We start from the raw sequence: 71217 nt of genomic DNA on the forward strand, positions 1-71217 counted from the left end.
TTGCTTAGAATTACCTATAGTCCCTCCTAAACCCATAAATAAAAGGATAATAACTTTATCGCACTTGAATTCACGTCTTCTTCGTTAACAATAATACTCATGCAAATTGAGTAAAGCCCAAGTAAAACCCAAAGTATGTGAATATATTTATATATTATGTATGTGAATTTAAGTAATGTCCAAAGTGGCTTCCAATTATATTCAACCAATTTAATTATGTGTTGACAATATAAAGCTGAAACGTGTGAGGAGTTTCGCCCAATACACCATAATTGCACTTAAACTACCATTAAATTGGTTTGATTTTCTCTACTTCTAGAACCTAATTGATTGAAGCAAATTATATTTTCAAGAACTGTGTGGATACGATGAAAAATCAATGATTTTTTCTTTAAATGACCGGAATTTATAGTTATAAGTTACAAATGATTTAATTATTAATATTAAATGGGAGGAATTTTACTACATTTGTCTAAAATTAACGTAGTTTTACATCATTTTGTAATTTTATTATGACTGATATTTGATAAATTTATTAATATAATTGTATTTGTCATCATGTAAAATTTTGAAATAATTTGATATCTTCATCATATTGATCTAAAAGTTGTCTATATTAATATATATATACATGTAGCAGTTGAAATTTTTACATAAAATAAATAGTTAAAAATTATTTACTCTAAACTTGACATGCATGATTTGTATAAATAAAACATGAAATATGATGGTTGGATTGTTTAAATATCATTTGTAGAAAAATTACAAAAGGGGGTAAAACCATATTAGTTTTATACCACTGTAAATGGATCCCTCCCAATATATATGCATGTTGATACAAAATTAGAATTGGAGTGGTTTGTGAAAATTTACCCTAAGAACGAAAAACCATTAATGATCATGGGTAATTGGATTTTAAGTTCCTTAAAAAATATAAGCTACGAAGAAGGTAAAAAAGTAGTTGAGAGTTAGAGAGAAGAGGGAGATCTCAATCCTTAGTCCTTGAGGGTACTCGAAAAGGGCACCTTCAGTTTTTTCGAAGACACCATGTGTTACTTTTGTATTAGTTTTATACTTTCTAGAGCTTCACTTGATTTATTGATATCCTTTCTTCATAGGTATAGGATGTCATGTTTAGACAACGATTAATGTGATGTACTACTAGTAGGTATTCTATTTGTGCCAAAGTGTAGGCCCCATGGTATGTGCTTACGATGTCATAGGTTTGCAAGGCTGAGGGCATGCAAAGTCTTAACCTTACAAGGTAATTCTCGATCAAGGTGCTATCCTGCGATATTGGTAAGACTCAAGGTGAGCTAGCGAGGTGTAGATATGACAATGGTAATGAGGCCTTAGTTTAATAATAAGGTTGAAGGCCGAAGATTGTAAAAAAAAAAAAAAAAAACAAGGTTGAGGTCCATAGAATTTTGAGATATTAAATTCGAGTCCTATCTCATATAAATTAATTCTGATTATATGTCTAAATTTATCCTTTTCTAGTTTTGAATATATTTCAATTATCCATTTATTCAATGTACTGACTTATTTTGGTTATAATTATATGGATGTTGAAGTAACTTCAAAAATATTAATTATACTCGTAAATATTTTTTATCCATTTCTCAAATTTTAAAATAAAATTATACACTAAAATGGTATTCTACATTTTAGGTCATTATCGAAACACCAATTTTGTTACATTTTTTTTATTCTTCATGTCTGTTTTACGATCTATGTTCAGGGTTCGTGGTTATCCCTCCAAACAATGTCGTCTCCAAGTTTTGAACTTGAGTCCTCCCTTTAGGAGTACAATGTGCTTTATCATTATACCCAACCACTGTTATATCGTTTGAACTTCAATCATTAGCAAATTAGATTATTTATGCTAATTTCATTGAATAATTTCAATGTAAAAGTTGGTTTCAGCATTTAATAGTCTTTTAAAATATAATTATCTTTGGGATATCATATTAAGTCACGGATATACAATCAATTAAGTTTTTTTTATTATCAGAATTACTTACTAGAGTTAGTATAATTAGCCCAATTTATTAGTAATAAAACTTCAATGATGGAATTTAATGAAATTAAATGTTTATTGATATGAAAATTGGTGTTAAAATTAAATAACTTATAATGTAAATTACCTTTAAAAGGTGTAGTTTCCGATTCTCTTGTTTTTTTTTTCAAATTACAAATATAAATTATATATCGAATAACTATAATCAAAATTAAGATAGGCAAAACATAGTAGGGTCGAACAATATAAATTCGAACAAAATCAACATAAGATAGTATTTAAACCAGAATAAATATGAAAAATCTTACATATAGTTTATATATACCAAGACTTGAACTTAGGTCATTAAAATCTCGAAAATTTAATCTTATCAATACAATCAACGAAATCATATATGCTCTTTTTGATATAAGGCCTAGAACTAATTATAGCTCCCAACCCATAAATAGGCAGATAATACATTTCAGCATACTTGAACTCACGTCATTCTACATTGACAATATAATACAAATTCCAATTAAGACTCAATCGGAAACCAATAAATAATTATTTGTGTTGCTTCTAAAAGGTGCAAATTGGAAAGTCAAAAAGGATATTTGTGTGCGTGTGTTGAAGCATATTTCTTTTCTTCATGTTTTTCCCACCTTAATTGTGATTCAATTTTTTGTTAAATTATGTGTTTGCTGAAAATGTCAGTGACTGAAATCTGAAGGCAAAAGTAATTCATTTTCTTGAATCACAATTCTTTGTATTATTTTCTTCATGTTGGTTTCTTAATTGCTTAGCAATTAATTTGAAAAAAAGAAGAAGAGATAATTACTAAATTAATCCTTGAACTTATCTCCTTTTCTATTTCGATCTTAAAATTTTAAGTTTAATTGGATTTTTCGTCTTGAAAGTTACCGAGAGTCATAAATGATGGTCCTTGGTGGAGAAGAGATTGTATGAAACTATAATTCCACGCCATCCCTATCCCTTTCCAATTGGAAAATGACAAATCAAATTTTTCCTCCTAATTTTTAGCATTTTTTCTTGAATTTGAATTTTTTTCAAGAGGGAAAATACTGAAAATCAAGAGAAAAAAAATCTGATTTATCATTCTCCTGTTGAAAAGGGATAAAAATGACATGAAATCACAGTTTTATATAATTCTTTCTCTCTTTGGTGTCACATTACACTAACGGAAAACTTACGTGACATGTAACAGTGCAGATGTGGCACCCAAGTCAACAATTTTAATTTAAGTAATTTATGTTGAGAATATAATTATATATCTGATAATTAATTTCTTTTATGTCTGTAAGACCAAGAACCTGAGGTGACAAAATTGGATTTGAAATTGTAGAAATTTTATTTGATAAAAATTTTGAATAAAAATTTAATATTATTTAAATTTAAAAATTAGGAGTGAATTCAAAAATTTTATTTAGAAAAATAGAATTTAATTATGATTGATTGGGAAGTCAAAAGTAAAATTCCACTATAATATTACTCTATTTTATATTTTTAAATGACTTATGTACAAAATTATTATTTTAGAGGCCCAAGTACTGCCTGCTGTTGATGCCACCCTTGGCTAAAATGATTATGTCTCCTATTAAATTTAAAAGGCTCGAAAATCACAAATAAAAAAATTATTTTTTGAATTCGTGACAGATTTTTTCAATAACTTGTTTCAAATGTTTGGATTTAAGTTTTCTCGATATTACAATGTATCTTCTTATTACATTCAACACTTCTTAATATATAAATCATATTGATAATTCAGATACTGATATTGTATTCCTTCTTTTTCATGTCATAATTTGTTTAAAATATTTTATATTTTACAAATTTTGATTTATTTTTAAAAGATAATTTGTATAGGCTATGCTACTATTTGATATGACTCAATGTGCTTTCCAATTTTATGTGAGTGGAACACATTTGAAAGTCATCGTATTTCCCTTTCATCAATTAATAATTTTATTTATTTTTATATATATTTTAATAATTTCATTATAGGTTCTGATCATATTTATTTTTTTCTACATAATATTTAGAACTATTCATAGCCCCTCCTCAACCCATAGATAAGGGAATAATATACTTCAATGCACTCGAACCCACGTTCTCCGACATTAACAACTATTTCCATACCAATTTAATTAAAATTTAGGACTTTTTTTATATAACTTTAAAATGTCAATAAATCCTTCTTTTGTCACATTTTTTCCATTTGACAACAAAAATAATTTCATAATCCAATAAAGGAGTCTTTTCTACTTTTTCTTTTCATCACAACTTCATAATATGTTTTTTTTTCAAATCAGATCGATGATTTGATTTTTGATTTAATCGATTGAATCGTTAACCTGATAATAAATAATTAATTTAAATTTTATAAAATTATAAAATTATAAATCAATTCAATTTCCCTCTTTTATTTTTTAAATTTTTTTATTGATTCAGAATAATTCACTCAGAGATCGATTCAATCTTTTAATCCAAATTAGCATACCAATCGATTTCCAATGTAACCATTTCGACCAACTGATCTGATATTATTCTAGCAATAATTCCTAAATGTGTAATACAATATTATATATATGTCCTATATGCGTCAACTATTAATTTAAAATTAATCAATCATGCCACTATAGCTTCAAAAACACGTGTTGGATCATGACATGTTGAAAGAAGAAAAAGAGGAGATTATGTGAATTTGAAGCAAAATATCTTAGATTATATATTAATAAAACAAATATTTGTTTTTATATGAATTTTTTGAATAAATCCTTATAAATTCTGATCATATTACATTGATAACAATATTCATGTCAATCAAGCTAAAACTCAACCGAACTATTTTATACAATTAGTTATACAATATCATTTGTACGCTTTAAATTTTTTGAATGAAATATGTATTTGAATTGAATAGATAAAGAATAAAATTATATAATGAAAGTTTATTTTATGAAAATATCGAAATTATGTTTAATTATAATTTTTAATAAAATAATATATATCACGATTTTTTTTTTATTATTGTAATAATTATTTTCAAAATTATTTGCATTAATCCAAGTGTATCAATAATTATTTTGTTAGTATTTTCAATTATAGTTAACAAATTAAATTTTAATATTGTCATTTTATATGCTTACATGAATATTTTAATTAATTAATTTTGTTTGTAAGTCATTCAATAAGGTTATGTCAAAAGTAATTCATCATTTGGGGATAAAAGGAAAATATACTTATATAAATGTGACTCTTGACAACATGCTGGATCCATTTATGATTTTTTATTTTCACTGAGAGTGTATAAAATAATTATTCGTATATATTAAAGGTATTTTATTGAGTAAAAGTTGATAATATTTCTATTATATTTCTCCACAAAAAAAGATATGCGTCAGCATTTACTAACTTGACCACCCGTTCCACTTCAAATAGGACCTACCACTCGAGGTTAAAGGAGAATGCTATCTTAATGTGAATATACTTCCAAGACAATAAGGGGTCTATTTCAGCTTTACTATATCATACTGAGAGAATCTCATAATATGTGCAAATGACTGTCCATTGTGCATTTAACAAGTTTAAACGTTTATCTAGTCAAAATCATACCAATGAACAAGGAGACATTTCCTTTGAATACCTTAAAAAACTATGAACAGAGGATCGACCCTTGAACATCCTAATGTTACTCTGAACATTTGCCCTCTCAATCAATTTGTCATTTTATCTATGTTTCGACTCTGAACCTTTACGGGTGAACTAGCTTCCATAGCACCATCTTGACCTTCTCTTTGTCATCCTCCCTTATTGTATCTTGTATCAACAATTTCTATTTTCATGAAACTATAAATTATGAAAAGAAAATTTTAAGGTACAAGAACAATTAACAATTTCAAATAATACATCCATATAATTACAATCTAAACAATAATCAATACAATGCACAAACAAATTGTAATTACAATCAACACATTTGTTAAACTTTTACAATAAAAACAAATGGATTAATAACTAAAATATATCCAGATTTAAACTAAAATAAATCTAGGTAGGATTAATCCCGTAAGTGGAAATTTTTAGTTTTAATCCTTTAAATTTTATGAATTTTTCAAATTGGTACATTTTAAATTAGTGCATGGTAAAAATACATTTTGCCCTAAAATGATAAAATTTTGGTTTAATCTTTTAAAAAACTATAAAGATATAAACTATTAAAATGATGAAATTATAATTTAACTCTCATAAAAATATACGACTAAAATTCAATCCCTAAAAAAACTTTCTAGCTTCACCCCTAGATAGGACCTACACTAACCCCCAAAAATGGCAAATTATCATTTTAGTCCCTTAAAGTTTTTAAAAGTATAAGTTAGTAGGGTGTTCAAACGGTTAGTTCGATTAATACCCAAACCAAATTACCCGAAATGTAAAAAAATTTAACCATTAACCGAACCGACTTTTTTTTTTTTTTGCTTTTTGATTAAAACAAGTATAAAACAACAAATAAGATATTAGAAACACTACATAAATCTTGAAAGTTAACAACCAAACAAAAAATTAACAATTATATATAATATATTATTTATTTTAGTTAATTCAGTTAATTACCTGATTTTGAACAGAATTAATCAATAATAGAAATTCTAAAAAATCATTAACTGACCTTAGACAAAACTAAATTTGACCACCGATCAATTAATCAAATCAGATCGGTTCGGTCGGTTAATTTAATTTTAACCAAACTATGAACACCCTTATAAGTTAGTTTAATTTTAAAAATACACTTTAACCCCCTAAAGGTGAAAATTTTCAATTTAATCCCTTTAAAATTCTAAAATAACAAATATATACAAAGATAAAATGATAATTTAAATTTGATCCTCTAAGATAAACTTCTAGCTTTGTCCCGGGAGGATAACACTCAATCTAAGCTTTTGCTATCCTAAAACCTCAACTTTTACATAAACTTCCAAAAGCTTGTCGGCTAAAAAAGCTAAAAACGATGGAGATGCTAAATCTTAAAGGTGAGAACGTAAACAAGCTAAATTAAATTACAATTAATCTCTTTCTTTTCTCTCTCTATAAGTCCCCTTCCAAACCGTTTTTCTACTTAGACCCATCAACCAACTCCCCTTCCTCTTTCATTTCCAATATTCTAAGCAAAACCCCCACAACCATCACCATCATCATCATCACCACCATTTCCCCCACCATGAAGCCTCCTCCTCCCTTCTTCTATAAAATCTCCACTAATTTCCTTATGACCAAAAAAAAAAAAAACTCGTTTATAATATCAACAAAAATAAACCCAAGTCTTAGTTAGTTCTTAAATTTTCATCTCTTAGGAGATTTTTTTATTATTTTACATGATGAGGAAGCCTAACAATGGTAGCACTATTACTACTACTAACAATAAGCTTAGGAAAGGGTTATGGTCACCCGAAGAAGATGATAAGCTCATCAACTATATGTTAACCAATGGCCAAGGTTGTTGGAGTGACGTAGCTCGGAATGCTGGCTTGCAACGGTGCGGCAAGAGTTGCCGTCTCCGTTGGATCAATTACTTGAGACCCGATCTCAAACGAGGTGCCATTTCGCCAGAAGAAGAAGAACTAATCGTCCATTTACATTCTATTCTCGGCAATAGGTATGTTCCTTCCTTTCTTATCCTTAGGTTGTGTAATTTTTTTTATTAATGGTGAGCAATGATAATTACATGGAAATAGTCTAATATTGCCTTCAATATCATTTCATTGACAAAATATAAGCGCTTATGATCGTAGTCTTGTACATCATTATAGTCCCCTCAAACCCTGATTAGAAATATAGAGCATAAATACAAATGTCAATTTATGGTTTCGGTCTCTCATTTATGCTCAAATTTTGGGTTTAATCCCTATATTTTAATTTAGCATAGTTTGGTCCCTTTACATTTACAATCTCATTAATTAGTCCAAAATAGTTATTTTGAACAATCATATTATAAGTTCTAATCATATCTGCTCTTTTTGAGACAATACCTAGAACTACCCATAGCCTCTCCCCAACCAATAAATAGAAGGATAATGCTCTTTAGCGCACTCGAACCCACGTCCTCCTGTATTAGCAACAATGTCAATGCCAATCGAGTTAAAACTCAATCGGTAATTCTTTCTAGCAATTTAATTGTACTTTCTAGCTATAAGCTCCCTAATTTTTTAAGAAAAAAAAAACCTAAAACAAGAAATGGAGGAGTAATTGGAGAAAAGCTAATATGAAAAAGACTTTCAAGGTGATTTGGAAATATCACAAAAGTGAAGCACCAATGAAGAGCTCTCTCATTATTCTGGTTAAAAATTGCTTGGCACATACATGCATGCTGTAAAGCCTTGAGTCAAGGGTTTTTAGGTAGTTGGTGTGAAATATATATATATATGCAAAAGTAAGAATCACTTAAAGTACTTAATGAAGAAAAACAACAATGCATATGCACATGAATTAAACCAAGTTTGTTAACTTTTAAATGCCTATTTGATATATACTCTTTATGGAGATATAAAGTTGAAAGCAACATGGAAAATACATATAGAGTGAATTTAGCCATTCAAAGGGTCTTTTAAGATTAAAATATGTTTTAAGTCCTTGTATTTTCTATATATTTGAAATGTAGTCACTTTCCTTTTATTTGAAAGAATTTAATCACTCTACTTTTTTTATTTAAAATATAAGTCTGATCATTAACACCGTTAAAATTTTTTTGTTAAATTCAAGTTTATTATAACATCGTTTTTTTTATGGCTACCAAGTGAGGTTTTTTTTTCAAAATATCGCACTAACGAATTTAACAAGTTTAGTGGTTTTAATAATCTGATTTGAATTTTAAAATACAAAAAGTAGAGAGAATATTTTAAAAAAAATAAAAATAGAGTGATCGAATTTTAAATGTACAAAAAATATAGAGACTTTGAACATATTTTTTAAAGTTATTTATTGTTTGAAGAAGCTACAATCAAATATCTTAAGAAGCTTAAATAATTGGGAAGATTTTTGCCCAAAACATTAGACTTTATTTGGTACCTAAATACCAATCCTTTGAGTCGAAGATACTCAACCCTACAATTATATAATGCTTTTCGACTTTGCATGCAAATTCCAATGCATGCCTCCTCTCCGACCTATATAACACAATTTATTTTTATTTTTTCTCCATGATCACATTGAAATTTTATAGTATTTTCTTTGCTTCTGTCCAACTTAATTTCAATTTGAAGCCACGAATCTATGCATTTTATACGATAAACATACAAATCAAAAACCCTAATAAACACACACCTTTCTTTTCTTACAAAAAAAAAAATACTAAACCCTTGTTTTTCTCATGTTTTAATCCTCCTCCTTTTTTTCTTTTTTCTTTTTTTTTGTTTCAAAGGTGGTCTCAAATTGCGGCTCGCTTGCCTGGGCGTACCGACAATGAAATAAAGAACTTTTGGAATTCGACGATAAAGAAAAGGCTCAAAAATTCTTCACCAAACACCACCGATTCATCATCGTCAAAATTTAACAAAGATTCCAATCCAGTCGGCTTCATTACAATGGAACAACAAGGTGTTCTTTTGCCTACGTACCTCGATTTATCGTCGACTTCGTCCAATTCTTCCTTGCAATCAACCGTCACGAACCCCGGGACTGCGTTCGGTGCCACCATCGGGTACTTTGCGACAAACGTCAACGGTTTGTACGGTGAAAACGAGATGTTATGTGGGGAGGAACTATACATGCCTCCTTTAGAAACTGTTAGAGAAAACCTTAAAATCGAGAATACATTCGAAAGTAACATCACCACCATCCCCACTACAAACAACAACAATATCAACAACAACAATATCGTAGATTGCAGTATGAAATCGGAGAACGTAATGACTGGTGCGGCTATCGGGAATTTTTGGTTAGGTGAAGAGATTAAAGTTGGAGAATGGGATTTGGAGGATTTGATGAAAGATGTTTCTTCTTTTCCATTTCTTGACTTTCAAAGTCCAATATAATTAAAACATTTTAGGTCAAAATTAAAACATTAAAAAAAAACCCTAGAGTTCATTACCAAAAAAAAAAAAAAACCTTAAAACCTTGTTTGTTTGATAGCGAAAAAAAGACTACAAAATTCTCATAGATTTCGACAATACTTACAAAAAAAAAAATCAAAATCAAATATAAAGTTTTTTTTGGGGGGGTTTATTTTTTAGTTTTGTCTCTAAAAAAAATATTTGTATAAGTTTATAGGATATATATATAACTATGGAATAAAGGTGGCATGAAAATCTTTGTAATTTTTTGTATTATTGTGAAGAGGAAAATGGGTACTTTGATTGACTTAGAACTGAAATAATAAGCCATGTATACACTTTGTAATAGAAATTAGAAAGAACAATTTCAATTTTTAAAGTAATATTGTTATTATTGGATTGAATCAGTCGCTTGAATTGATTGAATTGAAAATTGATTGTCGATTTAAGCAACATCATAAAATTGAAAAGGAATTGAATTGATAAAAATCAATCAAATCGGATTAAAAAAACCAATGAAAAACTCATTTGAACCAAATTTGAGATATTCTGAATAATTAATTTTGTTGCCATAATTTATAAAATGAATGTTTATGTTTCAATTGTTATTTATTTTATTTTTATTTTTAGAATTTTTCAAAATCAATAGTCCGATCAATTTGATCACTAGCTAGATTCTTATAACATTGATTGTAAGTACAAATATTACACATTAGTATGGTGATATGATTAAAAATAACTCTCATAAAACCCAAACTGAACTGATAATTGAATTATTATTTTATCTAAACCAAAATAAATATAATAGTCTACATGTTTGAGATAAATATCAAATTTATAATTGAGTTTTGATTCAATATGTAATGTTATACATGAACTTTGATTTTATGCGATTTTATACATAAAATTTTGATTTGATTCAATTTTCACAAATCATTAACAACATCGTTGAATTAATATAATTTTACGTTGATATATGACATACACAAACAATTATATCTATCCAATATGAAAATAAATGTCCATACCATTTCTTTAAATGTGTACGATTGTAATGAAAATTAAAGTTTCATGTATATATATGAACCACAATTCAAATTCCATGTGTATAATTGCACCAAATCAAAGTTCATGTATTAAATCGCACATTTAACCAAAATTCATGAATAAATTTAATATTTATCCCTAAATATTTCTATTAAATCATAGTTTCACTTGTATATTTAAATGTTTATTTACTTCTCCTTAAAGATTTAATATATATTTTATTGATGAACTTTTAAATGATTTTTTAAAGTTTTTTTCTTAATAATCTCATATTCGATTATATTTGCTCTTTTTTATACAATGTCTAGAACTATCTATAATCCCTCTCAAACTCATAAATAGGATAATAATGCACTTCAGCGCACTTAAACCCAAGTCCTCTTGCATTAATAATAATACCTCTATCAATCGAACTAAGACTCAATCAGTAAAGTATTTCTTTTTCATTATTCAGAAATAAAACAAAAAAAAAAAGGAAAAGGAAAAAAATATAACAACCAAAATAGCGTACAACATGTGACATAAAATCACTTTTTTATATTGTTTTCAAATTATTTGACAACTGAAGCACAAGGCAAAATCAATAGTACCTTGTCGAAGCATAAAAATGAATAGATTATTTGATATAGACGTCAAACTTACTAAATTTGATGTAAAGTACACAAAATTTGTAGTTATTTGTAAGTTATTAATTAAATTTAATGATTATATAATTTGATATAAAATAATATAAATAAATTAATATATCAAAATTTATAATAATAAAAACAAATTATTAGCATATAAAAATTCGTATAAATTTATCACCTTAATTTCGAGTAACATAACATATTATAAATTACTTAAAATTAATTTATCACCAGTTCAATCTGTTAATCCGATTTTAATTAAATAAATTGTTAAAAATTCGTTTAAAGTTATTAAAACAGGAAAAATTATTCAACTAATTTTGTAATGGTTCTAAGTAGTTCACCCAAAAATCGGTTTAACCTTTATCTAAATTGGTACATTGATCAATTTTAAATTCAAACAATTCGATCTAGTCAAACAATCATGCATAAATATATGCATAATTATAGATTCTGATCATATCTTCTTCTCTTTTTTACACAATACTTAAAATCTGTCGATAGCCTTTCTCCAACCCATATATTAGAAGATAATGCACTTCAGCGCACTCGAACTAACATCCTCCTATATTAGTAACAATGCACATACCAATCATATCTTGAATGCAATTATTGCATGAAAACAATAAAACTCATTATTTGGTTACTAGATTAATTTGTAGGCTTGGAAAGGAAGCATTATAATTAATATATACAAGTTACTGAAATAAATCATATTAAATTTTCATGTGGTATGATTCTTCCTTAGAATTGAAATTATATAATCAATTAATTAGCTTTTTTTAATGGTTGAGATGTCCATTTCTATAAATTAAAATCTTCCATCCCCCAAATTGGAAGTTGTTACAAAGAAGTAACTATTAAGCAAAACAAAGCAAGGTCTAATTAGTTAGACAATGACTTAAAAAATTAATAAAGTCATTTCAATTGAAATTTGATATTAATTTATTTCTCTAAATCATTTTCCTTTAGACTTTCCATAATTTATTAACTAACTGATTTCATGATTTTGCAAATTTTTAAAATTTTGTGAGTTTTTGTTGATTGAGTCTTAGTTCGATTGATATGAGTATTGTTGTAAATGTAGAAGGATGTGAGTTCGAGTGCGCTGAAACGAATTACCCTCCTATTTATGAGTTAGAGAGGGACTATGGGTAGTTCTAGTCATTATGTTAAAAAGAACAGATATGATCAGAAGTTATAATAAAATTGATAAAAATAAATTGTAGGTTCTTTTCCAAGTTTATTTTGGTTAGTTAATTGTTTGAATTTAATTAATTATTGAGTTATTATTTGGTTTAACTCTTGAAATGATTGATTCCATTAAAATTTTTGTAATTACTAAAAAATGATGAGTTGAGTTTATTAATTTTAAGGGATAATATAATTATTGGTCCTTGAACTTGATAATTAAGTTTATTTTTATATTTAAATTTAAATAATATAAAATTTTAATAATGTGACATTATGATATTGTGAAGCATCATCACTTTAAAATTTTTAGAAACTTATATAAATTTTCAGATGATGATTTGGTACTATCTTAGAATTTCATATTCAATGTTTTAATAATCGAATCTGTGATTGAATAGGTCAAACCACTAGTTTCCAATTCAACCGATCTATCGGTTCAACCTTCAGACCAACAATAATTAAATAATTAATAAAAATTTATAAAAATTTAAAAACATAAAAGAAAGTATTAAATTGGTTCTACCTATTCGACTGTTAATTTTTATCTTGGTTTTCGATTTTTACCAATTTCAAGCAATTTTCTAGTCAATTTGTTCAACCCATTTATTCGAACCGTTATATCAATCAGTTCTCAGCCCATACGATCTAATCATGTTCTAGTAATATTGGTCACATCAGCAAATTTTAACAGAATCTAAATTCAAAAATCAAAATAAATCTAATTATTAAGTTCAAGAACTAAAATTACTTAGATTCATGGGCAAAATTTTATATTATCCCCAATTTTAATTACTTAATTTGAAGAAATACTAAAGCAATGATAACGTATGGTTGTTTTCTCTTTAATTATGGAAAGAGGTGACCTTTGCTATGCATGTGCTTTGCTTTCCATAGCTGCTTTTAAATAAACCGTTTATTGTATATTAATAAAAATATTAAAATATAGTTTATATTTACATATTTTTATAATTATATTTAAATTAAAATTTATTATTTAAATTTGATTTGAATCGAATTAATCTGAAGTGAAATTTTCTTATACAAGTTTAACTCGATTTAACATTATCAACTTCAAGTAGACTATTTGACTTATGAAAAGATTTTTAAAGGTCTTCATTTTTAGGGTAAATTACATTAATAATCACTCAACTATGAAAATTTACAAAATGATCACTCAAATATTTTGGATTTTTGGGTGTTTCTATTTTTATATTAGTCAATTAGTGACCAAAAGACAAATTGAACAATTAAGTGACCATTTTGTAATTTTCTATAGTTATATAATAAAAATATTAATAATTATGTAATTATTAGTGTAATTTATTATTTAAAAATAGATTTTGTTAATGAGGATACTATGTGTTTAAATCTATTTGAATCAATAACCTTTAAGAATTTGTCATCACCATTGCAATAAGTTGACTTTTAATACTAATTTATAATGTATAAATTACTTATATAATATCGAAAATTACTAACGATTGATGATATATATATTTTAATTTGATAAGCATGTCTCATTTATTTTTAAACTAATATTTTAATGGTTTTTTCGAAACTGATTCAAAATAATTGACTAATTACGAAAATAATTTAGGTGTAAAATTTTGTATGAAAATAACCCGTTTCTTATGATGCATGCCGGTGCTGTCGTTTTTATTGGCGGCACCACCTCATCGTTATTGAGTAATCATCAACTTTTAAAAAAAAATTTGGGTCCCGCCAAAAAAATTGAAGGTACCAGATTGAAGTGTGATTATATAAAACATTCAGGGACCTGATGAAGCAATTGTCCTTTTTAGATTGGCTGGCGGCACCAAATTAAATGCTTTACAATTTTTTTGTCAATTTGCATGTTAGGTTTGTTCCTTTTGAAATTAAATTTAAATAATCTTTAAAAATATAAGAATAACAAAATATACCCTTCTCATTTTTTTAAATTTTTTAAAATAATAAACTTAAAAACTATATAAAATTCTTACTTAAATTACCCAAATACATCTCTCAAAAATTTCCTCAAGTTTATATAAATTCAAATATGTTAGGGAATGAATAGAAAATGTTTAAATTTAGATAAACTTGAGGAAAATTTTTGAGGATATATGGGTAATTTAAATAAGAATTTTATATAATTTTTAAGTATTGTTTTAAAAAATAAAAATGAGAAGGGTTTATTTTTGTTATTATTATATTTTAAGGGTTATTTAAATTTAATTTCAAAAGGAACAGACCTCACATGCAAATAGACCAAAAATTTGGAAAGCATTACAGTTGCCGAATTAAATGGTAATTGCTTCATCAGGTTTTGAACGTTTTATATAATCACACTTTAGTCTAGTGCCGCCAATTTATCTGGTGGTACCAATAAAAATTATTTTTTAAAATGCAATCATTGGTCAATGATGGGAGGCCGGTGCCGCCAATGTGTCTGGCGGCACCGACAAGTACTATAAAAATCAAGTTATTTACGTACATGATTTTTAATTTGGGTCCTTTTCATAATTAATCAAAAAATTAGGTTACTTCTAGAAAAAAAAAGTCCATTAAAGATTATATATTTAGCAACATTAATTATAATTTCTTTGTTAATTTTCTTTTATGAATTGAATAATTAAATAATTAAAATAAATTATATATTTACATATAATAAAACTCAAAAGCTTGATTCTTGAGCATCAATCTTTAATGGACCCAAGTGATAGTGCTTGTTTACATCAACCCAAGTGATTTCCACATGGTAAGCCCATCAAAGTATATAATCATTTGTTTACATCAACTCAATATTTGTTTAGATGGGCTGCGCGTTTACCTACGATTAGTGTAAAAACAACAGTGACAATGAGATTAGATAATATAATGATACTGTAACATGAACTAAAATGTAAGCTAAATGCACTGTACCGTACCCAATCGCCCATTCAAACCCACCATCAATTGAGTTTTCAAGACATAAATAAATCTTAAACCTTAAAAATATATATTTCCTTTTTTTACTCCTAAAGAGATCAATTTTGTAGCGGTATAGCCCTTCTAGTCGAATGTTTTATTTTGGTAATGAATCGTATTATTTGAAATTAATTAATAATAGTAATAACATATACAAATGTATGATATTAAAATAAAAAAAAAGTTAGATTAAATTGTGAGTAAAACAAAATTTAAATACGTAAATACATCAGATTAAGAAATATTAAGTACACTACAATCGTTTAACATGATGTTATAATCAATTTTGAGTTGATGTCGAGTTTACTTGTGATAGCAACTTAATAAATAACATTATTGATACTAGATTTTTGTCACACCTGCAATATGGGTGAAAGAAATTTTTCATTTAAAATTTGTTCAATAATGAATATAGGTGAGGTAGTAACGAACTTATATGTTAATAATATTAAACACATGTTCGATCATTGGGGTTTTTAATTATTTTATTTAAATATGATATAAAAGTACGAAAAGATAAAAATGACATCATAATAATATTAATTATAATTTGAAAGGAGTATTTCTATAATTTCATAATTGAGTTGGTAACCCAGTTAAGGGTGACACAAGCTCCATAAATTGCTTAAATATAAGTATTAGGTTAGATATTTAACATGTGTTTGATCATTGGATTTGTAATTTGTAATTATTTTATTTAAAGATGGTATAAAAGTATGAAAAGACAAAAGTGACATCACAATAACATTGATTATTATTTTAAAAAATTGTATTTCGTAATTTCATAACCAAGTTGGTGACCAGTTAAAGGTGACACTAATTCAAGAAAGTGTTTAAATATAAGTATTATATTAGATATTAAACACATATTCCGTCATTGGATTTGTAATTTGTAATTATTTTATTTGAAAATTATATAAAAATATAAAAGATAAAAGTGCTATCGTAATAATGTTAATTATAATTTAAAAGAAATGGTATTTTATAATTTCATAATTGAGTAAGCAGATCGATTAAGAGTGATACTAACTCAAGTAAAATACTTAAATATGAATATTATATTAAATACATTAAATATTTTTTTTTAAAAATTTATAATATGTAACTATAAACCATACAATTACCGATGCAATACCGATTACCTTATTAATTAAAAAAGAGAGGATATTTTTGGAATTTCGGGAGAATAAAAGCAACAATCTCACTTCCGACGGAAGGATATTTCTGGAATTTGAAGAAAGTGCCAAAAAACACAAAAAGTTAGAGCGACGCCTGAGAGATTCGAACTCTCGCGGGGAAACCCCATGTACTTAGCAGGCACACGCCTTAACCACTCGGCCAAAGCGTCACTTCTATTTTGTCTGTATTTAACTTCTTTTTATCTTTTCTCTAAATAAAGCAGTCCATATGAGGTGTCCAATTACTCAATGCTTTAGCTCTTTATTTCTTTATATAAATTTTGTTTGGCTTCTTTTGGTAAAATATATTTGTATCCTTTATTAGAAATTTTCAAATAATAAGTAACAAGTACTTTATTAGTCCCACCAATTGCAACGAAAAAGGGGTAATATAATTTTTAGTCCCTAAACATTTTTTAATCCATTTTGGTATGTTTGGTCTTTAAACTTGAGTTTTGTCAAGATTTGATGGCATGACTGTAACACCCCCTACCCGTATCCGTCGCTGGAACAGAGTACGAGGCATTACCGAGGAGTACAAAACACTTACAGATAATTTAAATATATTTTTATAACAACTTGTCTCGATTTCATACTATTTCATATTTAAGCTTTACTTGCCAAAAGTATTTGAAATATCATCTTTATGCAAATAGCACACATGAGGTACATAATTCTATAGTTAAGAATGAACACATTTATCAGACATATTCCACATTCATATATCAATGTCTTACATTTCCATATATCAATAACCGTCATTTTTCTTGTTTTTCAGATAATTATGTGTAACCATTGATAAGCATGTAATTCACTTGTTTCTTCTGTCAATCACAATTTCAAATGACAAATTCGTGTGAATCATTTCAACCTCATTAGGTGTTTAAATTCTATCACTTTGATTCACATACTCATAATTTACTAACATAGCCTGTCAAACACAACCTCTGAATGATAAAATCACATAATTGAGCTCAATAATAATAATGATAACATTACTTACATTTCTTTTTCCACATGTTACATTTACGACTTACCAACTTGTCCATCCAAGGAACAGCTTACGGATTTGAGTACATCGTGATTTGAAGCCTGAAATTTAGCTGAAGCACATAAGTGCTAAACGGAAGCCCGAAGGCTAACTGAAGCACATAAGTGCTAAACGGAAGCCCGGAGGCTAACTGAAGCATTTGAGTGCCAAACGGAAGCCCGAAGGCTAACTAAAGCTCATCAGAGCTAAACTGAAACCCCAAAAGGGTTAATTGAAACTCATATGAGTTAACGAAGCTCGTAAGAGCTAAACGGAAAGCAAACACGAGAATTGCAACAAATGCTGAATCTCGGTTTACTTGGGTAATTTACAATCAATTCATCTTTTTCTTTGAAAGATTGTACTCATTTCTGCGTTAGTTCCTCCAAATTCTCAGTTTAATTTCATAACTTTTATACATAATTTACTTATTTTCAATAATTAACATACATAAATATTAATCACCATTCATAAAATAATATTGAAATTTAATAATATTAACAAATGGTCACTAAATTTAGTTATATAAACTCACAAGTTCGATTTTTTGTATTATAGCGATAATCATAATTTCATAATAAATATTCCAAATAAAACATTATATCGTTTCTAATTCAACACTTATAGATTATAATCGGGCATGTGATTAGTTTATACACGAGTCATTCATATATTTTTGTATATTTTCCTCCTCCTCCTCTCCATCCACATCCTTAGTATAAACAACACACTTGTAGGTAACATTATCTATAATTTTCACTATCTACTTATGTGAATATTCAAGCTGTCCATCTGTGTCATAGTCACTAAATTATTTTTTTCTTGAGCTACAGAACTCCAAATTAAGATCCATAAATTTTCCCAGAAACTAGATTCACATATCTTCTTACCAAAAAATTTTCATAATTTTTGGTTGGGCCAATTAATACAGTTTATCCATTGAAGTCTCCCCTGTTCTGCTGTCTGACAGTTCCGACCCTTTTATCACTAAAAATTAATTATCTCCTCGTACAGGATTCGAATGATATTCCCGTTTGTTTCTCTCGAAAATAGATTCATTCAGGATTCTAAACATATAAATTTAAGCCCCTAATTATTTTTATCCAATTTTTTATGATTTTACAAAGTCAGAACAGGGGAACCCGAAATCATTCTGACCTTGTCTCACAAAATTTATCATATCTCATGATTTACAATTCCATTGCTTACATTATTTCTTCTATAAGAAACTAGATTCAATAATCTTTAATTTCATATTTTATTCATCCTCTAATTTCATTTCTAAAATTTTTGGTGATTTTTCAAAGTTAGACTACTACTGCTGTCCAAAACAGTTTTAGTGCAAAATGTTGATTTCCATTTTGCCCCAAATTTCACAATTCATACAATTCAGTCCTTACTCAATTAACCCCTCAATTAAGATAATTTTCTCAATTAATACTTTTCCTAAACATTATAAGTTATTTCATAACAATTGAATTTCAAAATTTCTACATAAAACTCTAACTTCAAACTCATTTACAATTAGGTCCCAAACATTCACTTTCTATTCAATTCTTACAATAAAATCAACATATAAACAATTTAAAGCTCTAATTCCATGCCAAATCATCATATACTTCCAGCACATATGTATAGAAACTTTCAATTTCTTTCATAGAATCAAAAACTAATGAATTCATCAATAGGACCTAGTTGTAAAAGTCACAAAAACACAAAAATTTCAAGAAATAATCAAGAATTTAACTTACTTGAAGTAAAAATATGAAAAACCAGCTTAATAGAACTCTTCCATGGCGTTTTTCTGATGAGAATGTAGAAGAATAAAGAAAAATCTAGATAATTCCACTTTAGTCCTAGCTTTTTAAAGTAAATTTTGCAATTTTCTAATTTTGCCCTCAATTCTCCTTATTTTCTTGCTGATTTCATGCCCTTGCCGTTCAGCCCAAATAGAATTTGGGTCTATTTTCCTTTTAAACCCTCTTTCTTTTATTAATTAAGCTATTTAATCATTTTTCATAATTTTGCATTTGATACAATTTAGTCCTTTTTGTTTAATTAACTATCAGAACTTTAAAATTTCTTGACAAAACTTTAATACTAACATATTAACACTCCATAAATATTTATAAAAATATTTATGGCTCGATTTAAAATTATCGAGGTCTCGATACCTCGTTTTCGATTCTAATTATTTTAATATTTATTTTTAGTACACTATTCACTATTTCAAAAAAATTTCCTAACTTTACATTTAATTTATACTCACTAAACTAATAATATTTCCTACTCATTTGTCGGATTTAGTGATCTCGAATCACTGTTCCGACACCATTGAAAATTAGGCTGTTACAATGACATTCTAAAATTAGACCATATTATCAATTTTTTTTATATTTTTCAAATTTAAGGACCAAAATGAAATTAGCTGACAAGTCTCGATACCAAAATTGACCTAATTACCATGTTTATATGCCAAAAATTACATTATTCAAAAAAAAATCCCTTTATTTTATTTTTTAGCAATTGGTCCTCATATTTTACGGCAGTTGAGGGTTAATTCAATTTAGCAACATTGTTAAACCTTATCGTAAAATTATTGATCTGAAAAACAATAGTTGAACAATTTATATGCGGATAATTAACAAAAATCAACAATTCAATAAAATTATATGAAAAAAAAAAAAAAAAACTAGTAATCCAGATTCATGTGTGTACCAATAAATGTCTATCCAAAAATTTTATATTTAGTCCCTTTACTTCTTTTTTTAACGATTAATCCTCATATTTTATGAAAATTATGAAGCTAGTTCATTTTGACAAAACTATTAAACCTTTATTAGTGACTTGAAAGTCAACATTTCAACCATCTATATGTAAATAATTAGCAAAAACCAACAATTCAACAAAAAGTATACAAAACAAATTGAAATAATATCTACCAACAATTAGACCGAAGTTTCCAACTTTCATGAAAGAAGAGGACAAAATTCTGATATGTTAAAGTAAGGATACTAATTTCGTAATTTTTATAAAATAAAGGATGAAATCCGAAATTAGACCCATAATTTTTTTTAAATTAATAAAGTAGATCGAGTTTATTTGTCGTTACCTTAATAAAAGTGGTCCCAAATTTGAGACACGCGTTTCTCGTAATGTTTTTTGCCCGTCAAGTGCGTGTCACGTGGGCCTTTCCCCCTTCGTATTTTTTCTGCGTCTTTGATAACGTCACCCTAAGCTCTACTCTCATTACGTACACTCTATTTTTCCCCGGCAACCGGCTCTTCACCGGTTTTATTTTCTCCTAGTCTAACTCAAGTAAATGCTCTGAATGGCGAAAGGTCAAGGGATTTCATCCACCTTTTAAGGGGAATCAAATTAATGACCGAATTAATCATATCATTGATTTTGATTAAATTAATTTGATTGATAGGTTTAATTTTAATTAAATGAATTATTATAAAATTATAAAATTTGAGTTAAATCGATTTTTTTTTATGTTAATTCATATTAGTTCATAAGTCAATCGATTCTTTCTCTTATTTAGATTAGTAGTGTTGGCTGATTCTTAATCCAACCAGTAAATTTTTTTTAAACTGGTTTGGTAGTCGAATCAATCAATGATTTTAAGTTTGAGAAATATAAAAAAATAATCCATTGTAATTTCGACAGTATAGTAGATTTTATGCTCAGTTTAACTCACGCTTGTTGCATTCTTATTCAATAAAATTATATCATCGTAGATTCACTCTTGTATAATTTAAATAGTAGGGTAAATTATATTTAATGTCACTAAACTATTAGTAAGTTTACATTTTAGTTACTCAACTTCAAAAAGTTACTAAATGGTCATTGAACTATTCGAAAGTTTTTATTTAACTCACTAGGCTATTAAGTTTTCTTTTTTAAAATCCGACTAGTAAGCTCCAAGTGATTATTCAAAATCGATATGGTGAATCAATACCTATCGATGAGTAGAAGAATATACCTTAGATCCAAGTTAACCTAATAATTAGTGCTGAAATTTGGAGAAAAAACTGTTTTGGGTTTTGATTCATAGATCCGTGGTGTTTCAAAGTTGTTTCATAATAAAAAATTTTGTAGAAGACAAGGGAGAGAAGAGCTTTCATTTTGTGCAAGTAACGCCACCAGAGAATGCCATACAACAACGGTTTTATCAGCACAGTGTTTTAAATAATTTAGTGATTATTTTATAACTTTTTAAAGTTGAATGATCAAAATGTAATTTTATTAATAATATGGTAACCTTGAGTATAAATTACTCTATATATTAAACTCTCTCGTAAAGTCTTTTCTCATTAAAAACTTACGTATATTTAGTCGACAAAACAATTTATTTACAACATAAGTTGTTGAAATAAGGAAAAACAATTACACTGGATCGTTTTGAGTTGTCTTTACTTCATTGAAATGCTTTCTTAAATAATTCATAAAATATTACTGCATTAAATTTAGAGGCGGTATCAAGGGGTTGGCAACGGCCCGATCCCTTTAAAATGAAAAATTTTAGTTTTGATCTTTTATAATTTATAAAATTTTAAATTAGTACATGGTAAAATATCATTTTCCTTTTCAAATAACTAAATTTTAATTTAATTTTAAAAATTTATAAATATATAAACTATTAAAATAGTGAATTCGCAATAAAATATACAACTGAATCTGCAGAAAAGAATTGACTTTTCCTTCATTAAATTCCTTAAAAAGATGGTAAAATTTAGGGACTAATGTGGATAAACAATTCAAGGATCAAATTAAAAAATATTAAATTTAGGGTTAAAATTGCTTTATCCTAAAATAAATAACCCAAAAAGAAAGAGAATAATAAAAAGGTTAAAATGTGTCAAAAATCCCTGTACTCTTCATAAATTTTAGAATTTAGTCCATCTACTTTTCATATTTCAAAATTAAAGTCCAACTATTTAAAAACTTGTTGATGTGACATTTTAAAATTAAAAAAATCATTTGGTAGTGATATAACTAAAAATTGATATTGTAATGAACCTGAATTTAATGAAATAATTTTAGCATCATTAAAAGTTGGACCTAAATTTCAAAACCTGAAAAGTAAAGGGACTAAATTCTTAGAAATAAAAAGTATAAAAACTAAATTCTAAATTTAAAAAAAATGCAAGGACTTATGCATATTTAAACTTAATAAGAAAAAATAGTACTGAGAAAAAAACCACGTGTCGGTAGAATCTCGATAAAACCTGGAATTCTAACATTTTGTGACGTCATCAAAGTTTAACTCTCAGAGTTTAAATACGCAATAAATAAATAAATAAGAAAAAAAGAAAAATGGGCGAAGCTCTCTTTTTAGTGTTTTAACTGAATTGCAGAGAGACTATATTGACTCTCTCTTATTTATTTTCTCTCTCAAAAAATCCCCAAAATCTAGGGTTGTTGTTTTTGTTCTTCTTTGTTAAACCGGTAAGTGTCTCTTTCAATTCCCTTTTTCTCTTTCCTTTTTCTTTTAATGGATTTTTTTCATAATTTCTGATTTTTTAAATTGTTTCTTCTTTTTGCCTCTTTTTTTTTTTTTTGGTGGGGGGGTAATTTAGAAAGTGGAATTGCAGTAAGTTTAGGGTGTTTGGAATTTTGGGGGGTTTTTTTTTGTTTGAATTTTTATTTTGTATTTGGGGGTTCTGAAATTTGGGGGTTTTGATTGTAGAATTTGATGAATCGAGGTGATCTTTAGTGTTAGAATTTTGGGTTTTGTGGGATAACTCGAGAAATAGGGTTTTCTTTTAAAGAAAGTAAAATTCTGGGTTCCATGCAGAACATGGAATAATAGTTTTGAATTATTGGGAATTTAGGGAAAAAGAAAATTAGTGAATTAAGAGTGAACTTTGAGGAGACCAAGTAAATAACTTTGTTGATACAGCAAAAGGATGTTGTGAACTTTAATATTTTAGAAAGCATCAAAAGCAAAAAAGATTTGTTATAGATAAGATATGCAGAAGAACAGTGATTGAGAAATCTTTTTATTTTCTTTGAATCTTGAACATAGAACAAGTAGCAAAAGCATAATTTACTAATATGGGCACAAAATATACTAATTTTCCATAAGGAATGTTAATCAGTTCTGGGTTTTGTCTGTGTGTGTGGTCAAAGCTTTGTGGTTATCACTTTTATGCTTTTTATTTCTCTTTTTAAAACAAGTTTTGATGTATTCTTTTTGATGAATGTGGAAATTTCCTTTTTCTCCTTTTTATGTTTTTCTTTCTATTCTATCTGCTCGAAGGAAAGGTCGTAACTTCTTGTATAAGGCATTTTCGCTGGTTCTGTGTTAATTGCGGTTCATGTTTATGTCTATGTTTTGCTTTGTTTTGTTTTTCTCATGTGCCATTACATAAGTAAGAAGAATTTGTGTTTTCAAAGGATAGATTCCCATGTTTTTATGTCAATCGGTGTGTTTTTGTAGCTATGTCTTTATGTTTATTTTATTTCAAATGGCTTCTAATTATGACATGTTTCTTGTGTGGAAGTAATTTATTGTTTGGTCAGAAGGAATCATTCCGTTCGTTTTGTATTTTCTATCTTGATAGATGGCCCTATTGTGATTGTAAATTTTAAATAAGTTCAAATGTCCTCATCTTTGGGCACAGAGAATAAGAAATTGACTATCATTTGAGTGTATTGGGAGGAATGCAGTCGAATTCTGAAGAAGGAAGTCGATTAGAACCTGCGGTGCATGGTGTTCATCCAACTGCAGTTTATTCTGAACCCAAGTGGCGTAATACTGGTTATGGTGCCATCTCCCCGGGAGTGAGAGGAGTGAACTCATTAAATTCATCTTCGATGGAATGCACTAATGCATCAGAGTCGAATGATGGGCAGTCACTGTCCAATGGTGCACTAAATGAAGAGGATGATGTTAATAAAGAAACACAAACTACTGCATCCTCTCGGGCAGGTACGTCACATTATTATGCTATTAATATCTGTAGCCAATAATTACTAAAAAGAAAATGTTATGAACATAACTGGCTAAGTCTGTATGAAGTTTACTGCTTGGCCATATTCTTAGTAAAAGTACCATGGAGGTCTCTGTACTAGGAGCAGGATTACATTTTGCCCCCGCTACTCAAAAAATGGGGAAAGTAGTCCCAGTATGCTGGATCAAAGAGCAAACTAGTTTTTTTTTGCTATTAAAAACTAGTCCTTATACATCAGCATGAGGTACACTGGCATGTCACGTGTCATTGTCTGTTTATTCCATTAGCCACATCAGTTTTTGATAGTACAAATGAATGAAAATTTTAACTAAAAGGATTAATTTGCTCTTTGATCTAACGTACATGGACTAATTTATCCATATCTTAAGTAGAAGGGGTAAAATGCAATCTAACTCCCTAGTATAGGGGTCTCTATGGTACTTTTACCCCAATTCTTCATCATGTAATGAGTTCTGAGATTGAACATGGATATATAGGTTATTCAAATTAGATATCGTTCTAGATTCTGTTTAGTGGTTACTACTATTTCAAGTAAACCTTTATGATGGTTATGTGGAATTGGAAATAATTGTGAAAACCTAGTTCAAGACATTTGGTCTCTCTCAACTATTATAACCATATAAGTGGATGTGCTAAGCAACGGGTTTCTTTTGCCATGCCCTCTGTTCATTTTCAGTTGGAACTGGAGGACAAGAACATCACAATTTGCAGCATGTTGGATCTAGCATGCCTGCTGTGCGTGATGAAGGCCTCACCCAACCTCCCCTGCTTGAGCTTGTTGGTCATTCAATCGTAAGTGGCTCAGGTTCAATATTTTCTCCTGTACTGTTAGGGGTCTCATAGTTACAGAACTTGCTATGGAAGGATTCCTAGTTTTCTTCCAATCCTTTTGCAGGCATGTGCATCAAATCCTTATATAGATCCACTTTATGGAGGAATGATGGCAGCTTATGGACATCAGCCTATGGTATGCAACCTTAGCCTATTCCTATCAATATGATCTAGTCTAGATGCGTTCTTCTCTTACAATTTGATCATTGTGCTCTTGCTATATAATTTTTATCTTGAATTTGTGCTGCTTGTGGATTTGTTTCTATTGATGTTCTATCTTTCGTTTGAAATCTCATGAGACATCAAGGTTATACTGATGCTTCAATACAGATTGCAGTTTACGTATTTAATATCACGCTGCTTGATAGACATTTTTTCTGCCTAACTTACATTTTCAAATGCAAAGCATAAACGTTTTTCCGGAAAAGCTTTACTATTCTTTTATTCCTTGGTTTGAGTTGGAAAGAATTGAAGAGGATTTGCACTTTGCTACTTTTCAGCATGTTTGTACATATGCTCAATTCAGTGTTTGTTAAGGGTGCAAGGAGCGCTGTAGGCACTATAACCATTTTATACTTGAGGCACAAGGCGCAAAAAATGTGCCTGCCTGAGCAATATGTATGTTTGTGCTTTTATTTGCACTAACATTGGTAAATTTTCTCTTCATTTTGGTGAGCCAATATATGTGATTTTTTTATTTTCTTTTTGGGGGTGGGGAGGGGTGTTCCATGTTTGTTTTCAAATACTCAAAACATTGAGAAGTGGAGAATTTTGGAATTTGCACCTGGAAAAAAAGTCCTAAAAATACTCGCAAAGCTGAAGGATTTTTTTCCTTCTTTTAACAAATAGAGCTAAATTTCCGTACCTTGTGGAGGTTAATTTTCCCAAATTTTCTCCAAGAAACCAAACATGAATTTTATTTTTATTTTTTTTTTAAGTCTCCGCATAGCCAAATTTTTATGTTATATGCTCAACTTTGGTCTTAGCTAGTAGTGTTTGCATGTTCTAGTGCTAGGTTTTTATCTTTTCATTTGCGTCTTAATTTCTTATCTTCTAACGGACTCCATCATAGGGGTAGACCAAACCAACAAGCCTTAATCCCAATTTACTTGTGTCGGATACAAAAACCAAGACAAAGTAACATTTATGTAGGGTCAGGTACATCAATCCTCCTCCTATTATTCCTATCTTCCACCATCTTCTCTTCTAGATCTAATAGAATAAAATTGTTGGGGGTAGACAAAGTAAAATGAAAAGAACAATATTGCTGGAACTAAATGAAAACTTCTTCATGGTGGAAGTTCACCTGTAGTTACTTCATTTTTGCACTAAATTCAGCAACCCTTAATTTAGATGACCAGTTTTGCAGGATAGTATTTTCTGCGACTTTGGATGCTTGCTACTTAGATGAATAGAGAAACATGCTTTTGAATTTCAAGTTCTTTCCAATTCTTAATCTTTAGTGAACCATCGGTCCATGATTTGCCATTTTCCTCCTCTTTTTCTTCCTATCTTTGTTTATATATATATATATTTGGTACAACTGTGATTCGATCCCAAGCTATTCTAGGGGAAGGTGAACACTTGGCTAATAGGCCACACCTTGGTGGTCTCCTATCTTTGTATATGGTCTTGGCATATTGGGGGTTGGCATCGGGATACTAGGAACAGGGAAATCTGACTGAAGCATGATTTTATTACATTACCAGGCCTAAGTCACGAATTGTCACTTGTTCTTCTTCTAGTTTATTTGTTATAATATGATAAAATTCTTGAAAGCAAGAGCACCATTACAGTAAGCTTCTTCGTTTAAGAACCTTCTTTTGATATTTGACGGACAAGACATGGTACACTTTCTAATGAATAAATTTTTGCAATGGCTAGGGTTATCCTCCGTTTGTTGGAATGCCTCATGCAAGAATGACTTTGCCGATTGAAATGGCACAAGAGCCTGTTTATGTAAATGCCAAACAGTACCAAGGAATTCTGAGGCGAAGGCAGGCCCGTGCCAAAGCAGAACTTGAGAAGAAGGTTGTTAAATCTCGAAAGGTAAATCTAAAACCACATACTCACGGTATTGATAATTGTGCAGTTTAAACAAGAGATCTTTTTCAAAATATTGACTATTAAAGTTCGAACCTCAACATAGGGAGAAACTTGGTTCTTTTTATTGTTTGTATGGTTTGACTCTATTACATATATGCATGTCGTCTGACCTTTATCCTTGTAATACCACATCTTCTATGGCCTACAGCCTTATCTTCACGAATCAAGGCACCAGCATGCTTTACGTAGGGCGAGAGGTAGTGGAGGACGTTTTGCAAAGAAAACAGATACCAATCCAGGAGAAGAAAAAGGATCAGGTTCAGGTCCCACGTTATCATCCCAATCTCCAAGTTCCTCCGGTTCTGAACCATTACAAACTGATTCCAACGAAACCTGGACCTCCTCCCTCACCCAGCATGGCATCCACCATGTCAACGGCGGCAGCCATTATCAGAAGCTAGGTGGTAACATCTCCAATCAGGCCGCTTTCTATCCGGTGAATGGAGGACAATCCTTTCAAAAGCTGAAGGGTTGAACTCCAGAGACGGTTACAGTCATGGCAATGCATTAGCGAGGCGGCAAATCATTCTTGGCTTCGGTTATATGGAAGGGGAGAAGAGATTGTACGAGACCTGGACATCGTTTTCGTCTTGTCCGTGCTTCTATAATTTTTCCCAAAGCTGCATTTTTGTAAATATACCGTTGAATAGAACTGAAAAAGTAAGTAGTTAAATTAGTAGAGTTTGTGAGAAATATTTGATAACTAGTAGATTGCACCCAGGGCTTTTGTCGTTTTAAGTTTAAAAAAAAAAAAAAACCTGATGTTTTTGTAGTTTGGATTAGCAGTTTTTTTATAATGGTGACACTTTTTTAAACGTTAAATATATGAGCCTTTTGAGAGCATGCTATTTGCCTTTTTATTATAACATCTACAAAATATAAGTTAAAATGTGTTGCAGGTCCCTATACTCTTCAACTATTTGAAATATGCTCCCTATACTTTTTATTTTTAAGGAATTTAGGCCCATTTATTTTTTTAGTTTTAAAAATGCAAAGTACAGTTTTTAGTGAATTTAATAAAGAAGTTTAATGAGGTTTAAAACAGAATGATAAAAGTATAGAGAGACTGAATTCTGAATCTAGGAAGGGTATATAGACTTTTAAGTAGACTTATTCATGGGTCGAATTATCTGTTTAAATCGAAGGTTCTTTCGAAATTTGAGAGGGTTTGAGTAAAATTATTATGTCCGTTTAAAATATGGGTCGAACTCGGACTTACTAGAGCGTGGCCCAACATGACCCTTTTTCAAGTCTATAATATTTTATATAATGTTACTTTTATATATTATGTAATTTAAAACACATTAAAAAATAAATCTATATAGAATAATATAAACATTAAAATAATGTTAAGATGATTATATAAAATTTTAATAACTAAAAATATATAAATTTATTAAATATTAAAATAATATAATATAAATATTTTAAAAATAATAATATAGGTGATCCTAAAATGAGTCTGTGTTAGTCTTTTGTAAATATGAGTAAATTTTGACAAAATTTTAAACCCATATTTAGGTCAGGCTTGAGCAAATTTAAAATATGTTAATATCATATTTAGGCCTACCCGAACCTGACCTAATCCGGCTCATGAACACCTCTACCTCTAAGCTCATATTTTAACCTAAAAATAAATACAACAAAATTCGATTTTTTACTTTTTTAAAAAAAAGAGTAAAGTACAAAATAAATTAAAATATTTATAAAAATAAAATAATTAAATTATATGTAATTAAAATAAAAAATAAAGTAGCATGATTAAATATGGACGATTGGTATAAAGCTTCTTTTACATCTATTTTATTATTTATACTATTAAGTGTTGATTTAATTATTAATTTAATTATCAAATTAGATGAATATGTTAGTATGATGTAAGTGGTGACCTTTGTATTAAAAAAAAAAAAGTGGTGACCTTTAATTAAGTTGACGGCCAAGGACTCCCTTTTCCTATCATCAGTCAACAAAATAATATTATTACTGAATTTTTAATTATTTTAGGGTTTTGATAACAAATCAATAATTGCCCTTTAAACCCTAAACCTTCATCTACTTAATAAATTTCTCTTTAGATTTTTCTAATTTATTTTTCAAAATAGGAACTATTACCAGATATATAATAAAAATTATTAAATTAGTCTTTTAAAAATAAAATTTATTTTTTAAATTAATAAAAATGCTTTTAAAATAAATAAATGATTTTTAATCACTTTATGTAACGGGGTTTTTTAGAAATAAAAATGGGGACGCCATAACCTACTGCACAGTGGGTGAAAACGTAATTCCGTCCAAGTTCAATGTACCACTAAACTCCATATTTGTTTTCGTATCTTTGTCCAATAACTTTTTCACGCGCTTTATTTTGACATTTGGTAACGCGCTATTTTTTTATTTTTATTTTTTGTTTTCTACAGTCGAAGCTTATATTCCAAATTTGGGGAATGTTAATTTGAGGACTAAATTGTAAATACAAAATTTTAATCACTTTCTAATTTTTTATTTTTGTAAAATAAAATAAAAATGAAAGTTAGGAATTTTACAAATTTTTAAAAAGATAAACATAAATTTAACATTTTATTATTGAAAAGTCGAGAATTTTGGATTAGAGAACAAACGATATGTTGACATGTAAAAGATACTCATGTCACGTGATATTATTGGAATGGATCGTTTTTGACATAGAGGTATTCATGGGCCGGACCTAAGTATGATATTAAATATTTCATATTTGTCCAAACTTGGCTCGACTTGAAATATGAGCTTAAAATTTTGTTCAAACTGGCCTATATTTGCAAATTATTAACCCAGACCCATTTTAGACTTGCCCATATTATTTTTTAAAAAATATTTATTTTATTTTAATATTTAATAATTTTATAAATTTTTATTTATTGAATTTTTTATATAGTTATCTTAACATCATTTTAATGCTTACATTAGAGTAGTATTATATATTTAGTATAGATTTATTTTTAATGTGTTTTAAATTACAAAATATATAAAAATAACATAATATTAGGTATTATAAACTAAAAAATAAGTTGGGTTTGGCTTGGGTCTTGAACGTTAAAGCCCAATCTCAACCCGTATTTTAAATGGGCTTAATTTTTTGCTCAGACTCATTTTTTGAGCTTAATATTTTTGCCTAAACCCTCCTAAATTTCAGACGGATAGTCTAACCCATGAACAGGTTTAATTTGACGGAGAAGTTTATTTGATAATTTCTGTTTAAAGAGGTATTTGTCACGCTTTGAATTACGTTATTTATTCAAATTTATTTTTAAATTACTAATTAAACATAATGATGGTAAAAAAATCTCAGATTTGATATGACTTAACTTGATTCGATAAGGTTAATTATTTTTTTATGAAATAGGGTTTGGGTTAAGATGGATTTAATTCTTTAATTAATCAAATCAAGTTGAGTTTAGAAAAAATTCATCCCATATTGCCTCGATGTAATATTAATTTTAAATATATAATAAAATTTATAATAATATTTAATTTCGAATCGAGTAGAATTTCAATCATGTTAAAGGTTGCCATCTTTCAGTTTAATGGTGTAAAAAACCCTTAAACTTTTTGAAAAAAAGCAATTAAGCTCTTGCATTTTTTTTTTGCATTTAATTAGGTATTTGAACTTTTAAAATGTATCAAAAAAATCTTCAAAATTTTTCAAAAAAATAAATTAATTAAGCCACTGTTTTTCTACACTCATTTGGGTACTTAAACTTTCAAAATGCATAAAAAATGCCTTTAAAAATAAAAATAAAAATCAATTAAGCCCCTGCTTTTTTCACTCAGTTGAGTACTTAAACTGTCAAAATTCATTAAAAATGCCCTTTGACCGTTAAAGTTAGTCCCTAATTTATATTAGTTAAAGTCACAACGTATCACAATCACGAAGTGACATGTGACAAAAAAATGGTAAAAAATAAAAATTAATAAAAAATATTAAAAATTATAATTTTTTATGTATTTTATAATTTTTTATACGATTTTTATAAAAGTATAATTTATTTAATTAATTATGTTAAAGGTTTCCATCTCTAATTAAGTGCCACGAGTAATGCATTGCGCGTGGGCATGTTATCAATGTCCATATTCAACAGGGAAAAAAAAAAATGTCCCGTGTCAGGCACGTGACCATTGGCGCACCTTAGCAAAAACAAATGACACTTCCTCTTCTTATTTTTATAATTATCGCACTTCACACAAATAAAATCCACTTCTTCTTCTTCTCTATCAATAAAGAGAAAAGCATCAAATTCTCTGCTTTTATCTCTTCACCATTGTTGCTATACCTTTCTTTAGTAAAGCCTTTTAGTTTTTTCATTCTAAGCAATGACGACGTCGTTTGGAACTACGACCGGTACTCTCACGCCGACCGATCCCAAGATCCGATTTCAGAGCTTCACGGGGTTGAAATCTTCCAATTCCATAGCTTTGACGAGGAATCTTCGTGTGTTTCCCCTTCCTTTTTGCACTCCTACTCTCATTAGAGCTGTCTCCACGGTCAGTTTTTTTTTTGAATGTTAATTGTTGTTTGGAATCTAAGAAAGTGTGGGAAAATCTTGTAACTTTTTGGCAAATTGTATTGCTTTTCACTCTCTTATCTCAGCCTGTCCCTAAAAAAAAAAATTCATTCTTTATTACTTTCTGAGAAATTGCTAATGTCAAATGATCAATTGAGACTGTTTTCGCTTTATTATTATTATTATTTTGCATATTTTGGAACTAATATTGATTTGTTTCATTTTGAATGTTAATTGTTGTTCGGATTCTAAGAAAGTGTGGGAAAATCTTGTAACTTTTTTTTTTTCAAATTGTTTTCTTTTTCACTCTCTTTTCTCAGCTTGTCCCTTACAAAAAAAATACATTTCATTCTTTTTTACTTTCTGAGAAATTGCTAATGTCAAATGATCAATTGACACTTTACTTTTCCCTTAAATTCATTTTTTTTTGTGCATATTTTGGAAATAATATCATTTTGAATGTTAATTGTTGTTTGGAAGCTAAGAGAGTGTGGGAAAATCTTAAGAAAGTTGCTAATGTCAAATGATCAATTGACACTGTTTTCCCTTCAATTTTTTGTTTATCTATTAATAGGTATATATTTTAGAAATAAAATATTAATTCATTTTTTAAATTTGAGAATTATTTATATTAATTTGCGTCTTTGCTTGAATCCCATTGCAGCCATTGAAGCCTGAAACAAGTACAGCAGAGCCAAAACGAAGCAAAGTTGAAATCTTTAAAGAACAAAGTAATTTCATTAGATACCCTCTCAATGAAGAAATATATACAGATACACCCAACATAAACGAAGCTTCAACACAATTAATTAAGTTCCATGGCAGTTATCAACAATATAACCGAGATGAACGTGGTACTCGGTCGTATTCGTTCATGCTTCGAACTAAAAACCCCGGTGGGAAAGTCCCGAACCAGCTTTACTTAACTATGGATGATCTCGCCGATCAATTCGGTATCGGAACATTACGTTTAACGACGAGGCAAACGTTTCAGCTCCATGGTGTTTTGAAAAAAGATCTCAAGACTGTTATGAGTACTATTATTAGAAACATGGGGTCGACTCTCGGTGCGTGTGGGGATCTTAATCGAAATGTGCTTGCTCCAGCTGCACCGTTTATGACGAAAGAATATAAGTTTGCGCAAGAAACTGCAGAGAATATTGCGGCATTGTTGACTCCGCAATCGGGGTTTTATTATGATGTATGGGTGGATGGAGAGAAATTTATGACTTCGGAACCTCCGGAAGTTGTGAAAGCTAGGAATGATAACTCTCACGGAACGAATTTCCCAGATTCTCCGGAGCCGATATATGGTACACAGTTCTTGCCTAGGAAGTTTAAGATTGCTGTGACTGTGCCAACTGATAACTCGGTGGATATTCTCACGAATGATATCGGTGTAGTGGTGGTTTTCGATGAAAATGGGGAGCCTCAAGGGTTCAACATATACGTAAGATTATTACTGTAGGATCGAGTGGTCCTTGTACTAGGAGACGGATCGCATTTTGTCCTTTTACTTAAAAAAAGAGCAAATTAGTCATTGTATTACTGTTAAAAGCTGATCCCTATAAGTTAGCATGAGTTACACGTGGCGTACCACATGTAACTGACTGGTTATTCGGTCAGCTATCTCAGTTTTTAATGGTAGAAGTGAATGAAATTTGCTCTTTAATCTAACATACAGAGACTAATTTGTTCATTTTTTAGAAAAAGGGGGGGCAAAATGTAATCTGAGGGGCAAAATGTAATCTGACTCTTAGTACGGGGGCTTCCATGGTACTTTTACCCATCTTTCACCATTTTTATTGCACCTTTTTATACCTAAAAGTATTGGTTTCTTGTTATTGCAGGTTGGCGGTGGCATGGGAAGAACACATAGACAAGAGACTACTTTCCCGCGTTTGGGTGAACCACTCGGTTACGTGCCAAAAGGTGACATTTTATATGCTATTAAAGCCATCGTTGCTACACAACGAGATCATGGTAGAAGAGATGATCGTAAATATAGTAGGATGAAATATTTGATTAGTTCTTGGGGGATTGAAAAATTTAGAAATGTTGTTGAGCAATATTATGGAAAGAAATTCGAGCCTTTCCACGAGTTGCCGGAATGGGAATTTAAGAGTTACTTGGGATGGCACGAGCAGGTTCGTGTTTTTGATTTGATGTTATGATTGTCTTGAATTGTTTTCATTGTTAACATCCTTAGCATTGACACGGTGCGTTTAACCGACTTGGTAACTTCTCATTTCACAGGGTGACGGTGCTTTATTTTGCGGGCTCCATGTAGATAACGGTCGGATTGGAGGAAAAATGAAAAAGACACTGAGGGAAGTGATAGAGAAGTATAATTTAAATGTGCGAATCACCCCGAACCAAAACCTCATTTTGTGTGACATTCGTAGTGCATGGAGGCGTCCTATTACCACAGTTCTCGCTCAAGCTGGGTTGCTGGTAAGATTCTTATTAGAGTCGAGCATCTTAATATAACGGTTAAGTATATTTGTTTATTAGTTCGGGTTCGTTGCCCGTATGATAGTTTATTTATGGCATGTTAGTAGCTAGATAAGACTATCTAACCTAATATGGAATCACACGAACCGTTACCAAATATACCATGGCGTAGAATCCCTCCAAAAAGACTGCATGTAGGATTTGCTTAATCATTGCCCAAAGCACCGAAATAACATTTTTCGGGAGCTTACTATTTGTGTAGTGTGCACTTTGTGCTTAATTGTTTAGTTCTTTCCTTTGGTTATCGATATTCATTCTCGAAAATTATAATTCATATGTTGAATTAGAATGTACGGCTGACATGTTCTTGCTACGAACAGCATCCTAGATACGTGGACCCCTTGAACTTAACCGCTATGGCGTGCCCGGCTTTCCCACTTTGCCCTTTGGCAATAACCGAAGCTGAACGTGGTATCCCCGACATCCTCAAGCGTGTCAGAGCTGTCTTTGAGAAGGTGCGTTGTATGATCATTGGCTTAAACAGTCAACTCCTTGACCCTTTTAAAGAATCCTATCAATTATCTGTATTCGTGATCGGGTTTGGAACTCTAATAAATAGATCGGCACTGCCTAATTTCAGGTTGGACTCAAGTACAGTGAGTCCATAGTGATAAGGGTAACTGGTTGCCCTAATGGTTGTGCCAGACCATACATGGCTGAGCTTGGACTAGTTGGTGACGGTCCAAACAGTTATCAGGTAATTCGATTATTTGACTCGATGCCGTTTTATACTTGGTAGGATAACTCAGTAATTCCCCTTCTTTTTTTTTTTTTTTGTTTAGATTTGGCTCGGAGGAACACCCAATCAAACCCAATTAGCAAGAACTTTTATGAACAAAGTCAAAGTTCAAGATCTCGAAAAAGTTTTCGAGCCTTTATTCTACTACTGGAAACGAAAAAGACAGCCCAAAGAATCATTCGGCGACTTCACAACCCGAATGGTAAGTATTTTTTTGTCTTCGATATTGCCTCGTTAATATTTATCCAACAATCAAATGATGATTTCTCGCAGGGATTTGAAAAACTTCATGAGCTGGTAGACAAGTGGGAAGGTCCAGTTCAATCACCGGTAAGGTATAACCTTAAGCCATTCGCCGATAAAGAGACATACGAAGCCATGGAAGAGCTTGCAAAGCTGCAGAACAAGAGCCCTCATCAACTGGCAATGGAAGTCATTCGTAATTTCGTTGCTGCCCAGCAAAACGGTAAGAGCGAATGAGTTGGTTTTTACGATATTCTCACTGGCTGGCTGCATTGTCTAATAAACGGAACTGTCGGTGTCTCTTTCTCGAGGTTGTTACTGTTTGGTAACATCGGATGAAATCTTGGTTTTTCGAGATGATTTTGGTATCATTTTACGGGATCTGGGTTCTTATCTATAAAATTATTGTGTGTCCTAATTGTTTGTTGAGGATTGTGGAGTTTTTGGTTTTTAGAATATAATTTGCCATAGCTTAGGGATGAAACAGCAAAAAGCAAAAATGAATAAAGCTTCAATGACAATTAACAATGGCAAACTCGAAACTAAAAGCTGATTTCTGGTCTTTTATTATTATTATTATTTATGTCTTTTAGATTATAAAACATGGATTTGTTCTTCTCGATGGATGGATATATATATATATATATTCTCAAAAGGGTCAATTGCATCATTTTCAAATTAACGATAAGACAACTTTTAGTCCTTGAAATTTACAAGTTTTTCTAAATTTGTACCAGCATGTCATCGTTTAAATTTTTTATAACAAAAATTACGACTTTAAGTGATGTGGCATAATATAATATTATAGTATTGTCATTTAATAGATTAAAATTGAAAAAAATTGTCAAGTCTCAAATTAATGTGAATCTAAAATATTAAGAATTTATCAAAACTAAATTAAGAAAAATTATCGTTTTCAAAATATTAATATTGAATCCGATCTTCACAAGATAAGCTTCGATCAAAATACATATTTGTGTGTACTATTGTGTGGATAACTTGAAATAATTTTTGAGTAATTCTTGAATAATATACATGCACACCAGGATAGCAATCCATGTGAAGTGGTCCCTGAAGTTATTTATTTTCAGAGTCAAACATGGAGATGGTGCATGCCTTGAGACATAGTTAAAATCAACAATGTCCAAAGTAACAAAGCATCTTTGTGTTTCGGTCCAGACTGTTTGTTTCCTTAGAAAATGAAGTATTCCCAGACAAAAGTCAATGTGAAGGTGGAGAGACTCGAGACAAAGAGAGAGAAGAAACCCAGTCCGAGCCCATGCAACACACATTACTTTGGATTTAGTAACGAGGTGTCAGTATTTGTTGCAAACATTAATACTTAATTTTTTAATTATTGAGTTATTAAAATAAATAATTTATAGGTTATACTATGTATCTAAGGAATACCTCTAAAGGCATGTATTTTTTTGTTAATTTTAAAACTTCAACTTAGTAATTATGTCTATTTTGATATCTTAATTTTGCAATTAACTCCATTTCAATTTATATATTTAGAAAAGTATAATAGTTTAATTATGTGACAGTCGAGTTTGTGTATGTTATCATCTAAAAAGTTAATTTATTTAATGACGTGGAATAATTTTAAAATATTACGTTATTAAATTGTCACAATTTTTCAAGTTCAGATATTAAAGTGAACAAAAAAAAACATAGATAAAATAAACCTACTTTCAAGTTGGACAAAAAATTACATTAAAAAATAAATGGGATTAGTCTCAGGGACTAATGTAGATAATGGTCGCCAATTTTAGAGACTAATATGATCAAAAAAGGAACTATAAGGACTAATATGAAAAATGTTATCGTAATCAATATATTAAGACTTTTTCAAAACCAAACAAAAAAACACTTATTTGAAACAACCCCCCCAAAAAAAAAATAAAAAGAAAACAAAAAGTTGCGTCTTCTTTGCGTGGAGAAGCAATCAATGGGAGAAACCATAACAAAAGGATCCAAATGGCAATTCCCACCACCACAACCAGCCCCAAAGATCCTTCATTTACCACCTAGGCCTAAAAGAAAACCATCATTAAAGCCTTCAAAGCTACCATCTTTACACAATGAAACAAAAGGGAAACAACTAGTGAACTTATTTGATCAAGAAAGGTGTTTCAAAAGAGGGCTTGTCCCATTAATGCTTGTGAATCCAATGGAAGAAACCAATGAAGAAATGAAAAGAGATAAGGTTGAAGAAGAAGAAGAAGAAGAAAATAATGGTGGTGTTGTAGCTTTGGTTGAAGAAGAGAAATGGAAGTTCCAAGCTGAAATGTTGAGAGCTGAATGTAATTTATTGAGGATTGAAAGAGACATTGTTGTTAAGAAAATGGAGAGAAGCAGCATGAAAATGGAGAAAACCTTGAAATCTGCTGTTCATACTTTGGTTTCTGTTAGTGATTCCTTTCTCTCTCTTTTTTGTTTATTTTCTGTTTGGTTCTCGAGAAAATATTGATTGTTTTCGGTTTGGTTGCTGGATTTTTATTGATAGAATGTGTGAAGCCATTGTTAAGTTGAGCCTCTGTTCATACACTGGTTTCTGTTAGTTCCCTTTCTTTTTTTCACCCTTTTTTTTATTATTTTCTGTAGTCTACCATAGTCGATTTCTTTTTCAATTTCATCTATCTATCTATCTATATATATTTATTTTTGTTTGATAATGCATGTATTAACCTCATTCGGACATATATACTTATCCGACACTTATAACCGACTCATTCGAGTCGGTCGATAATTCAATGACCTTGATTATGCAGGGAAGAAACAACATTTGTGAAGGAAATGATGTGAGGATGATATTGGAAGAACTGATCAATGAATTGTTGGAAAAAGTAGAAAAATTGCAAAAGAGGACAGGGGTTAAAGATTTAGAGGGTAAAAAATGTAGTAATTTCGATAAACAAGCATGTTTTCTCCGAACACAATTCGACAAGTTCGGAGAATTCTCCGACGAACAAATACGCGCGGAGGAGATTCGAGAAATGGCAGAAGCTAGCTTATCTATTAAAACGAGTAGTGAAAGCGACGAGGGCCTTGTTTCGAATCGAAACAACAATGTAAGAACATAAAACTTAAGTTCTTGTAATACTTTTGTGTCATACATATTCGGACATTCATACGGAGATATGATCTTCTAAATATCGTGCATACTCGTATTGGTAGGTGGAGATTTTGAGGAGAAACATGGAGAGATTGTCACAAGGGGTTTTATTCGAGAGAATGGCAGAGGAATACGGTCCGATGACCTCCTCGGGTAACAGTTCGAAGAGGATTGACTATTCGGATTCATCACTGTCATCGACACAGCGTTCGGACAAGGTAAATTTCATGAATGATTCGTGCTATATATCGATGCTCATTGCACATGCATATATCCAGAAAGTTTTTACGTCTGTTGGGTCGAGTTCTTGTAAGGTATACGAATGGGACATGGTTACTATTGTGCCTTGAACAATATACTCGGTTCCGGTTGGTATTGAGCTTCATCGTACATATCTACGTTAATTTAGTTCACACAGCCGATGAAAATCCCGATTATGAATCGATTGCTATACATTTGTTTCTGCAGGAGAAAATGTCCGGTGAACCAAGAGTGTGCTCGGGACATTGCAAGGCTATAGTGCGGAGAATTGTTGAGCAAGTTCGTGCGGAGACCGAACAATGGTCTCAGATGCAAGATATGTTGGGGCAAGTAAGGGACGAGATGGAAGAATTGCAAAAATGTCGAGATTATTGGGAAGATCGAGCACTTGATTCGGACTACCAGATTCGATCCTTGAAATCTGCTGTAAGATTATCGTAAAGCTAACTTCGTCCCGGTTATTCGTAAAGCTAACATGTTCTTTTCTGCTTTCACTAGGTGAAAGAATGGAGACAGAAAGCACATTCGTCCGAAGCAAAGGCTAGCGAGCTACAGGCTCGAATGTTCGTGCTTCACGAAGAGATCGAGACATTGCGGAACGAAACAGAAAGGAAAACCGTGAGGGGTAGAAATACTTCACCGGCTAACCAAGGAGCAAGAAACGAAACGGAGAAGCGGATACTCATGTGTGACTTGAAGGAAAACCATTGTGCAAACGATGATGGCTGCAAGGCTCAACCATGCACTGCTACTGGACTTCTTCCTCGAAGATCACCCCTGAGAGAACTCGGTAATATGTCGGCATTGATGAAGCAACACGGCGAAGGAATCTTGCCGTTATTTTGCCTTCGTCGAGATCCGGAAACAAAATGCTCATTCTAGACAAACCGGATTCCCAACATGTACGGCGATCAAAACGATCGGTTCACAGACTTAACCGGTTCGAAACAAGCACACTGGCTTACATAGTATTGTAAATCTAAGTCTAACAATATGTTGTTGATAATAAATATTTTTATTTCTATTTATATTTTATAAAAAATTAAAAAAATTAAATAAATATTTTATATTATATCTAATATTTTATATTTTATAAAAATTTAAAATTAAATATTTTTAATAAGTTTTTCAATTAATAAGTCCCTGGTAAAATATAGATTCTTTTTACTCTAATTATGTTAAATGATTTTTATTTTATACTAAAACATCTATGATAATTTTTTTAATTTTATTATTCTAATAATTTTAAGATATATTTTATAATTTTAATAATTTGATAACATTTAAATATTTTATAATTAATTAAGAAAAGTTTTAAAATTTTAATTAATTTATACAAGTTTAGAGAAAATTCTAAACTTGGATTTTATCGAGATATGACAGATAACACATTTGACCCTTTATTACGACTAAAATAAAAGGTTAAGCGAATTGACTCAAAAATTACTTAAAATAGATAAAATTGAAAATTGAAACAAAAATCAACAGTTAAATTAATTTAATAAAAAATGTTTTTAATTTTTATAAAATTTTAATTATTTATCTAATTATTGTTGATTTGGTGATCAAATTAAACTTATTGAATCGAAAATCTACAATTTGACATATTCAATCACCGATCAGTTATTAAAATTTATATAAATTTTAAATTTTCAGTAATAATATGACACAAACTTAGAATATCACATCAAATTTTTATAAATTTGCTATGTTAACTCGATTAGGATGGACATTTTTACCAACGCAGGAAAACATGAGTTCAAATATGTTAAAACATATTATTCTCGTATTTATGAGTTGAGGAGAGATTAGTTCTAAGCACTGTGTCAACAAAAACAAATATTATCAGAACCTATAATAATTTAAACAACAACCAAAGAGGGAAAAATCTCAAAATGTTTCTTTTCATAAGAAACCAAACCATGCACTCCGCCTTCGGCCTGTGCTGCACTCGTTCGAACTTGTTCCAGTTTCATGACGACACGATAGTGTACCATAAGCAACAATAATCAAATCACAAACCAGAAAAAACACATGGGATCTTATAAAGGTGATTAATCATACCTCAAGCCTAAGTGTGCCTGATCTCAAGAGTTCATGTGCAGATGGTAGAGAGGAAGCACCGAGATCTTGGAATCCTTGCTTGAATGCTTGCATTGTGTAAGGTATAAACAGAGCCTTTATCCGCTCCAACAACCCCTTGTGCAATCTTCAACTTCGCGGTATCACCCAAGTGTCTTTGATTACTTCCTTTAGTCATTGCTTCTAGGGAGCCCATGCCGCGATATTTTTTGACACGTTGACCATTCTAATGAAAGACTCTCACTAACTCCTGTCTGGTGAGCAGTGCACCATAATCTATACTATAATGCCTAGAGCTACAGAAAATATACTCATAAGCTCCAGGAGCCTCGGTGCTTCCGGCTAAAAAGCTTCCCATCATCACAGTAGATGCCCCCAAAACCAAAGCCTTGACAATATGTCCCGAGTTCGAAATGCCACCGTCAGCAATAACGGGCACACCATGCTGTGCCGCAATAGATGACACCTTGTAAACGGCTGTTGCCTGAGAGGTAGCAAAATCAAAGAAAATAAATTTGGCAACTTATAATGAAAGGAATAGTCTAGTAAAATGATATATTCAACTCAAAATAAAGTTATCGAACTATCATCATGAATTATCGAGGAGAAGTTTTTTGTACCTGTCCTCGTCCAACAGCACAAACCTCTTGTGTGGTGCAAATGGACCCAGACCCATCCCAACTCTTAATCCATCTACACCAGCTTGAATCAAATTCTGTGCTTGTGCCATAGTCACCACATTCCCACCAATCATCCAATTGAGGATATGTCTTTGTTAATAAATTTGATCATCTCGATCTGATACATACCCTGGGAGCTATCCAAGACCACCACATTAGCCCCTGCCTTCACCAAGTGCTCCAACCTCTCCCTATCCGATTCTCTTGTCCCTATAGCTGCACCCACCATCCATTTCCCATCGGCTCCCACTGACAGACATTTAAAACCCCAAAACAGAAAAAAAGATTTAACCCAACAAGGATGCTAACTAGTTTCCAAATTACCTGATTCAGTAACAGGAACACGAAGTGACTTAGCGGAACGGATAATGGAAGCTTGTTGAGAAGAAGTACAGTTGCAACTTGCAATGAACAATAGCGATACCACCAAGGGCAGCCATTGAAGCAGCCATGTGAGCTTCGAAGACAGTGTCCATAGGGGAAGCAACACAAGGGATAGAGAGTGGGACATTGCGAGAGAGATGAGTGGATAAAGAGATCAATCAGTAACCTTGGTTGAATGTTTTTGAAGCTGGGAAGCCGTCCTCCATGTTATCTGCTTTTTGTGTCGAAATGGGTGAATTACTGAGGGGTTTAAATAATACCCAAAGGAATTTGAACTCTACCAAAACACCATGGTAATATTAAAAGTTGGATTAATCTAAAATTATCTTTTATATTAAGATTATCTAAGATAAATTACATAAACATGACCCGCACAAGAGACAAGAAGCTAGGTTGGCAGTCTCACTGTCAGAACTCAGATGGGTAAATTCAGTTAAATATCGATGGTACTGTTAAGGAAAATTCCGAATTTGCTGCTGTCGGGGAGTCTTGCATGATCAGAACAGATAATAGATTCTAGGCTATAATAGATTGAAGCACACTTACGGGACATCTGGGATAGATTAACTCTTTTTCAGAATCAGGATTGTAAAATAGTACTAAATTCACACTGATAATATAGAAGTTGTAAAGGTTATCCAAAACTTCTCATCGAGTGCATCAAATTTTACTATGACTAAACGAATTCATTAGCTTTTGTCGAAAGATAGTGAATCTTGCAACATGTCCCTAGAAAGGATAACAATTATACTGAATGCCTAACTAAAATGGCCTTTGGGAAGAAAAAGGGTCTACAACCGAAACAGTGATAGAACCAATAATTTTTTACATCCAAATCAGCATCAATTATTCGAATAAATAATACTGATTCGAATAATAAATATTTAAAATATATATATACATAAATTCTAATTTCATGACGAATAATTTTTTAAAAAATTTAAATCTAAATATTATTTAAATTCGAAAAAATAAATAAAATATTCAAATACGTAACCCCAACTATTACCTACCTAAAATTCTCAACCGAATTATCCTCCGTAAACAAGTATTGTGCCAATGCTAGGGTGGCAACCAGCTATCAACAGCTAATTTGACTAATTGTTTGGGAGTTCCTAAGTTGTTGGAAATTACGTCTAATTTGTCCCATTATTTTTTGTTAAAATATGCCACAAGTCCCTATATTTTTCATAAATTTTAAATTTAACTCTTATACTTTATTTTTAAGAATTTTAGTTTCTCTATAAAACAAATTTGAGATTTAGGCCTAGTCCAATTATTTATATTGTTGATATCTTCTATAAAAAAAAAAAACAAATTCAAATTGGCATACTATATGATTGACAAAAAAGGTTAAAATATATGTCAAGTCCTTATACTCTATGTACATTTGAAACTTAATCCTTTTATTTTTCAGATTCTGAAATTTAAGTTCAATTATTAATATTGCTAAAATCTTTTGTAAATTCACAAATGTGACATTTGGAAATAAAAATACTCAATTGGTTTCTACGTAACAAAAATTTATGTTATAATAAATCTGAATTTAACGAAAAGATTTTAACGATGTGAACATTTGAAGTTACATTTTAAATTAAAAAAATAAAGAGACTAAATTCTTTGAAATAAAAGTAATGGGAAGTACATAGACTCAAAGTATATTTAAACTAAAATAATAAACATGGTAAGTTTGACAATTTTATGAAAAAAATAATTTTAGTAGTTAATTTTAAATTTGAAAAATAAAAATATTTGATTTTTAATTTTAATTTTAAAATATGAAAACTAAATAGCAAGTTTTATTAAAGTAGATGGACTGACGGCAAATTTTACCTAATAATAATGAGATTCTTGCAGTATTCTTTTAAGATTCTAAGAATAAAGAACATCCCGTTGCGCACACGTGGCACCCACTCTATGCCTCCTTCAAACGTATGCTTCAGGCTGTGTGTTACACGCTCCTGCATAAATATAAATTAATTTCATTTGTAGTACTCAACTATTAGTGTTTTTCTATTTTATCAATCTTTCAAAAATTTTGATTTAATCATTAACATTCTCGATATTTTATATTTTGGTCATTTTCCCGTTAAATCATCAACGGAGTGTTAACATGATCTTTTTTATTGGCATAATAACAAGTTCAGCGCTTTAAAGTTTAAATATTATTTTCAAAATCAAACTATGATCGAACTGATCAGGTTATTAGCTTAGTTGATGTGATTAAAAACATTAAAAATTCATAAAATAATAAAAAATTTAAAAAAAATCTCGATTTAATTGGATTTTTAGTCGGTTCAATTGATCCATTCCGATTTGCAATTCAACAGGTTCAATATTGTTATCTAGATCGAAACCTTAGTCGGTTTTCACCGGTTTTGTCCAATTCAAACTTCATTAAGTTTAAAAGTGGTTATCTCAATACTAATTCTCTTACACAACCTATTCACAAATCACTGTTCTTCTTAGAGATTTATCAAAATTAAGTTCAGGGCATTTGCTTAAAATAATGTAAAATTACATTTGGTAATAAAATTATGAAAACATGATATTACGAGATGGTAAGTCAGATATGTTACAAAGTAATATTGATTCGAAATATGAGAATACGAGGTCTAATTTAAGGTAACGTGAATCAAACACACCCTAGATTTTAGATTAGGGGTGGCAATTCAAACGATAGATTCAAATATTGTGGATTCGAATTTAAAATTAATATTCAGTGTGGATTCAAAGCATATGCAAATAGATATTTTGAATATCCATTAATTCGATCTACATTGATTATTTAGACAACAAATGCTTGTTTAGATTCGAATAATTGTACCCATTTTTAGATTTTTTTACGAATTTAGATATTTGAAAATAATTAAAATTTCAAATATTTTTACATATTTAAATATTCGACAAATAATATTATTTAATTTGATTATAGATTTGGATAGTAATATTAGGATGATAGATTCGACATATTTACGGATTTGGATAATTAGGAAATTATACACATGGTGGTGGAAAGAGGAGGAGGAGGAGGAGCGTGAGTTTCACATGATAGAAGAAGAGAGTAGGAAAGAAATTTTAAGACAAGACTGGCCAAAAGCCCTTTTTAAAATCCTTCTTAGTTAGTAAAGTTTGATAACCAAAAAGCCACCAACGACATACGTTAACTCCGAAAACAACGTAAGGAACAACCAAACACAAAACCACCTCCGCCACCGCCGTCCCCACCGCCACCAATGTCTGCCGCCACCTCCCTTTTCACCCCATTCCCGCCTTTTTCTCCTCTCCCGAAAACCACCTCTAAATTCTCCACCACCTTCCGTCTCCGCCCCCCTTCTCCCATCACCACTATCCGCCACCGCAAACATTCCCCGTTCCCAACCTTCTCCACCCTCCCCGGCAGCGGAAATAACTCCGGTGGAGGCGGTGGAAACAATGACAACGGAAAAGGAAAAGGTGGTAGTGGTGGCGGTGGCGGTGATGAGAATGCGGGTGATGAGAACAGGAAAGAAGCGATGATTGTATTGGCGGATGCAGGGAGGTCAATGGAAACCCTGCCGACGGACTTGGCGGCGGCTATCCAAGCCGGAAAGGTTCCTGGGTCGGTTATAGACCGGTTCTTGGGTCTTGAAAAATCGGATCTTATGCGTTGGCTAATGCAGTTTGATGGGTTTAAAGAAAGGCTTTTAGCTGATGATCTTTTCTTTGCTAAAGTGTTCATTGAATGTGGTGTTGGGATCTTCACCAAGGTTCTATTTTTGCCCCTTTCTTGCTTTAATTTGCCTTTTTGGGATTTAGGGTTCTTAGTTTTTATTATAAATCATCAATAATTTGTTGAAAGATTACCATTTTTTATTGCTTTGCTAGGTCACTTTATAAATTACTTTGCATTAAAGAGTAAATTGATCCTTTTTGTTTCATTTGTAAGATTAAAAACTAGCATGGCCGATGAAGTAATCATAGTGACGTTCAACTTCATGTTCACATTAAGTGACTAACTTTTAACCATAGAAAATGAATTATTTAACAAAAGGATCAAATTGCTCCTTAATTTAACACACAAGGACTAATTTGTTTATTTTTTGAGTAAAAAAGAAAAGTATAATTTGATTTTTAGTACAAGAGCTTCTATGGTACTTTTATTGCAAGTTGATTGTTGATGTATATGCATAATGGTATTAGTTTAGAGGGAAATCATCAATGAAATGAAATGCATCTTATGGAGTGGGAGAATTTCTTGAATCAACTCGGTTGGAGGGTTTTTATTTGCGTTGATGTCCTCGGTTTCGCTTGTGTAAAAGCGATTATTCCTTTAATATTATGTTGTTCCTAATTGTGTCAACGGTGGTGATCGCTTCGTTATGGTCTCCTACACTCGTATTCTTTCATTTTGCATTGGTCTATTTGGTTTTGTCGATTCAATCTTATGTTTATTTCCTGGTTTCTTTTAGACTGCTGCTGAATACGAACGTCGCAGAGAAAACTTTTTCAAGGAGCTCGAAATCGTTTTTGCCGATGTGGTATTGTTGTTTACCTCATAAATAGTCCCTTTTTTCTTTTGTTCTGAATAGCGATGATTGGCTTGTTTGGCTAAATTCAATGAAAAAAATCAAGGGTGTCTTGCGGCAGATGCTCAAGGCCATCCATCGAGTGTGTCAAGCTGTAGAATGACCCCTCGAGACCCATCAAGGGCATAGTGATAAAGAAGTCGTTAGTTCAAGATTAGTGGATGAAACATGTAACTCCTACACGTTTGCTTGTGGCCCGAGCAATCTAACCATAAGAGTAAAATGCTTTTAACACCGAACTATACCTTCTATGGTTTCGTATGCTCCTCCTCGACTAGGATAGAGAAACGATCATACATATAGGTTATTGCAACTTAAATGTCGGATTTTGTTATCATTATCTTCTTAAATTTTCTGATTTGTTTTTTCCTAGGTAATGGCCATAATTGCCGATTTCATGCTTGTTTATCTTCCTGCTCCTACCGTTTCTCTCCAGCCTTCTCTTGCAGCTAGTGCCGGTGTTATTTCCAAGTTCTTCCATGGCTGTCCCGATAATGCTTTTCAGGTTTCTGTTTTTTATAATTTCCAATGATGGAGATTTCACAATGTCCTTCTAAGATGAAAAAACTAAACACGATTTTTGATCGTGAAATTCCGTCTCTGCAGGTTGCTCTACACGGGACCTCATATTCACTTCTGCAGAGATTAGGTGCGGTAATGGTAAGGAAATCTTTCCCGTTTTTCAACTTTTAATAGATATGATTTCAGTGACTGGAAAATGAACAAGCTGTGATACGATGCAGCGTAACGGGGCAAAACTGTTTGCAGTAGGCACCACTTCTTCCTTGGTAAGTTTTCGGGATCTATTCATTTCTTATCCCCTGTGATTGATTTTATCAAACCGAAATCCCAGATCTCATTTTTCCTGTAGGTTGGCACAGCTGCCACAAATGCCTTGATTAATGCAAAAAAGGCTGTCGATAAGTCTTCCGTTGATGAAATTGAAAACGTTCCCATATTATCCACCAGTGTTGCATACGGTGTATATATGGCCATTTCTAGCAACCTCAGGTACGTAGATCTCGTATCCCCAAAAATGCTTCCACGATTATCCTACTTCCATACACAAACACTCAGAACCATTGTTTTTGATGAATATAGGTACCAAGTGCTAGCCGGTGTAATCGAACAACGGGTGTTAGAACCTTTGCTACACCAGCACAAGTTTTTGTTGAGCACGATATGCTTTGCCATTCGAACAGGCAACACATACTTGGGTTCCCTTTTGTAAGACTCGATATCATATCTTCAAATACTTTGTACTCGTTTCTTTGCCTACACCTTCTCACTTTTTCGCAATTTTCTGCTATGCTTCCATAGGTGGGTCGATTATGCTCGTTTGGTTGGTATTCAAAAACCGCAGGAAGAGGAGAACCCTGTATTGGTCTCGTAATTCAGGAATTTGAAGCTTTGCTCGTGCAACATGTACTAAAGGATTCATCGTAGACAAATCCATGTCTGAATCATCCCGGAACTTACAGTTCTATAGTTTGACATTATATGCATATCAAGGTTTGTTTTTTTTTTTTTTCATTTTGCCGTTGTTTTCGTGCCGCTCCGGGATTCCAAATGCCCCTAACCAATGGGTTAAAATGAATTTTCTTCCTAAGCTTCAGTAGTATTTAGATTTTCATTTTTGCTACATTCCATTTTTTGTGTGTATTGAGACCAGAAGGGTCTGTTTCATTTAAGACAATATAGTAATACCCTTTCTCTTTTGGTCCCTAAATGTTATCATTTGAGACAAATCTTTCTAAAATGCATGCATGCATATATATAGGTTGAAATACAAGGGAGGTCCCTGTAATATAGAGACTGAATCAAATTAGTTCTTATAATATAAAAAGAATCAAATAAGTCCAAATTATTAAATGATATTTTTAAAGAGTAAATGCTAACTCTATCCTAATTTGTTGGTCTGTTTAATAACTTTTAAACAAATAAATTATTTAAATAAAAATAAATTTATTAATGTTATGTTTCAAGTTTGGCTTTATAAATAAATACGATCACAAAAAGTATATTTTTAATTTTTATCACAATATTAGCAAAAAATCTTACATATATTACAATTTTTAGTCGCTTTTACTTTTTCAAATTTCAAATTTTAAGTCTAAGTAAGAACACTAAAATTGACATAAACTTAAAATGATCCAAAATTTTAAAACCCAAACTGACTCAATCTAAATTTCTTCGACCCCAACTCAATCCGCCCAATAAACAAATCTGTGATTAAGCGTACCGATGTCATCTCGAGTCCATGTGATTACGATATATATTGTTGACAGTAATTAAAATATATAAATCCGAATATGTAATATCAAAATATAGTGGAGATATTAAATATAATATATAAACCAATGTTCTCAAAATCTGATCGAATTGGTCGGTAAATTTGTTTAGAACAAGAAAATATAATCAGTTGATTCATGAATTGATACGGATCCATTAAATCAGATTTTATAATTTTTTTAATAATTTGTTTGGTTTGAACCGTTCAGACAAAAAATCAATAATCCGACCAATTTAACCATTAATATTATTCCAGAAACAGGAATATAAATACAAATATTACCCAAATCCGCAAATATCTGAATCCGCATTTTCCGCTAATTTAAATATTATAATCATAAGGCCGAGTTTGTACCATAAGTTGGGCCATACTGAAACTTGAACAGCAGTTATGTTAATATGAATGGGTCCAATATATTGACAACCCACAAAATCTTTTAAATTACCTAAATCTCCTTGCCTTTAAAAAAGCAATAAAAATATTTTTTAATATATTTTGACAATATTGAATCATTTCCATTTCTACATATAATTTATTAATCATTTATTATATATTTTAAACTTCACAAATAATATTATTTGTAATTTAATCCTATAAATTTTGAAAATAAATAACTAAAGACAATTAATATTTTTCTATCAATGGTATATAATTTTGATTAATATAGTAATAAATTAAATTCTCAATATTTATAAATTCTATTAATTTGATCCCGATCTAAAAATATACCAACAAAGAATGTATAATTTTAAAAAAATCCTAAAAGTTTGTAATATATATTATAGACAAAGTAAATTTTGAAGATTAAATTTATTAGTATCTGAGATCAAAATTATGTAAAATTGATAAAAATATTAATTGTCTTAAAATGCTCACTTTTAAAATTAACAGGACTAAATTGTTATATTTTTTATTAAACCAATTTACTTAATATAAAAATGAAATACAGGAAAAAATAGTTTTTACCGGTTAAATGGGTAATACATACTAATTTTCTTTTAATTGATCAAATAAACCCTTTTTTTTAAGATTTAGGGATATAAGATATAAGTTGACTTTGATAAGAGAGAGTATGAAATCGAGTCTAACTGGACAGTTTTCTACTGACATGTCAAAAAACTCGTACAGTTGAATAAACTTTCATACATTCTTTCCGACCTATTTTATTAAATTTTGAAAAAAATAAAAAAGGACTTGGATTTCGCATATTTTGTCTATTTAACCAACAAAAAGGCATTATTTTAAACTCAAATTTGGAATTTTTTTTTTTTATTTAACTCTAAGGCGGTGCATAGGATAATACATAATTACCCCTTTTCAAATAGACCCACAAGATCTAAAATACGAAATCAAAGGGTGGAGATCCGGGATGTGTTCCATGGGGCCGGATGCAGAGAATCAAAACTGTGCTGCTTAAGTATAAATCCAATTTAAATTACATCATACGGTACGGGGGGGAAGAAGTTTTGTCAGAAAGATAGTAACTCAACGTGCACTAATACTGTAACTGAATCTCTTCATTATTTACGCGCTTCCAAAATGCGTGTTCTTCACACTCCACTTTCTTTTAATTTTTAAATTTTTTAAAAAATTTTCACGTGCTTCCATTGTAGTAATTATTAATTTGTCTAATTTAAAATCTCTCCTTTTATTAAAATATATAATAATTTATTTATCCTTCCAAATTTTTTAAAAATCATTTTTGTTTCCTATTTAAATTTTCATCCTTTTTAATTATTATATTTATATTATTTATCAAGTAATCTAAAAATGATAAAAAAATTTTACATTTATTAATTTTGCTAACAATAATTTTTAAAAATTAAAAATATTAATTTTATACTTTTTAATAATTTCAATATTTTAGGAATTTAAACAATACTTTTATATATTATTAAATTAATTTGTTTTAATATTAAAGTTGTTAATTTCTTTTATTTTAATAAATGATATAAATATATTTACAATGAATTAAATACAAAACTCGTGATTGAGTGTTCAATCCTCACTCGAGTATGGAGTAACTTTAAAACTCATCACAAACATCTATCATTTAATAGGCTTACAAAATACAAAAATTAATTACTAACATCGTTTCGATAGATACCTCGAAACATCAAATATGTATAAATATTCGTGTATATATAATTATATATATAACATAAAATAATAATAGTAGAAATGCAAATGTAATTAAATATTGCATTATCCATTTATCCAAATATAAAAGGGTTGGTTAATAAAAAAGGCTTATAATAAGAATAATAATTAATAACAAAGCAAGTGAATAGATCTAACAAAATTTACTATTAAGGATAATGATAGTGGAATTAAAAATTATAAATATATATTTAAATAAAAACTTTACAAAGTGAGTCATGTGTTTTTTTTCAATTTTTTTGATATATTCAATTTATGGTGATTCTGTATTATCTTAAATTTATTTATGGAGTTTTTCAATTTCGTAGATAATGTATAAAATAATTATTTTTAATATCGATTGACGATTTTGTGTTTACGTATTTGTGAAACAGTTTATGTTTTCAATCAATGTTTGTTGAATTGAGTAATAAAGAGTTGAAAGTTTTTGAAAGTTTTAAATTTGAAATATTTGTAGTAAGTTTTTAGAATTAGACCGATGTTCAAACCGACTAAATGGTTTGTTCTTGATTCAATCGTTCGGTTCAATTTTAATTAAATAAATTATTTAAAAAGTCATGAAAGTTAAAAATTTTTAAAAATATATAAAAAAAATGCGAATGAATCAATCCCAAGCAATTTGCTCAAAAGTTGGTTCAACCCATTGTTTGAACTGTATACTGATCAGTTCTAAATTTTATCGATTTGACCAATAAGCCTGATTTGGTTCCAACAATCTAATCAATTCAACCTTTAAAGTCTTGAATTCAGATAACGTGAACGAAGAAAAAAAACACTAAAAAAATTTGAATTGATAATCAAATTGACCGATTGATCGATCTAATTTTAATTAAATAAATCATTTAAAATTTTACAAAAAATTTAAAAACATCATTGAAAAATATAAAAACTTGATCCAATTAATTTTTTAACCCAACTCAATCAATTTCTAGTGATTCTACCCAAAAGTCATTTCAATTTATTGTCTCAATTCTCGATCAATTAATTTGATCAGTCAACCTGATATAGTTCAAACAACCTTGTTTTGCGGTTTATTTGAAAACCCGAACTGAATTAATATTTTAATCAGAATCTAATATAATTATGAAAAAATTAAATTAAAAATTAAAAATAAAAGAAGAGACAATTTCCCTTTCAAGTTTATTGAAGCAGATCTGAATCTCCTCCCCACTTAGCCTAGTTTTGTCCATTTCTGTAAAAGACAAATCTCCCCTCCCTACCATAACACAATCAAAATTTTAATACCATAAAGTAAACAATTTTCTTTAAATAGAGGAAAAATTACACTAGTGTCACTCACTTATTGGTAATTTTCAATTTTAGTCTAATAATTATGAAAAGTTATAAAATGATCATTTGATTAAATTACCATCGTAAGGAGCAACTTTAGCTCTTAATATTTACACATCATATAATTTGATTCTTTTTCAAATTTACTTTTCTTTATCCCCTTTTGCCTAAAAATTTTTAAAAATTATAAGTTAAATTTTTCACCAAAAATTCAAGATAATAATATTCATATTTTCTTATTCTTTTAAAAATAACCCTCAATGTTTCAAAGAAAAAGGCAAGGTTTAAAGTTTAATATTATGCCAAGTGATTTTCCCGTTAGTAATTTAACTAAAAAAGACACAACCGAAAAGTTAAATGATTATTTTGTAGTTTTTCATAGTTGAGTAACTAAAAAGAAAATCTACTAATAGTTAAATGACTAGAAGTGTAATTTACCCTTAAAAATATTTAAACCCCAATATAAAAAAAACCATAAATTTACTCTCCCGAGGTTGCCTGCTCTGCTCTGCACTGTCTTTTTTTGTGTGTGTGGTTCTAATTTCTAAAGTTCCCCTTTTTCTTTTTTCCCATCATCAAAAGTATAAAATAAAAAAATAAAAAAGAAGAAGAAGAAGAAGAAGAAAAAGTGAGAAAATTTGCAGGAAAACGCCATTTTTGTTTATAATTTCATAATAATTTTACTGGAAAAAAATAATATTTAAAACCCAAATCCATCATTGCCCTTTTGAAAGCAAAGTCCACTTCTTTATTTCACTCTTTTCTCTCTCTTATCCTCTTCTTCTTCTTCATCGTCTCTCAAGACTGGTTTTCTTGAAAGCTTTTTTCAGCTTTTTTTTGTTGTTCAATTCCTGCCATGGATTCATATGAAGCAACGAGGATAGTGTTTTCTAAGATCCAAAATTTAGACCCTGAAAATGCTTCTAAAATCATAGGTTACCTTCTTCTTCAAGACCATGGTGACAAAGAGATGATACGTTTAGCTTTTGGACCTGAAGCTTTAATCCATTCTTTGATCTTTAAAGCTAAAACCCATCTAGGTCTCCCCATTTCTAACCCACCTTCGCCGTCTCCTCCTCCGCCGTTCTCTTACGCCGGTGTCGTTAATGGGTGTGCCAAATCTTTGCATGGTGTTGCCGCCAACGACAATGGTGGATTCGTGGATGATTTTCAGTTTCAAGAACATGTTTCGGATTATTTGACCGGCGGTAGTGGGGGATACGCCGATTCGACTTTACATCGACGGAGTTTCTCGGTTCCGGGACTGTGTTTAACCGGTGAAGATCTGAAACCTTGTTTGTATTTTGCTCGAGGGTTTTGTAAGAACGGTAGTAAGTGTAAGTTTATCCATGGAGATCACTGTGCTGAGAACGAGTTGGAACACTGCCAAGAGCTGCTCAGATCGAAATCTTTCCAACAAGCGGCGGCGACGGTGACGGCATCACAGTTCATGGCCGGTGGTGCTTCTTTGCCGTACAGGTGAAGCTTAGCTTAATCTCCTTTTTTTTTTCGTTAATTTAAGTGTAAATAACATTTTTCCATTGCAGATCACCATTGATGATAACAGATGAGCTTCATAAATACGGTCGGTGCCGGGCCGAAGCAGCCGTGGGAGCTAATTCAAACTCTAGGCAAATTTATTTAACATTTCCAGCTGACAGTACTTTTAAAGAAGAAGATGTTTCGAATTATTTCAGGTAACTGTATCCGCCATTGTTGGTTCTTGTTCGAGCTTCCATTGTAGAGTTTTTAAGTTTTTTTTCTCATGCCATTTTGTGTTTTATATAGCATTTATGGACCTGTACAAGATGTTAGAATACCTTATCAACAAAAAAGGATGTTCGGTTTCGTTACGTTCGTGTATCCCGAAACAGTGAAGCTCATTTTATCGAAAGGAAACCCGCATTTCGTTTGTGATTCTCGGGTTCTCGTTAAACCGTACAAGGAGAAAGGCAAAGTTCATGAGAAGTATGATTTTTCGGTTTTTCGTTATCTATATGTTGCATATATTGTCTGCATTGTATCGATGTAATTCATGTTATTTGATTAGGAAGCAACAACAATTGGAGAGAGGAGAGTATTCCGCCACTCCGGTTGATTCCCGGGAACCATTTGATCTTCAACTCGGTGCGTATAGAAACAAAGAACTAGGTTTCGGTTTATGTACTACTTGATCGTGAGCTTTTTCAATTTGAACTTGTTTAGGTACGAGAATGTTTTATAATGCTCAAGAGATGATGTTACGAAGGAAACTCGAGGAGCAGGCCGATTTACAACAGGCCATCGAACTACAAGGAAGAAGGTTAATGAATTTGCAGCTTTTGGACCTCAAAAACCAACACCATTCTTCGTTTCATCACAGTTTGTCCACTGGTTCTCCCATTCCTTCGCCTTTGTCCACTGGTTCTCCCATTCCTTCGCCGACTGTTTCCCGTATTCCCACCAATCAGGCTCGTATTTTCCCAGTTGAAGCAACCCTAGAAGGTTTATAACACTTAACACTGCCGAGAACAGTTCAAATTAACTTTCGTGTTCCATTATTCATTTCAGTTTTGCTTTTTCTTTTCCTGCAGATAATGGTGGTTTGAAATCACCAGCTGCCGATAAGCTGCTCGAGGAAGGTAAGCCAGTTTGTAACCATAAAAGCGACAACGGCATTACCGTTACCAAGGAGGATAAGGCCAATACCGAACAAAACGACTTCCCCGAAAGGTATAAAGATTGTCATTAAATTTAACATTAAAAAACATATATCCCCATAACACGAAGCGTGTTCGGTTCTACGTAATGCTTCCACTTTGTGGCGATCATTTGAATCGTTTCTTATCCGTATTTATTATTTGTTGGCCTTTTCTGTTGCAGCTTGGAGCATATTCTCCCCGATAACCTTTTCGCATCACCTAAGAAGTCAACTGGCGAGTGCTTCACCGTCTTTACCGACGAGAAAAACCGTTCACCGGCCAACACCTCCGGCCTCAACGTGGCTTCTCTCAAATCATGTTTCCTACAGCTCCCCAGGTAAAACATTCCGTACATAAGAAGACGACAATAACCCCGTTCCTTCGAATACGAAAAACCAAAGCTAACTAAGAACATTCCATTTGGCTGCCATTACAGGTTTTCATCAGGACAAGGAGCTTAAAGGAACTGAAACTCTCTTCTAACAAGTAGACATGGTAAGACACATATATTAACATTGTTGGAAAACTTTGCCCAAATTTAATGAATTTTAGTAAAAGTACGATGGAGGCCCTTGTACTAAGGACCAAATTGAATTTTGCCCTCTATACTTAAAAAATAAGCAAATTAGTCCCTGAATGTTAGATCAAAGAGTAAATCGGTTCTTTTATTAAAAATTTCATTTATTTTACTGTTAAAAACTGATCTTTGTACGTTAGTGATACTATTTGATTACTCTTGTCATTCATATCAGTTTTTAATAATAGAAATGGACGAAATCTTTATAAAAAAAGATCAGTTTGCTTCTTAGGATTAAATTGTCCATATATTTTGAGTAGTAAGGGACAAAAAAATGCAAACAATACTTAGTACAAGGACCTCCATGGTATTTTTACCAATGATTTTCATAATGTTGAAACTGTTTTTTTCCTGAACATTTGCAGAAAACATTGAGAAGATCATACAAAAGGAATAGAAAAAAAAAGTCCTCTAGCTAGCTGTATAGCCAAAAAACCATACCCAAAAACTGCAGCAATATCATCATCATGTGATCATTATGATCATCATCATGATGAATACATACTACTTACAATGAATTAAAGATACATATAAATGTATAGGTAAAGGACAGTAGGTTCTTTTTCTCTGTGTATGCTGGACCATACAGTAAAATTAGACCCAGTAATAACTCTCTTTTTTTTATTACCTGATACTGTAATATTATTTCAGTTTACCCTTTGCTCGAAATTGTAAACAATCCTAATTTCGTGGTTTTTAGTAGTATAGAATATGAATAACTATCATATATGAAAGTTCCAAAAGGGAGAAATTATGAAAAAAAAGCTGCAACTTTGGCAACTTTCTTTTTCGTTATTATTATTATTTAATTTATTGTTCATGGATATTATTGCAAAACAAGGAAATGTTTTATTTTTTTGGTATTGTTAGTGCCATTTTACCGTTCGGGTTTGTGGTTGCTCCTGTATTTTTTAAGGTTCGAAAACGGGTTTTTCTTTGAGAATGCGATATGTTTTATCATTATATTCAATATTTGTTAGCTAGCGTGCAAATAAAAAAAAAAATTGTGGTTATTCTTAACAATAATTTTTTAAGGTTTGAATTGCATTCAACACTTGGTGTGTAAATCAGGGGAAAATGAAGTAAAAAGATCGATTTGTGATTGTTCTTAACAATGTCATTTTTAAAGTTTGAGTTTAGATTTTTTTTTAAATGTATTTAACATTATTTAACATTTGTTGGTGTATAGATAAGAAAAATATTATAATTTTAAAGAAAAAGTGAAGTAAAAAGATCCGGTTCGGTTTTTTTTAGAATGTAACGTATCTTGTTCATTATTTATTTGTGTGCAAAATTAAAAAAAAAAATTAAGTAAAAAAGAAAAGGTGGTTGATTCATGTGAATAAAGGTGACTGTCTTTTAGGTTTTTTGTGGTATGATATGTCTTATTTTATAGGTGGGGGAAGGGTCACATTGTCACATGGGGATCTGACAATTTATATCAATGATATCTTTGTGTTTTCTTTTTAAATTTAAATTTAAATTTTAATAAGTTATTTTAAAAATTTTATTTTTTAAATTTTAAATTAAATTTTAATTATTAGTATTGTTAAATTTGTTGCTGTAAAATTTTGAAATTAAAAAAAAACTTGATAATTGATAGTAATGTAATTAAAAATAAGATTAATAAATTTAAATTTAACAAAATAATTAATCGTGTTAATAATTGAATTGAAAAATAGAGATATTAACTTTTTAAAAATAAAAATATAAGGTAAATTTCAATCATATATATATATATATATATATATATATTTTGTTCGGTTTTCTTATGTTTAGCATAAATCTTGATTAAATCCAGAATGGAGTCGAGTCAACTTTTATTTGAGAAGCGGGTTTTTTTCAATATATTTTTTAATAAGATTCGAATTTAAAACTTTATTTTAGTTCTAACAAGTATTAAAGTTTTGTCATAAATGGTACGATTCAACGAGATTTGCAATTTAATTGAGGTGTAATTATCGAATACAAAATAAAAAAATTAAGAGTAATAATATTTTGTCAATTTAACATTTTATTCACTGGGGGTTGGGGAAAAATGGAAATGTTTTTAGCATAGTCTTAAATCATGTTGGTCTGCATGCAATTGTGTGTTAAATGCTTGTGCTGCCTACAGTCCCAACTTTATCTTATGCCATATTTACACATATTTTTGTCCCCCCACCCTAACTTCTTCTTTTTTGGTGGTTGTCAACATTAATGAGATGTTTATATGTTATATATAAGGAGGGTGAACTTAGAAAATTGTTTTAGGGATAAAAAATAATAAAAATAATGTGGAAGGGTATCACAGTATAATTTTATTATTATATTAATTTATAATTTTAAAAGGACTAAATAAATAATTTTTATTTAGGAGGGTCAAGACTAGTGTCTACCTCTCTTCTCTTCGCTTCTATATATAAAGTTAAAAAAAAAATCAACAAAAACGACATTAACTGGATTTTTTTTTCTTACCTTCAAGAGAGGAAGATGAATGTTGGCGGCTAGTTCTGAAAAACATTGCTGGCTGGGTCAAGATCGCAATAGAGGGGGAAGGGGAAGGGGAAGGGGAAGAAGGGTAAGACATTTTTCTAAGAAAGATTCATTTTCCCATGTTCTGGTGAATGATTTACAGTGGGAATTCATTTTCCACCAATCAAACACCGTAAAATAATGAAAAAATTTTACGAAAAACATTTTATTGACAAACAAACGGACCCTAAGTATGACTTTTAACTATACTATTTCAAAAGTATTTTTTAAATATATTCTCAATTTTTTATTTTAAAATATTCATATCACGGTAATAATGATTACTTTAACACGTTATAATTTTTAAAATTTTAAATCAAATCAAACCGAACATCAAATATAACCAAGCGAAAGCTAATTCCATTGATTCATTTCGGTTTTTTTTAAGTATTTACTTTCTTTTGAGTTATTTTTATTGATTATATTAAAATAAATAAAAATTAAAATTGATTCATTTTGGATGATTTTTTAATATTAATCTTTATTATAGGTTCTTATAATATAATATTTAGAACTATCCATAGCTCTTCTCAAACCCTTAAATAGGAAGATAATACACTTTAACACAATCGAATCTACGTCCTCTTACACTAATAATAATACCAATATTAATCGAACTAAAACTAGACGAGAGATGAAACTTTTTTCCTCAATGAACTAAAAATTGAAACCAACAAATTTATGTAATAAATCAAATTTTTTTTTGAAGTGTCTCAATCACTATTGTGGGTAATAGTGTCAATATCATTTGTCCCAATTTTAATGCAAGATAGCTGGATAACTTTGCTGATATAATATAATATAATATAATATAATATAATATAATATAATATAATATAAAAAGGAATAATTAAGCAAATTTGGTTTTTTTTATATTATAAAGTTAAATATATGATTGTGGGTTTTAAAGTCAAAATCATCAAACATTTTATGTGAACATCCAAAGTGGAAATTTTGAAAGTGAAGTTGTATGATTACTTTCATATCTTTGTCCTCTTTTATTGCTGACTTATTAGCCTATTGTTGTCACCTTGTCTTAATCATTTAGTATTGGTTTGTTTTTGGGCTTAATCCATATGAATTATATTATTTTTGCAATTTAGTACTTTAACCTATTTTTTTTCACAGTTTGCCCCATAAATTTGCCAATAATGTGACATGTAGACTTATCATGTGTTGGGATATTCACCCAAGTCCGAAGATCTATTCGAAATTTGAGAATATTTGGGTTAAAAAGAAATAGGTTTGTTTAAAAATATGAGCCAAGCTTGGGCTTAAACATTTAATGCTTGAGTCGGCACAACCGCTTTCTAGAGTTTGATAATGTTTTATATTGTGTAATTTATAACACGTAAAAAATTAGATCTATAGTAGCATATAATATTACTATGTAATATAATGTAAACATTAAAAATTGTTAAGATAACTATATATAAAATTATTAAATATTAGATTAAAAATAATATAAATATATTTTATTTTATTTTTTTAAATATGGGCAGGTCTAAAATGAGCTTAGGTTAACTATTTACAAAAATGGATGGGCTTGGTCAAAATTTTAGGTCCATGTCTTGAGTCGAATTGGGCTTGAATAAGTATGAAACGTGTTAATATCATGTTTAGGCCCTACTCGACTCAACCCATGACCACCTCGAGTGACATGACATTATTATTGGACATCTGTAATTTTTAAGTGAATAGAGACAAGAATGATAGTTTAAGTGTGATAAAAAAACAGATAATTGAAAAAATAAGTCCATTTGTTTATTCATTTTTGTCATTTTTTGTCATTTTGGCCCTTATTCTCTTTTTTTTTGGGTTATTTTGACCCTCGGTATTTAAAATTTAGTTAAACTACTTGCTTTTGGATAAAAAGACTTACTAAATCTTAAAATTTAACAGCATTGATGTGACCATTGGTGTGGCAGTCCACGTCTAATTCATAAAAAATAAAAGAATAAAAATAAATATTTAAAAATCAACTTTTTTTTTAAAAGTTCATATAAACTTTTAGAAAATTTATCCATGTTAGCATTGAATTATACGTAAAATGTCACATGAGTTGTCATGTCAATACTATTAAAATTTTGACAGTTTAATCAATATTCCGTATTCTAATTCTATAAGTGAAGTTGATATTTTATTATGTGTTCTTAAATTATTATTTAAAAAATTAAAAAAAAAACTTGTATTTTTTTAATAAAATAAAGAATAAATTACCAAAATAACCATTTTTATTTCCCTCAGGTTATATTTTAGTCACTTTACGTTTTAGCCTCTTACGTTAACGTGTTATAACTTTTAAGTCATTGAGCCGTTAATTGCTATTAACGGTGTAACGGTAAGTTGACATAGCATGTTAAATCATCATTTAAAATAAAAAATTTAGGTTAAATTATACAATTAGTCCTCGTATTTTTTCGTTTTGAGCAATTTAAATTTTTTTCTTTTATGTTCTTGTAACTTCCTTTTTTTCTTCTTCCTTATTCTGCATTATTTTCTGCTTCTCCTTCTATTTTCCTTCCTTTTTCATCTCTTTTAACGTAAAAAAAATCTCAAAATAAAAAAAATATAGGGATTAATTGTATAATTTAACTTAAAAATTTCGTTTGAAATGATGATTTAACGTGCCACGTCAGATTACTGTTATATTATTAACGACAATTAATGCTCAGTGACTAAAATGTTACAATACGTTAACATAGGTGACTAAAGCGTAACATTGCAAACATAAATAATTATTTTGGTAATTTACCCTAAAATAAATTAAAAATTTTGAAAAAAAATATGGTTTTAACTTATTTTAAAATAAATAAACATGCACATAGCATGTATATTATTTTAATTTTAATTTTATATATTTTTAATTATAATTATTAATTTAGTTGGTATCACGTAAGCATATAGATTTTGATATTGTTTATCCAAAAATAGCATGTCTTTTCAAATCTCGATGTAAGGCTAATATGGTAATTCGCCGGTTCCTTAAAGAACGGGCAAAAAAAACAATATTAATCAAATTAGTACATGGCTACAACATTTCCTACCTAATTGATTTCATCTTATTATCATACCATCTTTGGTTTTCTTTTTATAATTATAAATTTAGTCCTTCATGTTTATATTTTTTTTATCAAATTGACCCTTATTGTATTAGTTAAATTTAGTCATCAAATTTTTAAAAAAAATCAAGTTATTATTTTTAACATATTATTTTTAACAAAATAATGACTAAAACGTTAAATTTTTAAATCGGTAGCCCACATCACAATTTACGTGTACTTCATACTTTTTTTGAATTTTATATAATATTTTTATTTTTTATAATGGTTTGTTGATCGAAATATAAGATAAATAGTGCCATGCCAACATAAAAGTACACTTGGACTACTACACCCAACGTCATTAAAAATTAGTGTTTTAGCAAGCATTTCCATGATTAAAGATTAATTGTCAAATTTAGTTTAAAAAAATGGGCCAATTTGATAAAAAAATATAAATATTAAGGGCTATATTTATCATTATACCTTTTTTTATATAATCAGATCCTTAAATTGTTTTGAAGTTAAAATAAATATATGGTTAAAATCAACCACATGTCCTTGTACTTTTTCAAAAATTTGAAATTTAATCCTTATACTTTTAATTTCACGAATTCAGTACCTCTAATTTTCAGGTTTCAAAATCCAAGTCTAATTGTTAACACTGTTAATTTTTTTTAAGGTCACTGTTAATTTTTTATTGTTAAATTTGTGTTGTTAACAGTTGGAGTTGAATTTTAAAATTTAAAATATAGAGAGACTATATTCTTAAAAATAAAAGTACAATGATTAAAATTCATAGAGACTTATAATATATTTTAGCCTAAAAAATCTACATAGCATAAGCGTGAAGCCCATGGGCCTTTGGTATACAGGCTCAAAAGCTTCGATAATGTCAAATAGCCCCCTCGGCCTCTTTTATCTAAATTGGGAAAATTTTTCTTTTAGCCCTTCCCACAAATTATAACATTCAATTTGAGTTTTGAATGATTTTTTTTTTGCATTTTCAGCCAAATTTGAAAAAAATTAAATTTAATATTTTATTAAAATAAATTTTAATTTTGATCCAAAATTTTATAATTTTATTTCCTCCCTTAAACAAATTTCATAACTTCACACCAATGACATTTTTCTTTTTCCACCAATATTTATTATGCTCACATTAAAATAATTATATAAATTGAAATTATGTTCTTCAACAAATTATAAATATATTTTATAATAATAAATTGAAATTCATATATATATTTATAAATATCTAACTATATTTTATTGCAATATTTTATATATTTAATATTATTAACAGTATCTATATAGATTTAGGAAAATTATCCTGTAATCGCTTGTGAAAATTTTTAAACTCCATTATTGAGTTACTGGTGTGACATATGTTTATCAATAATTATTCATAATTTTAACCCTCAATATTTTCTCTTTTATCAATTTGGTCATTGTTCACTTTTTTAGTTAAATTTATCTATTAATTTTTTAAAAGAGTCAAATCGTATTTTTAACTGAGATACTAATTAGAATATTAATTTTTAACGATGTTGATGTGGCAATCCGTGTGGAAGTCTACATACACTTCATGTTGATATGATGCTATTTGTTTTATATGCCACATCAATAAATAATCCTAAAAATTATAAAATAATTCAAAAAAATCCACGCTATAAAATATAAAATTGCCATGAGAGCTATCATGTTTAAAAATATAACGTTTTAATCAGAATTACATTAAAAAATAACAATTTGGCTCGTTTAAAAAAGTTGAGTGTCAAATTTAGTTAAAAATGGGAATAAGGATTAAATTGACAAAAAAATATGTTAAAGTACTAAATTTATCATTTTATTTTTTCTTTGTAATATATATATATATATATATATATATATAGCAATATATGAAAGGGTGATGCTTTAATATCTCAAGAAATAAAAAGAAAGTGTTTTTTATTTATTTTTAAAATATTTTCACCCAAAGGTTGTGATTTGTAAATCTTGCAATTTTAAGACAATGATATTAAAATTTACAATTTAATTATAATTATTAAAAAAAGAGGAAAAAATAACAAAGGAAAACAAAGGGAGCTTTTTCAAAGCAACATTAAAGGATCAAACTTTAAAAAATGAAAAATTGAAAAAAAAAAAAATCTTTCGAAAACTGTGAAAAAGACCTCTCTTTCTCTAGACCTTGCATTATTTGCATTTATTTGCGTTCATCCAATGGTATAAATCTAAAAAAAAAAAAAAAAAAAAAAGGGAGAGAAAAAAAGAAAAGCAAACTCCATCAATCAGCTACCTTTTGATCGATCAAGGAATCTGATCATCAATCCAAAAACAGATTGATAGCCGTTGGATTTGATGACTCCTATGTTGACATGTCGCCGGCGTTAATAGACCCCGGAGGAGCTTCTTCTTCAACCCCCAATGGTCAGGTTTCTTCTGTTCCTTTTACATTGAATTCATTTGGGTCTTTTTCTGTTTCTCAATCGAAATTTTCACAAGAAAAGATGAACCCATCTTCTAGTTTTGGATTTGGAAGCGATTTTAATTCTGGCTTTTCGGATTCCAACCCGAATAATCCCGATTTTAGCTTCAATACGCCGTCCACACAACGACCATCGGCCGGCCTTGCTAGGCCAAGGTTTGTTAAAATTAGAAAGCAATTGGATTCCCATAATTTGAAATCTTCAGGCGATTTAGGAACTCGGTTAGGGCCCGGTTTTAATCCGTTTCGGCCTGTGTCCGGTGTTCCTGGCCCGGGTGGGAATTTAGAGGGAGGAGTTGTGAAGGAAATGAGGAATTTGAGAATTGGGAAAAGTTGTGGTTTAGGTGATCAAAGTTTAGTTTTTAAGCTTCCGGACGAGTTAAGGAAGTTGAACATCGAGGACGGTTCCAAGGGTAATTGGAGCAATGTGAATGATAGCAATGTAGGTGGTTATGTTGGAGAAGGTGTGGAAACCGGAAAACTTCCGGATGAGTTGCAGAGCAAGTTGAATATTAAAGGCGGTGAGGGTTTTGTTGATGGAAGTAAGAAGGTATTTGTATTTACGGGCGGAAAAGGTAGTGATTCTTTGGTCGGAAGCTCGACAGGTGCTGTTCGAGATAGGATCAAGAATTTGAATATAAAGGGGTCCGATGATAGTAAAATGAATGAGAAGACGGGTGAAAAGTCTGGTCATCTTGGTGGGGAAAGAGAGAAGGTATTGTCAACTGAGATGGAGAGGAAATTGAATATTGGGAGTGTTTCGGGAGATTCTACTGCTCAAACCGACAAGGGATTTTCTTCTTCACAAATATTTGGAAACGATGTACGAACTGAAAAGTTGGATGATAAGAAGCTCGAAGAGTTCGGTAATTCTCTACATAAAGAATCTGTTTTCCAGGCAGCAACATCGGGTTTGTATCCAAGTGATATTAGACCTGGTGAAGCTGCAGCATCATCAACTCTGTTTTCATCTACTACAATGCATTTCCAGCCCGGTGCAAAGTCCTTTGGCTCGACTTCTAGTAAACCAGAAAAGAAGGATGGGTCTGGTTTTACAGCCAAACAAGATACTATAGATACACCCTTTGTAGAATTCAAAACTCCTCATTCACAGGCAAATATGTTCTTTGGATTAAATAAAAAATTAGAATTTAGTGCAAAGAAAGAAACCAGTAAAACCACAAAAGTCAAGAAAAGGAAGGGAAAGTTGAAGCAACTTACACCGGTCCAGCTATGGCATGGACCAGATTTTGTTTCTAGTAAAACTGGTACTCGGGATAATGCTGATACTTCGGAGTATTCACCAATGGATGTCTCACCTTATCAGGAAACCCTAGCTGATACTCAATGTTCAAGAGAATCTTCCGTAGCTTCAGATGAGTCACGACCAGCAGTTCCCAATGATGCAATAGATGAGGATCTGGTTACTGCAACACAACATATGGATATAAAAGGAAGTGAGAAAGATGAAATAAAAATGGAGGGTTATGGAGATGTTTTCAATAAAGCTGTTGCTACTGAAGCTCCTCAAGAAGATTCTGTATCAGGGGCTGAAACTGAAAGCTTTATATCTGCAGTCGAGGAGATAGATGATAACAGTGATATTGCTCTTAGTTCAGCTGAAAAGGAAGTCACTTCGAGATTGAATATCGAGAGGCAAGATAGCGACACTCAGATGTACTTTTCTTGCACTTCTAATTCAGAACATATAAGTGGGTGTGACTTCACCTTTGCTGCGTCTTCTTCAGCTCAAAGTCAACTATCATCACCAACACGCTATCAACGAAAGAAGAATTCGGCTAAAATTTCTTTTGATACTCCTTATTCCGGTTCAAATGTGAGAATTCCTTGTGCATCGTCTTCTGCACAGTTTTCTCCTTACACTGGAGCTTCATTGCATTTATCTCCCCCACAAGGTCAAAAAACAGATTTATCTACTTTGCAAAGCAACGTTGGAGGGAATTCTATGGTGAACAAAGGACTGGAGATAAAGCATAAGCCTAATTTGACTGGTGCAAGCACTGCAGCTCAGGAATCATGTGAAAAGTGGCGATTAAGGTTATTATTAGTTTTTGATAAATTACCTTCATTCTTTTAAAACATATTGTTTCCAAGTAGATTAATAATTTGTATGTTCTCATAGAGGTAAAAGTACCATGGAGGACTGCATTTTGCCCCCTCTACTACAAAACTGGACAAATGAGTCCCTGTACATTAAATCAAAGATAAAACTGGTGTGGTTGATGAAATAACCTGATAATTACATGTGGCATGCCATGTATACCTCATCTTGACTACAGGGACCAATTTTTAACAATAAAAATGGATGAAAATTTTAACAGAAGGACTAGCTTGCTCTTTGATCTTATGTATAGGACTAATTTAGTCAATTTTTTTAGTAGTGGGAATAAAATGCAATCTGACATATAGTACAAGGGCCTCCATGGTACTTTTACCTTCTCATAGATCATATTTGGTCCATCTTGTAATTTGGTGATGATACCTCCACTGATAAATCCATTTTGTATATACCAGGGGAAACCAAGCCTATGCGAATGGAGATTCATCCAAAGCTGAGGAATATTATACACAAGGGATAAGTTGTATTCCTGAGAGTGAGACATCTAAAAGCTGCCTTCGAGCATTGATGCTGTGCTATAGCAACCGTGCAGCTACACGAATGTCTCTTGGAAGAATGAAAGATGCACTAGGAGATTGCATGATGGCCATGGCAATAGATCCCAACTTTTCGAGGGTTCAACTTAGAGCAGCTAAGTAAGGCTCCTCATTTGCTTCATTTTCTTTAATCTAAGTCACCGCTGCTTTGGAATTGTGTATAATTCTGTATTTCCGTTTCAACTTTATAAATTCCTTATATACACTGTAGTTATTTAAGATTGAATTTTTTTTTTTTAAAGTCTTTGTTGCGTGAGAATTTATAAGTATTTGTTTCAGATTACCGACTTTGTTTTCCATTTCCTACGTACACATTTAGCCAATATTGCTCTGCATTGTTATCCAGTTATCATTGTTAGGCTGTTGGTTTTGTAATTAATTTGAATTTCAGTGAACTGTTATTAGTTTGGTTCATGTTTGTTATCTGCTTTCTTGTAGCTCTCCTAACCCTGGCTTCTTTTTTTCTTTTCCTTCTAGTTGCTACCTTGCCCTTGGGGAAGTTGAGAACTCAGCGCGATATTTCAGGAAGTGCTTGCAATCTGGAATTGATGTTTGCGTGGACCGAAAAGTTGCATTAGAAGCCTCTGATGGCCTACAAAAGACACAGGTGCTTATTATTATAGACACATATGACTAAATGTAGGTTTATTTGAGGTGATAGTAATGTGACTGATGCGTTCCTCTATGACAGAAAGTGTCTGAATGCATGCACCAATCTACCGAACTTTTGCAAAGAAGAACATCTGATGGTGGCGAGAGTGCTTTGGAACTAATTGCTGAAGCCTTGAAAATAAGCATGTACTCGGAAAAATTACTTGAAATGAAAGCGGAAGCCCTTTTCATTGTATGTTTATTCCTGTATACTTTTTCTAGATGTAGAACTCATGAAAGTAGATCATTTATTGTCTTAGGAAGATTGTTGGAATTATAATAACAATTTTTCTATCTTGCAGCTGCACAAATACGAAGAGGTAATTCAGCTGTGTGAGAAGACATTTGATTCAGCTGAAAAGAATTCCTTATCATTTGATAGCAATGGTCAAATAGCCAATCTGGATAGTTCGAGTTTCTCAAAGGACTTGACCTTTAGAGTTTGGCGGTGTCGCATGATCTTCAATTCTTATTTTCATCTAGGAAAGCTTGAAGAGGCTATTGCTTTTCTGGAGAAGAAAGAGGAATTGCAGTCCTCTATGTATAGGTAAACTTGACAGCCCTTCACTCATTCAATATATTAATTTATGCAATGCAACTCATTCAATATATTAATTTATGTGCTGTACTACAATGATTGGTGCACGTTCTTGGGCTTATCCAGGGATGGAAGCAACAGTCTAGAATCATCAATCCCATTGGCTGCTACTGTCCGCGAACTCTTGAGTCATAAGGTATTTTTCCTTGACATAATTTTTGCACTAAGAAACTTTTCTAGTTTATGCACACCTATGCATGTCATTGTCCTTTTGTTCACCTGGTGATATAGGTAAACTATATTCACTAGTATATTTACAACATTAACAAAATTATACTTTAGTGCACATTGTAGACATTAATAGAAATTATGTGTACTGAAAAGTAAATTATTCATGAACTTTATAACGGATCAGGTACAGACAATAAACAAATTTTTGAGTTGGGGTATGGTATCCGAATATGATTATCTTGGTTGAATTGGCTTTCAATGAGGATATTGTAAAGTTGTATTGTGCCAAAAACTGCCCCATTGCTATCTCAAAGTATAAAACCAGTACTCAGAAGTCTCGTGTACTTTGCGGTGTATTGATAAAAGGTTTGGTCTCAAATGCAATTATTTCATTTATCTGCAGGCTGCAGGGAATAAAGCATTTCAATTGGGAAGACACTTGGAAGCTGTTGAACATTATACTGCTGCTTTATCTGGCAATATGGAGTCCCGGCCTTTTTCAGCTATTTGTTTCTGTAATCGTGCTGCTGCATATAAAGCACTGGGTCAAATCACTGATGCAATTGCTGATTGCAGCCTTGCCATAGCACTCAACGGCAATTATTTGAAGGTTTGTCTGCAAACTGATTTTATCTTTATGCTCATACATATGAATATGAAAATGATTTATGGAACTAAGAAATGTAAATTTCAATGCCCGCAAGACCATGGGTATTTTTTGTTTGGTGACATATTTGCGGTTTCACATTTTTGCAGGCAATTTCTAGACGAGCCACTTTATATGAGATGGTTAGAGACTACGATCAAGCAGCCAGTGATATTGAAAGATTTATTTCGCTTCTCATGAAGCAAATGGAGGAGAAGACCAATCAAATTGGAACAACTGACCGATCAATGAACTTTGCAAATGACTTGAGACAAGCTCGTTTGTGGCTTTCTGAAATCGAGGAAGAAGACAAAAAGGAAGTCCCTCTGGATTTCTATCTAATTTTGTAAGTTTGTTCATTTGTGATCATAATTGGCATTTGGAAAAGTTCATACGAACATGGATCCTCAAGGCCAGTTTGTCTTAATATCATATTCATTTGCTTGCTTTTTCTTTAAACCTTTTCAAATATTTTTATCTTGGTAGTTAATTTTAGATTTCATACTCAAGTTTAAACCTTACCATATTATTTTAATTTTAACGGCAGGGGGGTCGAACCATCTGTTTCAGCAGCAGAAATTAAGAAGGCATATCGGAAATCTGCTCTTAGACATCATCCTGACAAGGTTTCATATACATGCTGCTATATGCATATTTTTTAAAGTTCGATGCCAGTCTGTCTGATTTATTTTTATTTTTGTGTGTGTAGGCTGTTCAATCCCTTGTAAGACATGAAAACGGAGATGATAAGCTTTGGAAGGAGATAAAAGAAGAGGCCTACAAGGATGCTGACAAACTATTTAAGATAATTGGAGAGGCATATGCTATACTTTCGGACCCTATCAAGGTATGTGTTACCCTTTATCCGATACATCTATGCCTTCCTTTAGGTGCAATATGATACATTTATGTTTACAGCATTTAGAATTATATATTGCCAAGGTACTCTTAGATGAGATTTTGTGACTGTTTGGTTTAAGGTTTAAGGTTTAGGAGCATGCTTGAAAAGGCAAACAATCTTGGGACGGACCTGTGTATGCCACAAATTCCTTTTATGATGTGTCCTTATACATGAATCAATTTGATTTAAAAGGAATAGTGAAAGAACAGATATTTGTCTATATATATAGAGAGAGAGGCAGAACATTGGAAGTATGAGTTACTCCGATTGGCACTCAATAGCGGATTCTAGGCAATGCATAGTTTGCCGTTCTATAGCTTTTCTCCTGACCTAAACATTGAATTGTCATCTTAGCCATGATTTCATATTTAAATGTTTGACATTCATTTCCTATTAAAATCTGGACGTGGATACGAGGATATAATCGTTCAAGGACCCTTCAAATACATGAAAAATAGTCCATTTCTTTTGATCACCAATTCATTTTTCCTTAAAATAAATTGATGTGTCCTACCATCGAATGAATTTCGTATTGTTCAAGTTTCTATATACTCGGTAAACCTAACCGTTCCATCTAAGGACTGGTTATCTCGTATTATTTAGAAAAGAAAACGTGAATGTTAACATGACTCTATTTCTTTTTTGCTTGGGGTTACTGAGAAAATATGGTGTGTGTTTTTTAATCTTGTAACATCGTCTTCTTGCAGCGGTCAAGGTACGATCTTGAAGAAGAGTCGAGAAATGTGCAAAAGAAACGTACCGGAGCCACATCCAGAGCCACTACAACAGATGCTCAAAGTTATTCAGTAGATAGAAGTAGGCAACATTGGAGGGAGGTCAGAAGATCGTACGGCTTCTCAACCTCCAAAGCATCCGAAACCACTCGATCAAACAGATTCTATTGACAATTATGAGCCATGCGTTAGAAGAGAATCTCGAGATATCTAACAGATTCCAATACCGATTAAGAACTCAACAGAACAGAATCTATTCCGACCGTAATCAAGAACTAGGTGCGTGCGCTTACCAAAGGGTTGGTTTCTTTAACACTATATCAATGGATTTAAACATGAACTAACAAAGTTGAAATCTGAAAGAAGCCCTTTCTGTTTCAAGGACATTACTTGCTCATCAAGTAAACCAAAAAAAAAAAAAATAGTACAGGTGACATCATAAACACCATGGAAGCTTTGAAGGGTTTTTGCAGCTTTCTTCCTCAAGCTGATATTCCCTAATTTTGAGAGCAGTTTTTTTTTTTTTTTTTGGGGGTGGAGGAGGTTAATACATTTTACCATATTTTCTTGATTGATTGTTTGATTTAATTGCTTTGTTTATGAAAAAGAGATGAAGGTTTTGAAATGAAAGATGTTATTTTGATTGTGTACAGTTGTTTT

General features: G+C 30.6%; 7 protein-coding genes, 1 non-coding gene and 1 pseudogene across 10 annotated transcripts in view; 7 read left to right on the forward strand and 2 right to left on the reverse strand.

Annotated features, from left to right (window-relative positions):
* Window positions 1–7214: 7214 nt before the first annotated feature.
* On the forward strand, window positions 7215–10469 carry LOC108452133 (transcription factor MYB83-like). Its single transcript, XM_017749883.2, has 2 exons — window positions 7215–7673; window positions 9435–10469. The coding sequence occupies exons 1-2, from the start codon at window positions 7393–7395 to the stop codon at window positions 10045–10047; spliced, it is 894 nt and encodes a 297-aa protein (XP_017605372.1). The 5' UTR covers window positions 7215–7392; the 3' UTR covers window positions 10048–10469.
* Window positions 10470–17147: 6678 nt separating this feature from the next.
* On the reverse strand, window positions 17148–17229 carry TRNAS-GCU (transfer RNA serine (anticodon GCU)). Its single transcript has one exon. It is a non-coding gene; the product is annotated as a tRNA-Ser (tRNA).
* A 6154-nt stretch (window positions 17230–23383) lies between these two features.
* LOC108453824 (nuclear transcription factor Y subunit A-1) lies at window positions 23384–28831 on the forward strand. 3 transcript variants are annotated; one of them, XM_017752146.2, is made up of 6 exons: window positions 23384–23543; window positions 24662–25029; window positions 25749–25864; window positions 25968–26039; window positions 27788–27952; window positions 28158–28831. In XM_017752146.2, exons 2-6 carry the CDS (start codon window positions 24762–24764, stop codon window positions 28482–28484), a joined length of 948 nt encoding a protein of 315 aa, XP_017607635.1. In that variant the 5' UTR covers window positions 23384–23543; window positions 24662–24761; the 3' UTR covers window positions 28485–28831. The 3 variants fall into 3 exon arrangements, with proteins under 3 accessions (XP_017607635.1, XP_017607634.1, XP_017607636.1); XM_017752145.2 differs by having other exon boundaries at window positions 24722–25029; XM_017752147.2 differs by having other exon boundaries at window positions 24768–25029.
* A 3353-nt stretch (window positions 28832–32184) lies between these two features.
* LOC108453588 (sulfite reductase [ferredoxin], chloroplastic-like) lies at window positions 32185–36591 on the forward strand. The gene is made up of 8 exons (XM_017751778.2): window positions 32185–32527; window positions 33212–33997; window positions 34398–34694; window positions 34804–35001; window positions 35382–35516; window positions 35642–35758; window positions 35844–36002; window positions 36074–36591. The coding sequence occupies exons 1-8, from the start codon at window positions 32357–32359 to the stop codon at window positions 36278–36280; spliced, it is 2070 nt and encodes a 689-aa protein (XP_017607267.1). The 5' UTR covers window positions 32185–32356; the 3' UTR covers window positions 36281–36591.
* A 1357-nt stretch (window positions 36592–37948) lies between these two features.
* On the forward strand, window positions 37949–40457 carry LOC108452679 (uncharacterized). Its single transcript, XM_017750480.2, has 5 exons — window positions 37949–38453; window positions 38818–39117; window positions 39224–39379; window positions 39630–39848; window positions 39921–40457. Exons 1-5 carry the CDS (start codon window positions 37995–37997, stop codon window positions 40302–40304), a joined length of 1518 nt encoding a protein of 505 aa, XP_017605969.1. The 5' UTR covers window positions 37949–37994; the 3' UTR covers window positions 40305–40457.
* Window positions 40458–41284: 827 nt separating this feature from the next.
* On the reverse strand, window positions 41285–42717 carry LOC108451226 (inosine-5'-monophosphate dehydrogenase 2-like; annotated as a pseudogene).
* A 2959-nt stretch (window positions 42718–45676) lies between these two features.
* LOC108450684 (protein RETICULATA-RELATED 4, chloroplastic-like) lies at window positions 45677–48865 on the forward strand. Its single transcript, XM_017748413.2, has 8 exons — window positions 45677–46317; window positions 47020–47088; window positions 47510–47641; window positions 47743–47796; window positions 47880–47924; window positions 48008–48147; window positions 48238–48363; window positions 48457–48865. Exons 1-8 carry the CDS (start codon window positions 45805–45807, stop codon window positions 48527–48529), a joined length of 1152 nt encoding a protein of 383 aa, XP_017603902.1. The 5' UTR covers window positions 45677–45804; the 3' UTR covers window positions 48530–48865.
* A 4510-nt stretch (window positions 48866–53375) lies between these two features.
* Window positions 53376–56847, forward strand: LOC108449946 (zinc finger CCCH domain-containing protein 22-like). Its single transcript, XM_017747343.2, has 9 exons — window positions 53376–54358; window positions 54427–54576; window positions 54668–54847; window positions 54930–55006; window positions 55085–55363; window positions 55453–55591; window positions 55742–55897; window positions 55997–56055; window positions 56503–56847. The coding sequence occupies exons 1-8, from the start codon at window positions 53736–53738 to the stop codon at window positions 56019–56021; spliced, it is 1629 nt and encodes a 542-aa protein (XP_017602832.1). The 5' UTR covers window positions 53376–53735; the 3' UTR covers window positions 56022–56055; window positions 56503–56847.
* Window positions 56848–63773: 6926 nt separating this feature from the next.
* The window catches only part of LOC108453522 (uncharacterized), a 7479-nt gene continuing 35 nt past the window's right edge, over window positions 63774–71217 (forward strand). The window contains exons 1-11 of the mRNA XM_017751668.2: window positions 63774–66238; window positions 66716–66955; window positions 67334–67463; window positions 67548–67700; window positions 67810–68054; window positions 68172–68241; window positions 68680–68886; window positions 69033–69268; window positions 69470–69548; window positions 69632–69769; window positions 70531–71217. The exon at window positions 70531–71217 is cut by the window's right edge and continues 35 nt beyond it. Coding sequence (XP_017607157.1) covers window positions 64071–66238; window positions 66716–66955; window positions 67334–67463; window positions 67548–67700; window positions 67810–68054; window positions 68172–68241; window positions 68680–68886; window positions 69033–69268; window positions 69470–69548; window positions 69632–69769; window positions 70531–70728 — 3864 coding nt within the window. The 5' untranslated portion in view covers window positions 63774–64070 and the 3' untranslated portion in view covers window positions 70729–71217. The remainder of the gene's footprint in view (window positions 66239–66715; window positions 66956–67333; window positions 67464–67547; window positions 67701–67809; window positions 68055–68171; window positions 68242–68679; window positions 68887–69032; window positions 69269–69469; window positions 69549–69631; window positions 69770–70530) is intronic.

The sequence above is a fragment of the Gossypium arboreum genome, chromosome 13 (genome assembly GCF_025698485.1).
Source record: "Gossypium arboreum isolate Shixiya-1 chromosome 13, ASM2569848v2, whole genome shotgun sequence".
NCBI lineage: Eukaryota > Viridiplantae > Streptophyta > Magnoliopsida > Malvales > Malvaceae > Gossypium > Gossypium arboreum.

Bases quoted from the DNA above. Each gene is read 5' to 3' on its own strand.
- LOC108452133 (XM_017749883.2), top strand. From the start codon at position 7,393: ATGATGAGGAAGCCTAACAATGGTAGCACTATTACTACTACTAACAAT. The intron at 7,674-9,434 runs GTATGTTCCTTC...TTTGTTTCAAAG, and splicing joins CATTCTATTCTCGGCAATAG to GTGGTCTCAAATTGCGGCTC.
- LOC108453824 (XM_017752146.2), top strand. From the start codon at position 24,762: ATGCAGTCGAATTCTGAAGAAGGAAGTCGATTAGAACCTGCGGTGCAT. The intron at 26,040-27,787 runs GTATGCAACCTT...TGCAATGGCTAG, and splicing joins CTTATGGACATCAGCCTATG to GGTTATCCTCCGTTTGTTGG. The intron at 27,953-28,157 runs GTAAATCTAAAA...TATGGCCTACAG, and splicing joins AGGTTGTTAAATCTCGAAAG to CCTTATCTTCACGAATCAAG.
- LOC108453588 (XM_017751778.2), top strand. From the start codon at position 32,357: ATGACGACGTCGTTTGGAACTACGACCGGTACTCTCACGCCGACCGAT. The intron at 35,517-35,641 runs GTGCGTTGTATG...GCCTAATTTCAG, and splicing joins TCAGAGCTGTCTTTGAGAAG to GTTGGACTCAAGTACAGTGA. The intron at 35,759-35,843 runs GTAATTCGATTA...TTTTTTGTTTAG, and splicing joins ACGGTCCAAACAGTTATCAG to ATTTGGCTCGGAGGAACACC.
- LOC108452679 (XM_017750480.2), top strand. From the start codon at position 37,995: ATGGGAGAAACCATAACAAAAGGATCCAAATGGCAATTCCCACCACCA. The intron at 39,380-39,629 runs GTAAATTTCATG...TTGTTTCTGCAG, and splicing joins CGACACAGCGTTCGGACAAG to GAGAAAATGTCCGGTGAACC. The intron at 39,849-39,920 runs GTAAGATTATCG...TGCTTTCACTAG, and splicing joins TTCGATCCTTGAAATCTGCT to GTGAAAGAATGGAGACAGAA.
- LOC108450684 (XM_017748413.2), top strand. From the start codon at position 45,805: ATGTCTGCCGCCACCTCCCTTTTCACCCCATTCCCGCCTTTTTCTCCT. The intron at 46,318-47,019 runs GTTCTATTTTTG...GGTTTCTTTTAG, and splicing joins GTGTTGGGATCTTCACCAAG to ACTGCTGCTGAATACGAACG. The intron at 47,642-47,742 runs GTTTCTGTTTTT...CCGTCTCTGCAG, and splicing joins GTCCCGATAATGCTTTTCAG to GTTGCTCTACACGGGACCTC.
- LOC108449946 (XM_017747343.2), top strand. From the start codon at position 53,736: ATGGATTCATATGAAGCAACGAGGATAGTGTTTTCTAAGATCCAAAAT. The intron at 54,848-54,929 runs GTATGATTTTTC...TTATTTGATTAG, and splicing joins AAAGGCAAAGTTCATGAGAA to GAAGCAACAACAATTGGAGA. The intron at 55,364-55,452 runs GTTTATAACACT...CTTTTCCTGCAG, and splicing joins AGTTGAAGCAACCCTAGAAG to ATAATGGTGGTTTGAAATCA.